This window comes from Mesoplodon mirus (assembly GCF_964341445.2).
Source record: "Mesoplodon mirus genome assembly, chromosome: 3".
Classification (NCBI taxonomy): domain Eukaryota; kingdom Metazoa; phylum Chordata; class Mammalia; order Artiodactyla; family Ziphiidae; genus Mesoplodon; species Mesoplodon mirus.
In genome coordinates this window covers 114,788,228-114,849,175 of record NC_138978.1, presented here as the reverse complement: position 1 = coordinate 114,849,175, position 60,948 = coordinate 114,788,228, and the positions used below count along the sequence as shown (strand labels likewise).

Below are 60,948 nucleotides of genomic sequence, written 5' to 3'. Positions count from 1 at the left end.
ATAAAAACGATAGGTTCAGTTTTGGATATGTCGACTTTGAGGTGTGTTGTGAGATATGCAGGTTGGGTTGTCTAGTGGATGTCTGATTCCATATGTCAAAAGCTTGGGGGAAGGACTTCTCTGGTGGTCCAGTGGTTAAGACTCCCCGCTTCCACTGTAGGGGGCATGGGTTCAATCCCTGGTTGGGGAACTAAGATCCCGCATGCTGCGTGGCACAGCCAAAAAAAAAACTCGGAAGATTAGATGTGATGTTTCACATCATGACTGGATGCCAGTCTTCTGAGTCATAATGGGACGAACTGACCTCTTAATTTCAGAGTTCTGCTGTATGTGGTCATAAGCTGAGGTCCCAGGAGCACTTGGAATGCAGCACAGCACTGAAGCAGCCCCAGGTGGTGGGAGGCTTTTTTCAGTCTCTGTGTCCTTTCTGTCTTCAGGTTACCTATCAAATGAATGGACTCTTCTGAGATCTCACTTCCCCGACCAGGGATTGAACCTGGGCCACGGCAGTGGAAGCCCGGAATCCTAACCACTAGGCCACCAGGGAACTCCCCCATGTGGTATTTTCTGCTGTTATCTGATATCGTGTTGATGAATTCACACCATCATAGAATAAATTAGTGCCTTTGCTGAATTCCTTACTTCTCTCTTTGGAGCCACTTTTTTTCTCAGGCATTCATTCTCAGAATCTCTGAGCTTTTCTTCATTCTATGATTCTTGAGTGCCTCCTCTACTCACTGAGTTTGACTCCCCTAAACTCTCCTTTATCTCTCCGCCCTCTGGTTCTTTCAGACTCTAGTACTCAGCAATTCTCTGAACAGAGCTAGTATTGCTTGTACACTTAGGTACTTCAGTTTGCACACCTGTTTTTTAGTTTTTGCGCATCCTCTGACATTTTTTCCTAATTGCCCTCCCCCTATGCATGAAATTTTAATATCACCAATATGCTGTGTCTCTGCATATGTACTGTGGCCCTTTGGAAGGACATAACATTGTAATATCTAAGATTCCCATCCCTGAGCCAATTTTTGACTTCTTGTGTGTGGGGGGGCGATACCACCCCCATTGAGAATGCATGCTCCAAACGATGGGTCCTCAGTGTTTTGTAGGTCATGGGACAGTCCTTTGAGAATATGACAAAAGCTGTGGACCCTACCCAAGAAAAAATACATACATGCATATATATCCAGTATCCTGAAGCAAAAATTCCAGAAGTTTCATGGATCCCGGTCTAAGTATCCCTGCACTAAACTGAATCCCTTAAGAACCTTTAATGAATCTCATTCTATTAATCTGTATCTCCCGAGAGTGTTGAAAGGTGCCTAACATATACAATAATTGTAAAAATAATAATGGCTAATATTTATTGAACTCTTACTATGTGCTAGGTACTGTACTAAGTGTTTTGTATGCATTATCTCAATTAATCCTCAAAACAACCCCTTAGGTAGATTTTGCTGTTATGCCAATTTTAAGATCAGGAAACTGATACTAATTTACTCGACCAAGGTCACATGCTAAGAAGTGGTAGATGAAGTAAGATCTGTCTGAACTCCAGAGCCAATTGCTTAGTCACATTATACTATTTTATATTTACTGAATAAGTCCTTGTTGAATGAATGAATGTTTTGCCTTGCGACTTATTGGCTTTATATATAAGCTATTCCCTCTCTTTAACTGGATTATAAGCTCTTCAAGGATAGGAATTTTGGTGCTTCACTTGTTAGCATCTCTCACTGGAACTTTATGGTATCTTAGAGGGGCTGTCACTGACCCTGTTTTGTCCCTCTTTACACTCCCCATTCTGACAGTCTCGTGTACTTGGAGTGGCGTGCGTAAAAGCAGTGATAGGATATAGATGGGTGGCTGATGTTGAGGAGTAGCCATTTAAAAAAACTTTTTTTGCCATGCCACACAGCATGTGGGATCTTTAGTTCCCTGACCAGGGATCGAACCCATGCTTCCTGCAGTGGAAGCACAGAGTCTTAACCACTGGACTGCCAGGGAAGTCCTAAGGAGTAGCCAATTTGATAGGTAAGTGGTGAAAGAAGCTACACCAGGAAGTAGTATAAGGCAGTGGTTAAAAACCCTGGAAAGCTCTTAAACCCAGAGCTATGAAGCCAGAGACCTATATACCATATGAATCTACTTATATAAAACTCTAGAATAGACAAATCTAATCTACGGTGACAGAAAGGAGATTAGTGGTTGCCAAGGATGGGGAGATTGACTGCAGAAGGGCACAAGGGAACTTTTAGGGGCAATGTTCTTTATCTTGATCAAAAGGTTGCTTACATGGGTGTATACATTTGTTAAAACACATGGAACTATACACTTAAAATGGATGCATTTAAAAAGAATAAGAGCTCTGCATCTGTATTGCCTTGGTTCAAATCCTAGTTTTGCCACTTTTGAGTTGTGTGATTATATCAAGTTACTACTTAACTAATCAGTGCCTCAATTTCATCTGTAAATGGTGATCATCTCATAGGTTAATGAGGAGGTGGGGTGAGTTAATGTAACGTGGTCAGAAAAGTGCCCAAGTCAGGTAAATGCTCTAACAATGTTAAACATCATTACTATACACTCATTGATCACCTTCTACTCCATAATCTTATTTACCACACCCAATTTAAGCCATTTGTGGAGGAGAGCTGTCTGGTGGGGGGAGGTAAGAACAAGTCTAGACTAGTTCCCGGCAGTGGCAGCAGGACCCCCATTGCCCAGGTCCTCAGAGGTGGGCATGTTGGAGGCACAGCAGGGAGACCAGTGAAGGTAAAGCAGAGTTGAAGCCTGGGAGAGACCTAGGAAAGAGGGTTGGAGGGAGCAGGTAGGGGCCAGAACATGCACAGCTTTTTAGATCTTGGTTAGGAGTTTGGATTTAATTTTTAGTATAATGAGAAGCCATTGGAGGATCTGAGGAAAGGACGGTGGAAAAATCTCATTAAAGCTTTTTTTAAAAAATTACAGTATAAAATACATTCAGAAAGACACACAGATCTTAAGTGTATTTTTACATCTGTATGCACCCTTTTAGCCACCATTTAGATTTAAATGTAGCACATTCCCACCATGTAACCACTATTTTCTCTCACAGTAGATTAATTTGCTTTTTTTGCGGTACGTGGGCCTCTCACTGTTGTGGCCTCTCCAGCTGCGGAGCACAGGCTCCGGATGCGCAGGCTCAGCGGCCATGGCTCCCGGGCCCAGCCGCTCCGCGGCATGTGGGATCCTCCTGGACCAGGGCACGAACCCGCATCCCCTGCATCAGCAGGCAGACTCTCAACCACTGCACCACCAGGGAAGCCCTGGCTTCTTTTGTTCAATATTTTGTGAGATCTTTTTATGCAGTTGTATATAGTAGTTCTGTCTTTTAAAAGTTTGTAACGTAGTATTTCCTACATGAATATACCACAGTTTGTTTATCCAGGTTTAACCATTCTTTGGCTGATAGACATTTGAAGTTTTTGACTATTATGGATAAAGCTGCTATAAAAATACTTGTACTTGTCTTTTTATGGGACATACGCACTCATTTCTCTTGGGAGCGTATTTGTTGGATCAGATTTGATTTGTTTTTAAAGGATCACCCTGACTGCTGAGAATAATGGTTTTTAAGTAAGCAAGATTGGAAGTAGGGAAACCAGTTAGGAGGCTGTTGCAGTAGCTAAGGAAGGAGATGATGGTGGCTTAGACTAGGGGGCAGTGGTGGAGAAGTGGTAGATACAGAATAGATTTTGAAGGTAGGGCTGACTAGACTTGCTGATATAGGGATAAGAGAAGGAAAGGAAACAAGGATGACTGTAAGGTTTTTGGCCTGAACACCTTGGTAAAAAGATGAGGAACTCGTTCAGAAGTTTGTTTATAGTCTGTTAAGTTTGAGATGCTTTTTAGATACCCATGTGATGATGTTGAATTGACAGATGGTGATTCTGAGTTTGGGCTTGGTGGAAAGGTCTGGACTGGAGATAGAAGTGTGGGAATTAATAGCATATAGGCAGCATTAAGGTCATGAGTCCACCTGAAGTGATCAAGGAGAAGAGAGTAGGTGGATGCAGGGACGGGCCTGGGACTGAGCCCCTAAGGAACTCTAATGTTAATGGACCCAGAAAAGGGGCCTGTGAAGGAGTAGCTGGTGAGGTGCATGGGTCCTTGGTTCTAGGGGAAAATGATGGTCTTTCCTCAGAACTTGAAAAATATATACAACCTTTCTCTCTAAGAGTACAAGATTTCTATTTTAGTAATGGATAAGTAGAGAGTATGCAAAATTACCTTAAAGAGAAGAGATGGCTCCCTGCCAGCAGGACTTGGCTATAACCTAATTGAAAATATTAACGTATTTCAATAAAGAATATGTCAACCTGAAGAGAGGTCAGCAGTGAATGCTAGCCAGTAAAGGGAGAGTCCATGAGGCCCACGTGGGCACAGCCTTTCCAAGAGTCATCCTGGAAAGAGTGCCTTAACCAGCAGAGTTAGAGTAGTCCAGGAGCATTGGCAAGGCTGCCCATAGCTTAGAGATGGGGGTGGAGAACTGTAGCCAAAGAAGAGTTTTCTGAACCCATTGGCACGACTCCTTGCTGGGGATGGCCAGATGCCATTAAAGATACAACTACTCCTGTTCAGTTATGTCATTGTGCATTTATATGTTGACATTATTATTCTGATTTGGTTTAAGGGAGAAAATGTGCTGGACATGCAGACATGAGTTTTCCTTCAGTCTGAGTGACGGTTAAATTTCTCACTGTAAATTAATGCTTATGTATTATGGTTTTATATTTTAGTAAGTTGTAAAGTTTGTTGGCACAAAACAGTATTTCCAAGATGTAGCTTTGGAGTATGCAAAACTCCAAAGGCCCACATCCTTGTCAGTGGTAAATTCAACACCACAAATGCCATCTGTGAGGTTGCTTGGGACACAGCCTGCCAGCCCTCTCCACGTAACATATCCCAGCATTTTGAAACCTCCATGTTTAGGAGAACAGAATCACATACTATTAAATATAAAAGGGATCCGATACAGCATCTAGTCCAAGCCCCTCATTTTCCAGATGAGAAAACTGAGGTTCAGAGAGGCAGAGAACTGGACCAAGAGCCCACAGCTTATCGGAAGTGAGAACCCAAGTCAGAGCCCCTGGTCAGTGCTCTGTGTAGATAAGCCAAGACCTTACCTAGAATAGGTAGACACATTCAGTATGAACATCCCCAAAGCACCCTGCTCCCCGCACCTCTGGAGCAAAGATTTCAACAAGTGGTATGTCTTGGATCTCTAAGCCCAGGTTACTGGTACAGGGGCAAAGGAAAGATAAAGGAAAGAATTGAAACCAATTCACTCCTTCTTGCCCTGGAAGCAGAAGAGAGAGAGAGAGAGAGAGAGAGAGAGAGAGAGAGAGAGAGAGAGAGTGTGTGTGTGTGTGTGTGTAGTAAGAAAAAGTGGGGAAGAGTACTGAGGGAGTTCTTTTTTGAGTCATTGGAGCAAATAAATGGAAGGGGAGATGCCCACTTGTTCAGGCCTGTTAAACCGACCTCTGCTGTCGCCAGCAGAATGGAGGAGGACAGGGAGGTCTGCATTGGAAATAAATAATCTGGACTGTTTCTGGAAAGAGATGGCAGGGATCCAGGAGTTTCTGCCTCTGGCAGTTCGGGATAGAAACCACACCTTGTTATTCCTGCTTCCTCTAAAACAGCCAGGTAAACTTGGAGTGTGAGCACTCCGGATTTGGGAGAGGGTTGTGCAAAGGAGTTTGGCTAGGAACCGTGAGGAAGGGGAAGGGAGGCGACCTGAAGGAAGAGAGAGCCCCTGAAATTCGTCGGTCCTGCCATTCTGGGATTGGGCCGCTGAGGAAGGGGCTGCCTTGTTCACCATCTCCCTTTTTGTCTTCCCACTTGCCTCCCTGATATCAGTTTTACTTTCCTTAGATCCTTTAGTCTTTAACTAGAAGGGGCTGTGTGTCATCTCCAGCTGTCCCTGTGACAGCCCCCCTAGCCCCGTCAACACTTCTCCGCGGAGCCCCGAGTCCCTCCCCATCCTCTTTTCTTCTTCCACCCCCCCCCCCCAACAATGGTCTCTCCCGATGCTCAGTGGCGCTGGGGGGTGGGGGGGGAGGGCGGAGGCGGGGCCGGAGGCTGCTGGGGGGCAGGTCTGCGCTGCCGCTTCCCCTGGTACCCAGAGCAGTCGCCGCTGCCGCCAGCCCCACGGCCGGGACCCCCGCCCTCACCCGGACTCCCTTATCCGGGGGACCCAGCCCAGGTAAGACCCCTCTCTCAGTCTCTCGGCTCTACCCCGCCCCGGACAGAAGCATCCTCGCCTTGCCTTGCAGCCATTTTATCCTCCGATGCTTTGCTCGTGGGAAGGGTGACCGTCCCTCTTTAAGGCTGAGGGAATTGGTGGTGGTTTGAATGGACGTTTATTGTGGTTGCTGTGCTGATCAGAGAAGGAGAGAAAAAAAAACACATTGTGTATATATATATATATATATATATATATATATATATATATATATATATATATATAGGGAGGAGGGGTGTTTTTCTCTACCTTAACCAAGTCCCTACCACCCTCCTCAGATATTAACAGGCTGGGGGGTTGTAAGGTGGAACAGGGTTCCTTCAAACTCCAATTCCCAACTCATCTTCCCCCGCCTCCTTGCCTCCCCCTATGAGTGATAAATGACCTTGGCTGGGGCCAGAGAATGGATGCTGCCTCAGTCTGTGCGCCTGGACTCGAGTTGCGCGGTGGCGGGGGTGGGGTGGGGGTGGAGGAAGGGCAGGAGAAGGAGGGAGGGAAGGGAATGATGAACGGAAACGCTGGGTAGGTAGAGGTGGTAGATGAATAAGCTTAGGGGCACGGATGGTGGGGGATGGAGACAGTTGCTCCGAGGTGGGGGGAAGGGGTGTTGAGTAGGCACTCGTCCAGCAGCAGAACCAAGGGTGAGGGGAGGCGCTCAGAGAATCGGTTCAGTCAGTTCTAGGGGCTCGTCTCTTACACCAGAGCGGAGCGGGATGGGGACGGTCGCCACAGATGATGGCAGGGGCAGTCTCTGCGCGTGTGCGCGTGGAGTTCTCCCCCTGCGCCCCTGCCTTTCCGTATTTCGTCTTGGGCATTCTCAGCTGACACCTTGATCTTCTTCCCTCAGATACTCCATCTTCCTAACCCTAGGGTAGCATGTAGGGAGGGGAGGTGCAGCCTTGGCTGTCCCGGGGTGGGGACCGAGGCTCAGTCACCCAGCTGTAATGGGGAGGGGTGCTCCAGAGCCTCCCCCTCCATGGATGTTTTGATAAGTGACTGCTTCTTAACGACCTTGTCACCTGGGCTAGGGTGGGTTGGGGAATCCAGGTGGCTTCCAAAGTCAGGGGTTTTGATGGGGGGAGGGGTCTTCTGGACCCTCCTCCACTTATCCAGGGCTGATTCAGTTATCCTGAAAGGAAGCTTTTGCTCAGAGTCTCCCCGCCCCTCCATCCTCTGCAGAAAATCTCCTGGGCACATTTTCCGGTCAGGTGAAGCCAGTCAACCTTAAAGGGCCCTGTAACCCTGAATCTTGTCTCCTTTAACCCCCACCTCTCTGAGTCCTGTCTCCTCTCCCACAGGCTTAGCCACCCTGTGCTGCTTTTGGGGCTAAAAATAACACCACTTCCTCACCAGCTCAAAGAATTTGTCTTCCTTCTGTCCCTCCTGACCTCCTGGGCTTGTTGGCCCTGGAGGAGCTGGCTGTTGAGCCATCATATCCTGCTGTGGCTCTGGGGGCCTTCCCTACCCTTCTCGTAAGTCTCAGGGGTGGATAGTGTTAACAAACAAGGGGCATGGCTCCTGGTGGGTCCATCTGCCTCCTGCAGGGTTTGGAGGGAGATTCTAGTTGGGAAAGAAAGGAGAGGCAAGCAAATTGCATGCATGAAGGGGATTCCACTGTTCCCTTTCTTTCATGGGGGATGGTTTGGGTCCTGAACCACAAAGAAAAGGTGATGTAGGGGTCACTGGTTCTGGTCATCGTGGTCCAGTGCCCACATCTGACCTGAGGGGTAGGACTCTGCTTGCCAGTGCTTCTTTCTGAACTACATAGCATTACTTACCCCCTTTGCCAGGGCCTGTGTGTGTGTGTGTGTGTGTGTGTGTGTGTGTGTGTGTGATATTTAATGAAGGCCCTGGATGGGTGGGAGCAGAAGGAGGCAGGATGTTTTTAGGGGAATGATCTCTGATCAGAATCCAGTCCTGCTTCCTCTGCTTCTATGAAGGAAGAGGGGGTTCTCCTATGCCTGCCTCTGGAGGATGTCTTTTGTGGTGGGGAGGTCCAAGGCCCCCTTCCTTCTACATCAGCCTCCTACGCAATGCGGTATTTATGGACTCCCTTTTCCTTGGCTCCTGGAGGAGGAGCAGAAAGGATTAAGGGGGATTAGGAAGGGAGGCCATGGGGGAATGAGGTGCAACTATAGACCTTAGACCCCCATGTTGGAAATGTATGTGTTTGATCAGTCATTTCAACTCCCACCCCCACCAGTGAAAGGGGGGCCTATTTATGATATCCTGAAGGAAGGTGGCAATAGCCAGTCATCACCTCTTTCTTAGATTTTGATCTGCCTTTTTTTCCATGACCTTAGGTTCGAGATCTCCCTTTTTGTGAGTCTTCCATTGTTTGTCTGGAGGGAGACAGTGTGGGTCCAGCTGCTGGAATTCGTTTGCACACAGACAGAGGGGTCTTGGGACTCTGTTTTGGGAGGATACAATAGCATCCAAGTATGACTCCCCTGCTTTGCCCTTGCTGCTTGCTGCTTCTTTCACATTTTTCAATCTAATAGGAAGGAAGGAAACTAATAGAATGTCTATTGTGAGATTAAATTCTCACATCAACTTGGAGAAATAGAGATTGTTATCCCCAATTTAAATATAAGGACTCTGAGGCTTAGAGATGTTAAGTGACCTTCTCAAGATCAGTTAGTAAATGGCAGAGCTGGGATTTCAACTTACGTCGTGTAACTGTCATGTGCTTTGCACTGAACCAGCTTTCTCCTTGCCAGTATCCCTTTCTGTTGCTCACCCTAAAGAGCATCCACAGGGCTTTTGTTCTGGCACCTTGTGAAGGAGTAGAGGGCATCTCCGTACATTGTTATCACTGTGAAGAGTAATAACTAATATTTATTCATCAAGTTTTACGTGCCAGATATTATGGTAAAGAGCTTACACACATTATGTCATTTAATCCTTACTTTTCCCTGCTTAAATAAGAGGCAACTAAGGTTTGGAGGTTCAGAGACATGCCCATGGTCACTTAGCTAGTAAGTGCTGAAGCAGGAAGTCAAACCCAAGTGTGTCTGACTCTGGAAGCTGAGCTTTCACCCACTGAGCTATGTTGGGAGAAGACCCCTCCCTGTGAGGCCTATAACATGAAACCTGAGGGAAGGACTGTGGAAGCCCCACCTTCAGATGCCATCAGTGGGCTGAAGGCAACAGGTTGGAGGACTCAGTGCTCCTTCTCTACCTTCTCCCCAAGCTCTACCCCCAGTAAGAAACCCAGACCAGACTGGAGTAGGGAGTTCTGGTTTCTCTATTTCCTCTGGTGTTCTTGGCAGGTTGGTGGTAAAGCAAAAGGTCTGATCTTGATGTGGGGCAGGGGGTCGTGAGAAGGGCTCTGGGTCGATGACTGTAACTTTGGAGCAAATCCCATGGGTTTAGTCTCCAAGGTCAAAGTAAGAGGGCTTATACTGAATGGCCCATAGTAGGCCCAGGTAGTCATCCCTTTTTACCGAGTGGGACTTGAGGCAAGGAGACCATCTCTGTAACACATGGCCCAGGTGGGGCTCTGTGTCAGCAGGAGCTCTATGTTGGCCTTCTTCAGTGTCTTAGGCCTCACAACCTTCTTTTTCTCCCTCTTATTTTTTTCTAGATCTCCAGAAGCTCCTGGAAGAGAAGTAGCAGCCTTTTCTGAGTTATCCTGGCTCCCCAGCTTAGCCTCCGCAACCTGGCTCCCCCTCCCCTTCTTGTTCCCCCTCTCCCCTTCTCCCTTCCCAATGCACCCAACTGAAGTGGGTGTGGACCAAAGCTCCTCTCCCTCCTTTCCCCTCCTAAACACACACTGGCCAGGCCCTATATTCTCCTATTCTGTGCCCAAAGATACTCAAACACACTTCATCTAAGTAACAGGGGGACGGGGTCTTTCTGACGCCACGAGTCCTTGAGCAAAATCTGAATAAGGAGTGTAGGAGATCTGGTGAAGTGTTCCCAAAGCCCCATCATGGAAGAGGGTTTCAGAGACCGGGCAGCTTTCATCCGTGGGGCCAAAGACATTGCCAAGGAAGTCAAGAAGCACGCAGCCAAGAAGGTGGTGAAGGGCCTGGACAGAGTCCAGGATGAATATTCCCGGAGATCCTACTCCCGCTTTGAGGAGGAGGAGGATGATGATGACTTCCCTGCCTCTGCTGACGGCTATTACCGCGGGGAAGGGGCCCAGGATGAGGAGGAAGGTGGCGCATCTAGTGATGCCACTGAGGGCCATGACGAGGATGATGAGATCTACGAGGGGGAATATCAGGGCATCCCCCGGGCAGAGTCTGGGGGCAAAGGCGAGCGGATGGCAGATGGGGCACCCCTGGCTGGAGTGAGGGGGGCCTTGGGTGATGGGGAGGCCCCCCCTGGGGGCCGGGGAGAGGCACAGCGGCGGAAAGAACGGGAAGAACTGGCCCAGCAGTATGAAGCCATCCTACGGGAGTGTGGCCATGGCCGTTTCCAGTGGACACTGTATTTCGTGCTTGGTCTGGCGCTGATGGCTGATGGTGTTGAGGTCTTTGTGGTGGGCTTCGTGCTGCCCAGTGCTGAGAAAGATATGTGCCTGTCTGACTCCAACAAAGGCATGCTGGGTAAGATTCTCAACGAGCACTCCAGCCCCATCCTGCCCCAAACTCTGGAAACACTCCTGTTCCTGAGAACTGTTCCTGTCCTCACCACTGGGCTCCTAAGGACCCTGCTCCCAAGATGTTCCCAGAGGGTTCAGGGTTCCTCTGCAAACTCCCCACCCCCACCCCCTCCTCTGGAGGTTGGGTCATGGTGAGGTTGCTTGTGCAAGAGAGGCCTGAGGGAGGGCAGCTGGGCTGGGGCTTGGGCCAGTGGTTGGGTAGTAGTCTGCTTAGTTCTGCAGGAGGTGGCCATGGTGGGATGGGCCCCCATTTAATGTTTCTTCAGAGCCTTCCCTCTTGTTATCCTGATCCATTCCCCTTTTGGGGGGAACAAGAAGTCAGTATCCAAATTTCTTGGTTTACATGAGGAGAGTCAGTTTGGGGTGGGGGGGGGAGGGGAAGAATCCTCGGCCTTCAGGCAGAGAAGCTGGTCACACTTGCTCTTGGTTAGTCTTGGGAGTGCTCAGGGGCCAGCGACTGGTCTTTAATGGCCCTTCCTGATGGGGACCTGGATGGAGGAAATCCCCTAGATTCACTCAGAAGGGATCAGGTCTTGCTCTGTCGCCAAGTTGGCATGAGATCTTGGGCAGTTCCCTTCTCCCTGGGGCTTGGCTTGGCCCTGGGTCAAATGCAGAGTTTGGAGTAGATGACTTTTAAGATCAATTCCGACTCTGAGTTTATGAAGGAAGGAAGAAACAGGAGAGTTTTAGGACCAGAAGTATTGGAGCTGGAAAGAGTAAAGGATGGATTTTGTGGGTGGGATTTCCTGGGAAGATTGAAGCAATGGAGCCTCTTTCCCAGGGAACATAAGAGACACCTGCTGCTTTGAGGGCATCACGGCAGAGAGAATAGAGGGGACCCTGGGAGGGTCTGGGAATCTAGGCAGATCCATTCCTCATTCCAGGCAAGCCAGAGATGGGGGTGTCATGTATGTGTGTGCGTGTATGTGTGTGTGCGTGACAGCAAGAGAGTGAGAAGTAAGAGCGAGCAAGAAGGAATGAGGGAAAGAAAGAGGAGAATTCTAGGGATCTCCCATACCTGCATCTCTGCCTTTGAACCCCTGGCCTGCAGAGATGGCCTTCCATTTTTGCTCACATAATTCATCTTCTCTCACTTGCTCTCATCTCTGGGTAGACTTAGCTTCTAGAGGTCGGTCCTTCAGATCCTCCAACCATGCTCCTGCAGTTTCAGCTCATTTAAATATTTGGCAAGTGGAAGAATTGAAATGTGTCTGCTCATACCCCTTCTGCCCCTGTTTTCCTCCTTCCAGGCCTCATTGTCTACCTGGGCATGATGGTGGGAGCCTTCCTCTGGGGAGGGCTGGCTGATCGGCTGGGTCGAAGACAATGTCTGCTCATATCACTCTCAGTCAACAGCGTCTTCGCCTTTTTCTCATCTTTCGTCCAGGGTTATGGCACTTTCCTTTTCTGCCGCCTCCTTTCTGGCGTCGGGTGAGTGTCCACTTCCTAAGCCCCTGGAGAGCAGGGCTGGGTCTTGGTCACTGTTATATCTCTAGGGCCCAGCACAGTGCCAGGCACACCAGATGCACCTCAAATATATGTGAGTTGAATGAATGAATTCCTTTCTCTTCCCACCATCTTCAGGCCAGCTTCTCCCTGTCCAGGACCTATCTACTGCCTGTCCAGAATGCCATTCCATGTGTGGTTCACTCCTGAGTCTTCCACCCTATGCTTTAGTTCCATTCTGAGCCTGGCTCCATGAAGAGGCCTAGTGGGTCTCAGCTTCACCCCTGGGTACCTGTGGACCCTTGAGTTATCCCCTTCCCAGAGTCTAAATATTTCCTACATTCAATAACAGACCTTGTTAATACCCCCACCTGCCAGAACTCTGAAGTCTTGACCCACCCAACTCCTACACTTCCTCAGCCACCTGCATGTACTCTCTGCATTGTCTCCAAGCTCTTTTCTGGCCTGCTCCCATATATGTGCCCTCAGATGCCTCTTTGCTCTTTTTCCTTTGGGGATTTCCCCTCTTTTCTGTAATTATCTTCCCTCCCTTCCAACTCTGTAGTCATCTTCAAGATTCAATGTTTGTTCCTTCCCATTCCCCAAGACCTGCCTGCCTGTTTCCCAGATTCCCAAGGATGAGTGCTTGATGGCTGGTGGTGAGGGAGCTTATAGGGCACGTGTGAGAAAGAGTCTCTTTAAAAGGTCCGGAAGATGAAAGGGACTTGGGGATCCAGAGCACTGGGGCAGGGAGGGGATCAAGAATATGGCCATTTTCCAATGCTGAATTCTTGCAATGCCCTCCAGGATTGGAGGGTCCATCCCCATCGTCTTCTCCTATTTTTCGGAGTTTCTGGCCCAGGAGAAACGTGGGGAGCATTTGAGCTGGCTCTGCATGTTTTGGATGATTGGTGGAGTGTACGCAGCTGCTATGGCTTGGGCCATCATCCCCCACTATGGTGAGCAGCCCCCAGAAGATGCACCCCAGACTCCCTCCTCTCCTGTGCTCCCTGTGGTAGGACCTTTCAGCCTCTGGCCTCTCTGCTGATGCTGTGACTCTATCCCTGCCAGGGTGGAGCTTTCAGATGGGGTCCGCTTACCAGTTCCACAGCTGGAGGGTCTTTGTCCTCGTCTGCGCCTTTCCTTCTGTGTTTGCCATTGGGGCTCTGACCACACAGCCTGAGAGCCCCCGTTTCTTCCTGGAGGTGAATGGGTCTGGGACTGGGCTGGGGGAAGGGCAGCAGGGGCTCCTGTATTCAAACACCCACTGTGGGTTTGGTTTGGTCCTATGTGGCTGCTTTCCTTCCTCACAGAGTCCAAGGTCTGGGGGACTTTATCTTGCTTCCTTTGTCTTAGAATGTATTTCCAGAGGAGTTCTGTGGGTGGAGAAACCATGGGACCTGCTCAACCATGGGTGGCTTAAGGTTTTGCAGGCAGAGGTCCTGGCCCTGGCCCTGACTTTACAGTTCAAAAGAGGATCTACTGCCTACTCCTTCCCCCTCCAACTTTATCTTGATCCAGCAGGGTTAGGATGCTGCCCCTTCTCTGATTACATGCTTGCCCACCATCATCATTTCCCTTGTTTTCAGTTTTCTCTTTCCATTTGACCAGGGGATTCCCTAAGACCTGGGTTAGGACCCTGGATTCCCCCACTCTTGCCCAAGTCTGATGATATCTTGCTGTACTCCCGCTTGGGCTCTTTCAGAGTGGATGATGGATGTGCCCATAGGTCACATAGGGGCACACAGGGGTTGGGGGTAGGAGCCTTTTTGTGTCCTGTGATTCCATAAGCCAGGTTGAGGGAGGGGGTCTATAACTCTGGGTCAGGGAGGGGCTAACCTGGATGTGGGGATTGTGTCTGTGGCTCTAGAACGGGAAACATGATGAGGCCTGGATGGTACTGAAGCAGGTCCATGACACCAACATGCGAGCCAAGGGGCATCCTGAGCGAGTCTTCTCAGTAAGCCACAGTCCTCCCCCTCAGTCCTCCAAGCCCCCACCTGGCCCCTCTTTGGATACCTCCCGCAGTCCCCACCCACCTTCCTAGGCAACTCTGGCCACACTCTCCCTCAATGAGATCCCTCAGGGTATCATGTCCACCTCCTGCCTCCCATTTTGCTACTGTGGGAGAAACTGAGGTACCTGGAAGGGGTGGAAAGTACAGACTGTGTGACTGCTCGCTCCTTCTCTTGACCCTAGGTAACCCACATTAAGACAATTCATCAGGAGGATGAGTTGATTGAGATTCAGTCAGACACAGGGACCTGGTACCAGCGCTGGGGGGTCCGGGCCTTGAGCCTGGGAGGGCAGGTAACGGGGTATGGGATGGTGGAGAGAAAGAAGGGAGTGGGAAAGATGGAGAGGAAGGCAGAGCTTGAGCCTGGGTGTGGGGGTGTTGCGTGAACTGAAGGGAGGTCGTAGGGCAGAATAATGGGGATCTTTAGGTGCTAAAACTACTGGCTAGCAGCCACTGTCTGGCTTTGTCCTGTTCCACCTAGGTTTGGGGAAATTTCCTCTCCTGTTTTGGTCCAGAATATCGCCGCATCACTCTGATGATGATGGGTGTGTGGTTCACCATGTCGTTCAGGTGAGGAGGTGGGTGGGGTGGGCGGTATGTGGGGGATGTGATGGTTTGTGGGTTGGGAGGGAGGTGGAGAGAATGGAAGTGAAGGGGATGAATAATGAGGAAGGTGCTTTTCAGAGCCCCTCTTATCCTCCACCCTATACTTCACTCATTAATCCAACAAACTTATATTACAGGCTGAACAGTATTAATTTCTGTTCTGTGCCAGGTACTCTGATGGGATGGAATAGATATGGTCCCAGTCCTCATGGAGTTTACATTTTGGTCCGGGAGCTAGAGAAAACTAGCTGTAAAGCAGTGTGATGGGTGCCACGGTGGGGGAAGTACTTCTGGAACACATGAGCAGGCTTTCCAGCCCAGATCTGGGGTGGGCTGGGGAGGGGATCTAAGTCCTAAAGAATGAATAGGAGTTAGATAGGCTGAGGGTGGGATGGGGAGACTGTTTTAAACAGAAGGAAGAGCAAATGCCTGGGAGGTAAGAAATAATATGGTGGGAGGGTTAGAAGAACCTGAAGTCCCCCAGAACCACAGCAATTGGTGAAAGATGAGGCTGGGGAGGTGAGCAAGGTCCTAACATGAGCTGACTCCTCTATTTCGCCCTCTTCTGGACTGCGTGGCTCTGATCCTGGAGCCCTGATTCCATTGCCCTTGACTCTTCAGCTACTATGGCCTGACTGTCTGGTTTCCCGACATGATCCGCCATCTCCAAGCAGTGGACTATGCAGCCCGCACCAAAGTGTTCCCTGGGGAACGTGTAGAGCATGTGACTTTTAATTTCACCCTGGAGAATCAGATCCACCGAGGGGGACAGTACTTCAATGACAAGTATGTGGGGACCTTTACACTTCACTCCTTCCACCCCTCTACCCTTTGCCTCCTTTGTGAGTCTGGGGATTTGGAGACAAGGTGTTTGGGGGCAAAGAGCCATGGTTCTCCTCAGCGCTGCAGCTTCCTTTACTTCACTAAGGAACTGAGTCTTGGAGGAGGGTATAAGGATGAGGGGAAAGTGGCTCTCATCATCCTGCCCTTACAGGTTTATTGGGCTGCGTCTGAAGTCAGTGTCCTTTGAGGACTCCCTATTTGAGGAGTGTTATTTCGAGGATGTCACATCCAGCAACACTTTCTTCCGCAACTGCACGTTCATCAACACCGTGTTCTATAACACTGGTAAGGTGGGGTGGCTAGTGGCTGACAGACTAAAGGGTTGGGTGGATCTTGAGCCAGGGAAAAGGAGCCTTCTTCATTTCTTAACTCAGTGTTCTCAAGCTGAGCTCTCTGGAGCCTTGGAGGTGGTATGGGGACCTATTAGCTACTACCAATAATTACAAAAATCTAATGGAAATTGAACATTTTTCTGTGATAAATAGAACATCTGACAAAAACATCAAGTTTCTTTGCCTTTGGCTAGAATTGAAACAGCTCAGTGTAGTGATATTAATGGATTTTTTTTTTTTTTGCGGTACGCGGGCCTCTCACTGTTGTGACCTCTCCTGTTGCGGAGCACAGGCTCCAGACGCGCAGGCTCAGCGGCCATGGCTCACGGGCCCAGCCGCTCCGCGGCATGTGGGATCCTCCCGGACCAGGGCACGAACCCGTGTCCCCTGCATCGGCAGGCGGACTCTCAACCACTGCGCCACCAGGGAAGCCCTTAATGCATTTTTGAAGAGGGCAAAAATCATTCAAAACAGTGTCCTTGGGAAGCAGAAAAACAATAAAAGGGATATTTGGTGGAGAAAAGGGAGTCAGTGCCTTAATCCATTTCCTTAACAGTGATTCTCAAACTGTATGCACATGAAAGGCTGGTTTTGTGAGCTAGACTGAGGTTTCCCACCTCTAAAATGGAGTACTGGGTGAGTTTTTCCACCTTGCAGGAAAAAGTAATGGATAGGATTTTTAATGATTTTAAATATTTTGCTCAGTAATTTATCCTAAACTCATGGCATTGCTACTGCTTATAGTCAGCTAGAGCAGACAAAAACAATGAACGGGAAAGAAGCAGACACCATTAATGAGAAAACTGGGAAACAGCCAGCCACACTGTTTCATTTGGTAGACTATGGTCATTTTGTGCTGTAAAGAGTTCTAGTTCGTATGGTGATGTTATCTGATGCTTTGTCATGAGTGCCCTGAATGATTCTGAGAGCCATCCCAGCTAAACCCCTCAAAGGCAGAGCCCTGAGCATAAGCAGTAGCAGCCTCCCTCTCACATCTGCCCTGTCCGCCTGTCTTGGTCTTTGTCCCCAGACTTGTTTGAGTACAAGTTTGTGAACAGCCGTCTGGTGAACAGCACATTCCTGCACAACAAGGAGGGCTGCCCACTGGACGTGACAGGGACAGGTGAAGGCGCCTACATGGTGTATTTCGTCAGCTTCTTGGGGACGCTGGCTGTGCTTCCTGGGAACATTGTGTCTGCCCTGCTCATGGACAAGATTGGCAGGCTCCGGATGCTTGGTAAGGCGGGGAGGCTGGCTGGTGGTGTGTTGTAACTGTTAAGGGGGCTGGGGGAAGGGGAAGGCTGTCACTGGGCTTCTCAGCTTAGTCTGTGGAAAGCTTAGCCAGAAGCTAAGACAGAAGGTTCTGTCTCTCACGTCTTCTGCTTGGGGGTGGCTGCAGGACAGGGAGGGGTCTGGTGGGGAAGCTCTTCTGGGGGTAGGAGGTGGGCAGAATAGCAAGTTCAGGGCACAGGCTTTGAGGTCATCGGTTTTGAATCTCAGCTCCACCGCCTACCTTGGGCAAGTCACTTTACCTCTATGAGCCCAGCTGTCTCATCTGCAACATGGCAGTGATGATAGTACCTGTCTCACGAGGTTGACTTATTAGCAATGCGTGTAAACCATCAAGTTGCTTGGCCCATAGCCTGCACTGAAGAAACGGTTGGTACTGAATTGTTAATAAGACAATTATAAGGGAGGTTGGGGATGAGTGGAAAGCCTTTCTTTTGGGTACCTTGGCAAAAAGAGTCTCATCCTGGGCTGCGCTCAACGCTGGTCAACAGGACAGTGTGGGTTGTGGCCAGGCTCATGCTGCTTTCTCCTTCCCCGGCTCTAGCTGGCTCCAGCGTGATGTCCTGTGTCTCCTGCTTCTTCCTGTCTTTTGGGAACAGCGAGTCAGCCATGATCGCTCTGCTCTGCCTTTTCGGGGGGGTCAGCATTGCATCCTGGAACGCGCTGGACGTGTTGACTGTTGAACTCTACCCCTCGGACAAGAGGTAGTTGGAGTGTGGTAGGGGCAGGGCAGCAGGTTTAGTGCTCAGAGGACAGGACAGAAATGGGTTGAGGAAGGGGGCTGATTGGGAAAGGCATCTTTAGGGGTAAAAGGGTACATATTCCCCTTGAGTTTCTCCTCTACAAGTTGGTAGCTTTTATACTCACTCCTTGAAGTCTTAACTATTAACCTAATTTTTTGGTGTCCTTTGCCCCTTGCCTCCCAATTTATCTGTATTCCCTGATGTGATCCCTCACCTCTCTAACCTCTCCATCTTTCCTCTCCCTCTTGGACACTGCCTGCCTTTTCTCCTTCACTTTCCCACCTACCCACCCTTCCCCCACAAACCCTCCCATGCCTCTTCCCTTTGTCTCCCTCCTGGGCCGGGCCCCTGCCTCCTGTGTGCTGTGCTGGGGGACTCCTGAGCAGGACCACAGCCTTCGGCTTCCTGAATGCTCTGTGTAAGCTGGCAGCTGTGCTGGGGATCAGCATCTTCACATCCTTTGTGGGAATCACCAAGGCCGCCCCCATCCTCTTTGCCTCAGCTGCTCTTGCCCTTGGTAGTTCTCTGGCCCTGAAGCTGCCCGAGACGCGGGGGCAGGTGCTGCAGTGAGAGTCTCTGGGGCTTCGGGGGTGGCAGGCACACTGTGAGACCACCAATTCCTTCTTCCCCTGCCCTGCCCTGCCATCCTGGCCACAGAGCCCTCATTCCCCGCTCCTGTTTGGTGTCTTAGCCGTGTGTGCGTGTGTGTGCGTGTGTGTGTGCACGTGCGTGACCCCCTGGGCAGGGACTACAGGGAAGGCTCCTCCATCCCAGGTTTGGGGTGCAGCCCTGTCCCCCACCTCCTCCCACCTGTGACTTTGCCCAAGAGTAGCCTTGGCCCCACACTTCTCCCCAGTGTTAGTGAGAGGCCCTTGCTCTTCCCGGCGCCTGGGACTCTAGAACAGGCTTCCTGCCTTCCCCCTCATTCCCTCTGCCTGGGCCCTGGTGAAAGCACAGGCGTGTGGCTATGCCGGCGGTGGGGGCCTAGTGTAGACCACGGACCAAAAGAACTTAGAGTCGGAAGGGCGTAAAGTGCCCTCTCATGCCTCCTGTTGGTTGCTGGGGGAGTAGCAATAAACCTCAGCCCCCTGGCCTCCATTTCCTTCTCAATTTAGGCTACAAGTAAGAAGCCTGAATTTTATGAAATTAGCTTTCTGATTCTTATTTATTTATATATTAAGTTCTGAGGCAGCTCAGCAGGACTGTGTGTGTGAGTGCTTGTGTACATTTATGAGTGAGTGTGTGTGTGCGTGCTGTGAGGTGGGGGTGTCGTTATACTGTCCTCAGATACAAGCCAAGGGTAACTTCAGTGGACACACACACAACCCTGCCTCCCACAGTATTTCCCCTAATCTTGTTTCTGTGCCAGGCCTGGGTGGGAGGAGCCCTAGGCCAGGCTGGGATAAGAGTCCCACAGTCTAGGGAGAGCTGAGGGCACCTGACAAGGTCCATCTCCTCCCCTCCTCTCAAGAAGCACAGGCCTCCTCTGGAGTGAGAGGCTCTACCCACTATAGCACAGACAGGCACAGCACAGCAGCCCTCCTACCTCCAACCTGTCCCCTCACAGGCAGGGGAGCGGTGGAGGGTAAGAAACCAGTCATATGGTCCAACCAGCAGATCAAAAGCACAAGGAGCTGGGGCGGGGTAGGAACTGGGGCCTTCCCAGCAACTCCTGTAAAGTGGGAAGAGTTTAGGCAGTAAGCCAGGGACTCCTAATGCAGGGACCAGAAGCCTCAGTCTCCCCGTCTCACCCTTTCCACAGGACAACCCCTGTAGGTTAAGCTGCCCCTGCCCCACCCTACTCTGTGTGGCTGCTTTCTTTGGTGCCCCCTTTCCCCCACCGTAGCTGTGATGTGTCGTAGTTTTTAGCTGTTTGTAAATGTTTAAAAAAAGTTAAAAGGAAAAAAGTGAAAACAATAAAAAAAGAAAATCCAAATTCACTTTCCTCATGCCGTGTCTGGTGCCCCCCACCCTATGGTCACTCCCATTTTGTAACACTGAACCAGGTGGTGACTGTTTAACTCTTTGACGTCTGTGCTCAAAGGACTGCCTTCTCCAGTGCCCAGTGTACGAGTGTGTGCCCTCTTCCCTCACCCTTCACTTGCTGGATGCAGCCCTCTCCCGTATGCACCCCCCTGGAGGGACCCATCCATCTCCCTTACTCTCCTGGGGAACCCTAAACCCAACTCTGTTGATGTAAAAAATGAAAATATTGATGAAAAATAAAAAGGAAACAAATCCTTAAAATCTATGTCTGCTTCTTTGCCTCTACCTACGTCCAACTCTGAGACAGTCCTGGGAGGGGAAGACGTGAGATGGAAAAACAACTCTTCTCTCTCTAAACTGAAGGCCAGAATAACATGATGCATCACATTTACTTCCTGAGTTGGCCTCTCTATCCTGACCTTTCCACTTCTACAGATGGAGCGCCCCCTCAGTCTCCTAGATTTGAAAACTTGGGGTAATGTCCTACAACTCAATAGCAAAAAAACTAATAACCTAATTAAAAAATGGGCTAAGGACTTGAATAGCCATTTTTCCAAATAAGACATAAAATGACCAATAGGTATATATAAAAAAATGCTCAATGTCACTAATCATCAGGGAAGTGCAAATCAAAACCATAATGAGATACCACCTCATACCTCTCAAGATAGCTATTTTATATATATATATATATATATATATATATATATATATATATATATATATATATATATATATATATATATGGTGTTGGCAAAGATGTGGAGAAACTGGAACCCCTGCCCATTGTTGGTGGGAATGCAAAATGGTACAGCCACTCTGGAAAATATGGAAGTTCCTCAAAAAATTAAAAATAGAACTACCATATGATCCAGCAATCCCACTTCTGGGTATTTAACCCGAAGAATTGAAATCAGGATCTTGGAGAGGTATGAGCACTCTCATGTTCATTGCAGAATATCACAATGGCTAAGATGTGGAAACAACCTAAACGTCCATTGACAAATGAATGGATAAAGAAAATACAGTATGTACATAACAATGGAATACCTGCCAGCCTTAAAAAAGAAGGAAATTCTGCTATGATAAACCATGAGGACATTATGCTAAGTGAAATAAGCCAGTCACAGAAAGACAAATATGCATGATTCCACTTTATCTAAAATAGTCAAATAGAATCAGAGTGGAATGTTGGTTACTAGGGGCTGGGGGAGAAGGGAATGGGGAGTTGCCAATCAACAGGCATAAAACTTCAGTTAAGCAAGATGATTAAGCTCTAGAGATCTGCTGTATGACATTGTATCTATAGTCAGTGATAATGTATTGATTGTACACTTAAAAAATTGTTAAGAGGACAGATCTCAAGAGTTTTTGCCATAATAAAATAATATTTACAAAAACATTAAAAAAATCTAAGAACTCCAAAAATGAAAACAAATAAACAAAAACTTGGAGTAATATTTCTTGAGAATAGAACCAACTTTCCTCCAAATCCTTGTGTGTGTTTTTTAAAAATATAGATTCCAGATTCCATTCCTGACTTGTGGAATCAGAATCTTTTTTTGGAAGAAAGTTGACCTAGAATCCACATTTTAAACAAGCTCCCGTGGGAATTTTTATCTGTGAGGAAATCTGAAAAGTACTGCCTGAGGTTTACCATTGACGCTCCTCTCACTCTAGTCCATTTCTGTTCTAATCAAGCCGTTTTCTGACTTTTTAAAAATGGTAGCTCTCAAATCAACTCCTTCCTTTCCATTTCAACAGCTGACCTCTAGGTCAGGGTTCCGCCTTCACCATTGGTTTATCTCTGTGCCTCCTATTTCCTATGCCAAACCACTTACACATCACTGCCAGATCAATCTGCCCTAAAATGCTCTTTGGCATCTTTCCTCAACACCCTTCAATGACTCCCTACTGCCCAACCAGATGCAGTCTAAACTCTTTAGCCAGAAATGGTTGATACATGTTAACCAAGCTTTCTCTTTACTAAGTTCCATCTCCATATTGAGATCATCAGAAAGTTGCTTATCTAGACATTACTTAAGCTTCCCTCAGAATTATGACATTTGGAAGGCTCATAAGAAAAAGGGCTATGTAAAGTTTTCTCTCCCTTCTATACTCATTTCCCAGATTATAATCTTTTCACTGCTTTAGTGTTTTTTTTTCTCACAAACAAATGTAAATCCTTTTGGAAATGGACAGGTTGATAGAAAGCCAAACATTCCCCAAGTCTGAAGTTCAAATGTGTCTTGTCCAATAACTCTCTGCCCAGTCCAGCTACTATGCCTTTGCTTGGGCTCTTCCCCCTGCCTGCAACAACTTTCCTTTCCTTTCTGGTTTAATGAAGCCCTTCCTGACTATGCTAGGCTTCAAGTATCTTTCTTCTCCCAAGAACATCTGTAGCACTGGTTCAACACGCCTTTAACAACACAGCAATTCACCTCATATGCTAATTTCTCTTTTAATGTACAGGATTACTTGCAACTCATAAGGTCTAGTGGTTCCTTAGTCACAATTTAACACGAAACAACTGGGCAGCTTTTCCTTAATAGTCCAGGGCAAGAGCAGTAGTGAGTGATTGTATGCTTTCCTTAGGCTGACCTTGATATGAGATGAATTGCTGTCTCCTGAGAACCTGTATATGCCGGTTGAATGGGGCCCAGGTCCTCAACTCTTACAAATACCAGACTGTATTGAAGGGAAGAAGGCCGCAGTAGTTTATTCTCACCCAACCCGTTTGGATCCCGGTCCTCCCTCTCTCTCAGGGTTCAGGGAGTTCCTCGAGTTTTCTTGCTCCCGCCCAGGCAGGGGGGGCTCGTGTCCAGTTGAGGGTTCTCCCTCCACTGGGCGGGGGTCCGCGCTTGTATGGCCAGGGCGTGGACCGGCCCAGCCAGCTCTTCTGACAGCGCCGCGTGGACCAGCCGATGCCGTTGCAGGGGGCTCAGTCCCTCGAAGCGAGAGCTCACCACGGCCACGCGGAAATGGGTTTCACTGCCTGGTGGGACCGCGTGGCCGCCGCTCTCATTACGCAGCTCTAGGACCTCGGGGTTCAGCGCCTGCTCCAACTTTGTGCGAATGGCAGCCTCGACGGGACCGATGGCCCCTGATCTGGCGCTGCCCCGGGACACACAGACGCGGCCAGCCATGGAGAACAGGCTTCCGACCAGCTGCCCACTCAGCATCAGCTACGGCAGAGACAAGGACCGGAGCAGTGAGGGTCAGGGCCTCGCTCTTGGTGAGAGACCAGTCTCTCAACCACCCCAGCCCCCACCCCCAGGCCAACGTCCACACTGGGAGCCCGCCTAGACGCGACAGTGAGACGCGAGGCACCGCCTCTTTCCTCTGTGTGACGTGGGGGAATCTGGCCTCCAGCCGCGAGCAGCTGAAGGGAGGCGGTGGATTAGAGAGAGCCCGCGCGCGAGGCACATTCCTTACTAAGGGGATTCGCAAAGAATGAGCTGGAGGTTGCAAGAGTAGGGTATGTGCAACTCCGGGCTTTTGGTTGAACCAATGTCCCTGTGTCCCCTCTGAACCCCAGGCTGTGCCCTTTCTACCTTGCACTCAGTCTTCGCTACCGCAGCTCCCACTCAGGGCCGGACTCCTGACGTTCCGGGAGAAACGCAGACTTCGCGTCCTGAGGCACGCTGGGAAATGGAGTCCTCGCTACGCAATAGACCGGGCCGGCACCACGTGGTGCCCTGAGGGTTCTCGGGAACTGTAGTCTCTACTTCCCCCGACTCGTGAGGTGGTGGGAGGCTCTGAACCTGAGGAATTGTAAAGAAAACGGGAACTTCTGTGCAATTGATATTGAGATTATTCGATTCATTTTATTGACAATACATCTTGTAGATCATCTAGCCCAACACCCTTATTTTACATACAAGAAAATGGAAGTCCATTTCATTTATTGAATACATAATTATTGTGCGCCAGACCAGTCCTGGAGGCTGGGGAGGTAAGACAGGCCCTGTCCTCAGGCAGTTTACAGAACACTGGAGAAGATGGATCAGTGAGCGGACAGTTGCAATACTGTGTGCTAAGGGCTGTGATGGGACTAAGAGCAGGATGCTAAGGAGGCATGTCGTCCAGACTTGGGGGAGAAGAGAAAACTTAAGGAAACAGTTTACAAGAGGCACAAAAATCCCTTTCTCAGCCCGTCCTAGTGTGGTAGCTGTACGCGCAAAGGCCAGGAGGAGAGAGAACTTTGGGGGAGTGGTTCCTTTGGGTGTAGTTAGATATGGTTGGAGCCCACGGGGCAGAGATGATGGTCATGGGAAGCTGAGTGAATGTATAGGCCTGTGGGGAGAAGGCCTCATTAGGCAGTTTTGTTTTTATCCTAGAAGCAGTAGGAAGCTAGGGAAGGTTTTCAGTGGGGATATAACAGGATGAGATTTTTCCAAGATGATATATAACTCGTCAATTCAACCAGTATTTTATTTTGTATCCTAATATTTTGTAGATTTCTCCATATATGTATTTCCCCAACTCTTAATTTTGAAAAATTTCAAATCTGCAGAAAAGTTGAACAGTGCAAAACAGCATTCTCTACCTTTCACTGTTTTTTACATTTATATATATTATATACTTATACATATATACTTTTGTGTTTAAGTACTTTATGTATACCTATATACTTTAAAAATGTATTTCTATACTTTTTTTGAAAATAAGTTGCAGATAGCATGACATTTCACCCTTAGGTACTCCAGTATGTATCTCCTAAGAACAAGGATATTCTCTTATATAACTACAATACCCTATCACATTCAAAAAATTTAACATAATGTCAATTGCAAGGTTAGTACAATGAGCACCCCATTTATTCTTCACCTATATTTACTGACATTTTACCAGATTTGCTTTTTAATCTCTTTTTTTTTTTTTTTTGGTACGCGGGCCTCGCACTGTTGTGGCCTCTCCCGTTGCAGAGCACAGGCTCCAGACGCACAGGCTCAGCGGCCACGGCTCACGGGCCCAGCTGCTCCGCGGCATGTGGGATCCTCCCGGACCGGGGCACGAACCCGTGTCCCCTGCATCGGCAGGCGGACTCTCAACCACTGCACCACCAGGGAAGCCCTAATCTCTCTTTGAATGTGTGTATATAATAAAAATATTCTTTTCATTTTTGCTGAACCATTTGAGTTGCGAAAATCTTTACATTTCATTGCTATATAATTAAGCGTATATCTCCTAAGACAAGGATATTTTCCTACATAAGCGCAATACCATTACCACACCTAAGACGTTTAATATTTGTTCAATACTATTACTAATATATAGTTGACATTCAAATTTCCCCAGGTGTCTCATTACTGCCTTTATAATTTTTTATTTTTCGAAAGCCAATCAAGGATCATGCATTGCATTTAGCCATCTTTAAATTTTTATTTTGCAAAGATCCCTGGCTGCAGTGTGCAGAACTGTAGAGGAGGTAAGAGTGCAAGCAGGGAGACCAGTTGGAAGGTTAGTGTAGCAGTCTAGGTGAGGGATGATGATGACTTGGACCACGCTGGTGGTCATGCAGGTGAAGATGGAAATAAATTGTGGCTATAAGATATACATTGGGAGGGTAAAACCCACAGGATGTGGTAATGGGCTAGTTACGGGAGGGAAAGTATGAAGGATAACTATCAGGTTTGTGCATCTGGATGGATGGCATTTGTTCCCTAAGATACAGAATATTGGAAGCAGCACAGGTTTGGAAGGGTGGGGAAGGGAAAGACTAGGTGCCCAATTCTGTTTTGGACTTGAGTCTGAAGTGTCTTTATGATATCCAAGAAGAGATGTCATGTTGGATGTATGGTTCTATGTGTGTGTATTTTATTTTTAACTTTTTCTTAGGTGCTTTCAGAGTTATAGAAATACAAAAATAGTACAAATAATTCTTGTATACCCCTCACCCTGATACCCAGATTATCCAAATATTGACATGTTATCATGTTTGCTTTGTTTCTTTTTATGTATCTAACTACACATATATAATTATTTTTCTGAATCATTTGAGAGTAAGTTTCAGAGGTAAGTCCATTTACCTCTAACTACCTGTGATGGTTAATTTTATGTGTCAACTTGACTGGGCCACAGGGTGCCCATATATTTGGTCAAACATTATTCTGGGTGTTTCTGTGAGGGTGTTTTTGATGAGATTAACATTAAAATTGGTACACTGAGTAAAGCAGATTGCCCTCCCTATTGTGGCTGGGTCTCATCCGATCAGTTGAAGGCCTGAATAGAACAAAAAGGCTAACCCTCCTGGAAAAAGAGAGTTCCTTCCTGCCTGACTGCCTTTGAACTGGGACATTGGCTTCTTTCCTGCCTTCAGACTTGAATTGAAACACTGGCTCTTTCTGGGTCTCCAGCCTGTTAGTCTTTGACTGGAACTACAGCATTGCTTCTCTTGGTTCTCAAGCCTTCAGACTTGGACTGGAATTACACCATCAGTTCTCCTGTGTTTCCAGCTTGCTGACTCACCCTGCAGATCTCAGGACTTGTCAGCCTCCATTGTCATGTGAGCCAATTCCTTATAATAAATCTCTCTTTTTTTCTCTCTCTCTCTCTCACTTGTTTGCTCTTGCCCTCTCCATATATATCCTATTGTTCTATTTCTCTGAAGAGCTCTGACTAATATATATTTGCTAATATGTATTTAGTAAAAAAAAAAAAAAAAAAAAAGACATTTTCTTATATAACCACAATGTAATTGTCAAATTCTGGAAATTAACATTGATACAGTACTATAATCTACAGATCTTATGCAAAATTTGCCAATTGTCCCATAATGTCCTTTATATAAAATGAAAAAAAAAATTCTGGGCCAGGATCCAATCTAGGATCACATGCTGTATTCAGTTGTTATGTCTCTTTGGTCTCCATTAATCTGGAATAGTTCATTAGTCTTTTTGTCTTTCACGACTTTGACATTTTCGAGTACAGACCATTTATTTTGTTAAATATCCCTCAACTTGGGTTTGTCGAATATTTCACTCTGATTCAGATTTAGGATATACATTTTTGGCAGGAAAACTGCAGAAGTGATATTGAATCCTTTCACTGAAGCATATAGGGGGCATATAATTCAATTTGTCTCATTGTTAATGATAATTCTGATTGATTAAGGTGGTATCTCTCAGGTTTCTCAATTGTAAAATTTTTCTTTTTCCCTTTGTAGTTGTAGGAGATACTTTGAGTCTATGTACTATTCTGTTTTTCATTAAGCTTTTGTCTACTAGTTTTAGCATCTGAGAAGTGCATGTGAAGAGTCTCATTGAAGATGAAATGAGACCGTGGGCTGGGGGAAGGCGGGGAAGTGGGTGAGGGGAGTGAAATCACCTGGGAAAAAAGAATAAAGTGAGAAAAGAATCAGATTTTCTATTAGAAGATCACTCTGGCTAGTGTATGAGGAATATATTAAGGGAATGGGAAGAGAGAAGCAGGGAGAAGAGGAGAAAAGCCTTTGGCAGTAGTCTGGTGCAAGATAATCTGAGTGAACGCAGGAGACAGGCTAGAGAGAAGTAAATCAACTAGAGTGCTGTTAAAGAGATGGAATCTCTAAGAAGGACTTGTTTTTGGCGATGGCCTTGTAATTTGCTAATCCAGTGACAGTGGTGGGGAATGGTGGGAGGCTGTGGTCAGAGAAGGCCTTGCTGTGGAGGGGACATTTAAACAGAGATTTGAATGACTAGAGGAAACCAATCATGTGGAAAGAGAGATCTGGCCAGAGGCAATGTATTCACTGCATGTGTTATGCCAGACTCACTGTTGGCATACTTGGGTGTTCGGTAAAATGTACCGGGTGGATAGTGAGCTAGTATGTGCATAGAGAGGGCCGACATTATTATTCCTGTTGCAAAAATAAATGAAAGCTTTGTAAGTTGCAAGCTCCCTAGGGCAAGTTTAGTGTCTTTGTTTCTAATAAAAAACATAGTCATGACAATATTTACTATTTAGTGAAGGTTTGTCATGGTCAGATTAAGAGTCTTAGAGGCTTTAAGCACTGAGACATTATGGTGGCCGCCTCATGTGTAATTAAAGAAAACAAAACGGAAACTAATAAACACTAATCTGTAATGTGAGGAGTAAGATGCCCAACAAAGTATTCATCTTTTTCCTATGATGATTACTTCAGTATTTGTTCATTAAAAAATTAATTTGGGGGCTTCCCTGGTGGCGCAGTGGTTGAGAGTCCACCTGCCGATGCAGGGGACGCGGGTTCGTGCCCCGGTCCGGGAAGATCCCACATGCCGCGGAGCGGCTGGGCCCGTGAGCCATGGCTGCTGAGCCTGCGCGTCCGGAGCCTGTGCTCCGCAACGGGAGAGGCCACAACAGTGAGAGGCCCGCATACTGAAAAAAAAAAAAAAAAAAAAAAATCCCAGAGGTGTTAAAGGAGATAAGATCCAGCCTGTTTGTGATGGTGTATGACTTTTACAAATGGCCTGCTCTGTTACATATTTTAATAACTCTGGTAAGAATGCTGGGAAGGGAGGTCTGGGTGGCAATAGATAGTAACTGAACCTGATAAAATTTGTAGGATATTGGCCTATCTGGACTTATCTAATAAGGTTTTATAGCTAGATGGAATTTAAAGTATTAAGTCTAATTCCATCCCTCTCTCATGCTCTCTCACTCTCACTCTCTAACTCCCCTGCTCTCCAGCTCTCCCTCTCTCTGTAACAGAGGGAGGAAGCGAGGCTGGGTAAGTTAAGTGACTTCATGAAACCCATAATCTAGTTAGTGAAGTAGTGTGCTTGGAGGGATGACGAGCACAGTCTTTGAGTCAGGCAGACCTTGGTTCTAATCATGTCTTTGTAAGTGGCTGTGTGACCTTCAGCAAGTGCTTAAACGCCTCTGAGCCTTGGTTTGCTTATCTGTGAAACAATTACAGTCATCCTTCAGTATCCATGGGTTCTGAATCTGAGGGTTCAACCAACCGTAGATGGAAAATATTCTAAAAAAAAATCTGGAAAATCCCCAAAAAGCAAAAACTTGAATTTGCCCTGCCCTAGCAACTATTTACATAGTTTTACACTGTATTTACAACTATTTACATAACATTTACATTGTATTAGGTATTAAAAGTAATCTAGAGACACTTCATCTGGGAGGATGTGCTTAGGTTATATGCAAATAGTACACCATTTTATATAAGGGACTTGAACATCCTTGGATTTTAGTATCCACTGGGGGTCCTGGTACCGAGGTACAACTGTATATCTACTTCATAGGTAGCCCCTAACATAGGGCTTATCTCATAATAAGGGTTTAAGGTAATCTCTTTTCCCTTTACCCTTCCTAACAGCACAGGCTCACTGTGATAGAAGTAAAAAAGAGATCAGGAGGTCAGCTGGCCCCTCAAGCAGGGCCTCGAAGGGTACCAGAGCTGTCGTGGGGTCCCTACTACTGTATTTTGTTCTGTGCTCTGTAGGGCTGAAAAGTTGACACTATTAGAACTTCCAGAGCTGATTGCCTTCTTGGGGAGAGAGTTACACTAACAAAATCACAAGAAATTGATGAATAGGTCAGAATTCAAATTAATTAACTTCTAGTGATAGATATATCTTCCCATACTGGTTCTCCCCTTCTCAGTCTCATTTTTATCCTAAAGTAGAATAATTGGAAAGTTGTTAATTGAGAGCAGAACCTGAGCTAAGAGGGTTGGATAGTCTTCAGAAACATTTTACCCAGACTATGAGAACAAGCTGATGCTTTCACCAGGGAACCTTCTATAATAGCCTAAACCTTTGTGTCTAGCAGACACATACTCTTAGTGTTAGAGAAGCACAACACATTCCTACTGTAATTGCCCCATTTAGATGGTATGTGGACCATATCTTTCTATTAACATGTGCATCTTCTGAAATACTATAATCAGTTTGGCTAGAATTATCTTCAGTTGCATCCTACTATTGAGGAAACACTCCCATTACTTTTGACTGTACTTGGGTGTTTCACAAATCTATACCAGCATCTTACCAGGGGTAAGCTCTACAGATAGCTGATGTTAACTAATTTTAACTTACAGAGTTCACCAGATTTCCTCCATTTTCTAGAGGCATCTCATTACAGACCTCTTTGTACTAGTCTCAATTATCTGTATACCCATTGCCTGATAGGTAGCATGTACTCAATAAATGTCAGTTGAACACAGGTGAGGATAAAAGAGGAACACTAGAAAAGAGCTCAAGGAGAAAAATTTAAGTCTATTCTTTTCTCTATAGCATTCTACCTCCTGTCTTTGATAGGGACATAGTGAAGGGACAAAGTAGGTAATTAAATAGTTAATCCCACTAGGGGATTGTAAGTAAAGAAAAAGCTATGGGAGACCACTCTAAGTTAATGATCACTCAATCAAGCAGGCCTGCGTAGCAACAAAACTATGCAACAGAAGCATGAGACATACCCCAAAACAATAAAACAATGGTGGCATGAGACCCACATCCTGCCCAGTGAGCTCAGTAAGCTGATTCCAAGGGCATGCTTCTCTGCACACACTAAAAACAAAAAATAGAAGGAAAGGGTGACATTATACTGAAACCTGAGATGATTTACCATTTTTAGTAAATGAGAGCCTTTTTGCTCACTTCCATTGCACCATGACAGTCCCGACTTGACCAAGAAGGGACAAGAACCTCCCTCCCCCCCTCCCCGACGTGGAGGAGGAGCTGATGCTGGAAGTTTGACGTCTACTCAAGAATGAGGAAGAAGGTGCTCTTTTCCCCCTCCCCACTTTTCCTTTGATTATAAAACTGTACCCCACTAAGTTCTCGGAGCACAGCACCCTCTCACCCAGCCGCTTGGGAAGTCTCACAAGTGTCCTATTCTAATAAATCACTTATCTGTCACTTTGCCTCTCGCTGAATTCTTTCTGCGCTGAGACATAAAGAACTGAAGATCCCTGGAGACCCCAGATGCATTTCAGCGGTTTCAGCTTTATGGGATATTCAGAAAAGGGTGAAAATGGGGTGGGGATGTAAAACTCCCAGGGATGGGAAGCTGAGGAGAAAGAAATGGAACTTTCAGGAAAAATTTCTATGGAAGGTAGGTGGAGGATTACACAAACGAGTCTCTAGGGGCTGTTGCTGAAGTCTAAGAGAGGCAAACAAGAGGATCATGGAGGAAAAGGCTGAAGTTAAAGAAGTAACACTGGATATGCTGTTGAGATGCAGGGAACAGTGGATTCTGGTTTAGGTACCTGGAAGATTGTTGGTGCCATTCAGGTAAAGAGAGCAAAGAGGAGGGGGTGTGTGTGGGGGTGTTTGGATGAGTTTGCTTTTGGATAGGTCGAGTTATTGGGACAAACAGGTTGAAGTATCCAGTCAGCAGTTACGTATATGGGTCTGAGCTTCTGAAACAAATTTGAGTGTTAGTTGAAAGCATGGATTTGGGTAAGGCTCTTCGGGAAGAGTGAAGAATGGAGGAGTGTGGGGGAGGGGCGAGTAGGGAGGCAGAGCCCAGCTGGACACCGGGATTTAAAGACGGGCAGAGGAATTTGGTGTTGCCAGAGTTGAGGGGTGGGGGTGGGGAGAAATAAAATTAAATAAATAAAATAGGTTAAAAAAAAAAAGGGCAAAGGAACAGAAGCAGGATGAGGAAAGACGAAGGGCGACATTTTGAAAGCCAAGGGAAAGCCGCCTTCAGGTTCAAGGCGGTTTTGGACGCCGCCCGGAGGTAAAGAGGAGGATGACTAATTCTATGCTAGCCTCGGTCAAACTGGAGTCCGAAGAGCAGTGGCGGGTGGCAAGGGGCTAAGCCACACCGCAGGCAACGGTAAATTGAATGGGGGAGGCCTTAGTAGCACTATATTCTTTAAGGAAGTTTAGCTTTGACGAGTCAGAAAGGGAGGGACTTGGAGGGTAATTTAGGGCTCAAGGGGATAATCAGCTTCAGAATTCGGTACCCTTGAGTGGGAGTAACTCTACATCTGCCGGAGGCTCTCTGCAGTCCTTTTGGGTCCTTCTTGGGATTTCCCTTGGTGAAAAAAAACCTACCACTCTTAAGCTGGAAAAAAATTGCCACTCAATAAAAAACAAAACAGCGTGTTGCTTGAAAGCCTTCGCTTTAGAAATCCTGGCATGCAAATAAGGGGCTTTAATGTGGCTCACAGCGATTGGTAGGTACTTACCAAGGCCGTCATTTCCTCGTAGTACAAGATGCAAACGAAGAGTCTGCTTTCCGCTTTCCTATTGGCTGTTCGATCGGACTCAGCTTTTAGCCAATCAAACCACTTCGCTTCACCCCTCCCGGTAGCTCTTATAAATTACATCAAATGGGTTATCCTTGCCACATCCTTCTCGTTGAAAAAGAAGCTGTAACTGCATTTTTAGCCGTAATGTCAGGACGCGGAAAGCAGGGAGGCAAAGCTCGGGCCAAGGCCAAGTCGCGCTCATCCCGCGCTGGCCTTCAGTTCCCCGTGGGGCGAGTGCACCGCCTGCTGCGCAAAGGCAACTACGCCGAGCGAGTGGGGGCCGGCGCGCCAGTGTACCTGGCGGCCGTGCTGGAGTACCTGACAGCGGAAATCCTGGAGCTGGCCGGCAACGCGGCCCGAGACAATAAGAAGACGCGCATCATCCCTCGCCATTTGCAACTAGCCGTGAGAAATGATGAAGAGCTCAACAAGTTACTCGGGGGTGTCACAATTGCCCAGGGCGGCGTCTTGCCCAATATCCAGGCAGTCTTGTTGCCCAAGAAAACGGAGAGTCACAAGCCTGGCAAGAATAAGTAATTAGGAGGCTTGACACCAACCCCACTCACCCCAAAGGCTCTTTTAAGAGCCACCAAAGTGTCAAATGAAGGGCTGATCACGAAATAGCGCATTAGCTCTTTTTTTGAAAACTTGGGTGGCTCTAAAAAGAGCCTTTGGTCTTTGGTTCACTTTGTCTGGATTCATTTGCTTTTGGCTTTGTGGCTTTCGGTTTTCTTTGGTAATAGAACGGCCTGGATGTTGGGCAAAACGCCACCCTGGGCGATGGTGACTTTGCCCAACAGCTTGTTCAGTTCCTCGTCGTTGCGGATGGCCAGCTGCAGGTGACGAGGGATGATGCGCGTCTTCTTGTTGTCTCGGGCCGCGTTGCCCGCCAGCTCCAGGATTTCGGCGGTCAGGTATTCAAGGACTGCCGCCATGTACACGGGGGCACCAGCCCCCACCCGCTCAGCGTAGTTGCCTTTGCGTAGGAGACGGTGCACTCGCCCCACCGGGAACTGCAGCCCTGCGCGGGACGACCGCGACTTGGCCTTGGCGCGGGCCTTGCCTCCTTGCTTTCCGCGGCCAGACATAACTGAATACAACGCTACAAGGCCTAGAGCTCAGATTCTCGCAACAACCAGGATTGAAAGAGCAGCAATTGGAAAGCTTTTATAAGCTTTCCTAGGGGTGGGGTCAGGAACGAATTTTTCATTGGTCCTAAATTGGCTCCAGAAATGGCCAATAAGGTCAAGAGTCGGTGTTGTTACGTAGCTATTACTGATAACGCAAGGTCTCTACATGTACCAATGGAAACGTAAGACTTTTGGAGCCTTAATTTGCATACAGTGGTTATAAAAGGATCAGGCCCGCCCATTCTCATACTACTTTTCTTTGCTAACGGGTGTTGTATTCTACAATGCCTGAGCCGGCAAAATCTGCTCCCGCGCCCAAGAAGGGCTCGAAGAAAGCTGTCACCAAAGCTCAGAAGAAGGACGGCAAAAAGCGCAAGCGCAGTCGCAAGGAGAGCTATTCTATCTACGTGTACAAGGTACTGAAACAGGTGCACCCGGATACCGGCATCTCGTCCAAGGCCATGGGCATCATGAACTCGTTTGTCAACGACATCTTCGAGCGCATCGCGGGCGAAGCGTCGCGCCTGGCGCATTACAACAAGCGCTCGACCATCACCTCCCGGGAGATCCAGACGGCCGTGCGCCTGCTGCTGCCCGGCGAGCTCGCCAAGCACGCCGTGTCCGAGGGCACCAAGGCGGTCACCAAGTACACCAGCTCCAAGTGAGTCCCTGCCGGGACGCGGCGCTCGCACAAGTCGCCGAGCCGCTTGATTTTCCAAAGGCTCTTTTCAGAGCCACCCACCTAATCACCAGAGAAGAGCTTTGTTCACTTGTTTTCCCTCAGTCTCTTCTCACAAAGTAAGTTGCAGTAGTTGGATAAAAGTAATGGCAAGTGGCACACGTAGCTTTTTAGGCCCTTATGACTTGAGGTTCCTGGCGCGTGATTGGCTTTGCTTTTGAATCTAGGCCGAGTCAACTCCTCACTGTGCTGCTTAGATTTCTTATGAGTCAGTTCTAAATTAGGATACTGAGACTGCTCCTTCCCACCCTCTGCTCGTAGACTGTTGTGTCCTGGTGGCTCTGTTGCGTACGTTTCATCGGTGTTCTAAAACAAAGTGAGTGATTTCGGCCATCCTCATTTAAGAAAGGACCCCAGGACGTAAGTAAGCCCGGGTTATGCGAACACTGCATCACAGCCCTGAAGAATTCTCCCGAGAGTTTGGCAGCTGCTTGGGTGCCCAGTCACCAGTTATGCCCTGCGACGTGACCTCCTGTGGATACCAGTAGTTCGGGGTACTTAGGACTGAACCCGCGCTGCCTGGTCTCAGCCTTTCCCTGATTGGACGACATGAATATTCAAAATCTCGCGCCGCTCCAGAATTCATAGATTCCGGTTTCCACCGCTCCCTTTGGTGCTTTGGAATCCCTGTTATTTTTTGGTTTGTGGATCATTTTTGCATTTAATTCTCTTATCTTGGAATGTTTCGGCCTCAAGTAACTGTAAGGCACTAGTCATTTTAGTCTGGGCTCAAACGTCACCTCTCAGAAACCTTCCCAAGTCATCCACTCAGGAGTTTGCGCCTCCTTCCTGCCTGTCCTGGGCCCTCACTCTATTTTATCTTCCTCCTAGCAGCGGTCAGAAATTGTCTTGTTCGTTTATATTCTTGTTTATGGTCTTTCTCCTCAAGCCCTTGACAGAAACTTTGGTGGTTTGGTTTTCCTCTATATCGTCAGTGCCAACCAGTACTGGGCGCACAGAGGACACTTCAATACTTATTGAATTAATATTTGTTGAATTAATTTTTCTGTCCCACTCCTTTTTTAATCGCTTCCGTGGATGGATGGGTGCGGTTCATTTTCATTAGATGTATGTGAAGAAGTGATGAAAATGGAAATGCTTTTGGAGCTCCTTCCCCAAGTCTGTCCGTGGTCACCTCAGGGCAACAGCTGGGAGGAGGACTTTGTTAAGATTTTTTTTTTTTTTTTTTTTTGCTTTAAGGGGGAGGTGGCAGTTTTGTCCCTCCTTTATGTTTCTCAGTTTGGCCTAATCTCTTGGATTTTCATTAAATTCAGAACATTGGTCATTGGAAATCCTTTTCCTTTCTCTATTTATGACATCCTCCTTCCATCCTGATCCTTTGTTCCTCACGGAGATGAGCTTTTAATTTATGTTCACCATCTCATTTGCTCTTCAGGAGACCGTATACAATAGACAAGATTAATATCCCTTTAAAAACGAGATTGAGAGAAGCAAAGTGATTGGTCCACTGGTCATGCAGCTAACCTTGTCCACCTTTGTATCCTCAGATGCGAGGACAATTGTATTTTAGTTTTACTTCATGTAATTACAGAATGTTGAATCTTTCTGTCCAAGCCTTGATTTTGCTGATAAAGACACTGATGGTCTGATGAGTTATTCAACTCTGCTTTTGGATAGGGGTCCTGGAGTTAACTGCAGGGGTTTCATGAATCCAAATGGACTCCAGACATTATCAGAGACTGAATAAATCTATGTTTCTTATATGTGTGTTTTCAGATGTGTGTAGATGCTATTGTTATTAATAAAGTTACCAGTTAATTTAAAAGCTTGGCTGGATTATTGTATCTGCAATATAGTTTTTAACTAAATGAAATGAACAGATAAAACCACTACTGGGTCTGTGGAAAAGCTGAGTGCCTCTGACTTGGAAGATGAATATTTATAAACCATCAACCAAACTTACTTCTACTCCAGAAGTGCACTGGGGCAGAAATAGCCTGTTATGAGGACACTGTTAATGCTCAGTAATTGAAAAATACATGACCACAAAACCAAACAAAAATCACCACAAACAAGAAGCACTATAAACAAGATAGAAGAAATAAAGTCCTTAAAGTCCTCTGATACCTGCAGAGTACTTACTGTATGCCAGACGATGTTCCAGGTCCTTTACACATATTGACTCATTTAATCCTCACAAGAACCTTATGAAATAGTTACCATTATTATGTCCCATTTTACAAATGAGGAAACTGAGGCACAGAAAGGCTTCTTCTCGGAAACTCTCCAGAGAATAAACTCATAGTTCAATGTTTAACGGACTTGAGAAAGTAAGACCCCTCTCCGAAAACCTGGATTTTGGGGAAAATATTTATGCTTTAAAATTAAAATAAAAAGAAATACCGCCTGCTTTATTTTCAGCATGCACCCTGGATATAAGTCTATGGTGGTGGCTGAAAATCTTGGGTGGTGTGCTCTCATTCTCCATTCCAGAGACCATAGTTCAGCTCAGTTTAATTTGTCCCCATAGTTGTAGGGCTCACCAGCTGAAATACTTTTACTAATGTGAGAGAGCTTTGGTTACTGACCATGGGCTCCTCCGGTGTTTACTAGGCAGGAAGTTACAGAGTGAGAAAGGGGACGGAGGTGTTAGAGTTTGGTATTTTAACTCTGGAGGGGAGGTGATTAGTGATGGTGAGATTTATCCTCCTAAAGAACCTCTTTGGGGCTTCCCTGGTGGTGCAGTGGTTGAGAGTCCGCCTGCTGATGCAGGGGAAGTGGGTTCGTGCCCCGGTCCGGGAAATCCCACATGCCGTGGAGCAGCTGGGCCCGTGAGCCATGGCCGCTGAGCCTGTGCGTCCGGACCCTGTGCTCCACAACGGGAGAGGCCACAACAGTGAGAGGCCCGTGTAACGCAAAAAAAAAAAAAAAAAAAGAACCTCTTTGATCTTTCTCCTTCTCAAACATCTGTATACATTTGCTTAAGTTGGAGTTAATAACAATACTTGTTATAATAATAATTGCTTCTGCTTCTTGAGCACATAAATATTTACCTTGTCCTCTGCTAAGCGGTTTACAAGCATTGCCTCATTTAATCTTCACAACCACCACTTAAGATGGGTTCCATCCTTATTTTATAGGTAAAGGAGATTGAATTTCAGAAAAGTTAAAGAACTTGTCCAGGATTGTTTAGGAAGTAAATGGTGGAACTACAACCCAGTGCACACTTTTAAAAAGCTTGATGTTCAAGGCCTTCCATAATCTGCCTCTTCCTTCTTCCACAGCTCTATCTCCTACTGCTATACAGGATTTCTGCTCTAGTTAACATGGTCTAGTCACCTTCCCCTAAACCCGTTTGCTCTTTCTCAGGGCTAGACTGGACTGCCCCTTCTTTCTGGCTTGGCCAGAGCTTTCTTTCAAGCCAAGGCCATAATCTTCCACCTCAAATGACATCTCTCAACTAATTTCTGTACCACCCTCATCTCTTCTTTGAACAAACAAACAAACAAAAACAAAAAAAAACTTTACTGAGGTATAATTGGCATACAATAAACTGTACATGTTTAAAGTATACTTTAAGTTTAGACATACGTATATACCTATGAGAACATGAGTACAATCAAAATAATGGACATATCCATCCACCCCCCCAAAAAAGGGTTTCCTAGTGCCCCTTTATAATTCTTCCCCCCTGCTCCCTTCACCAATGTCCTCCTTTGGCCCCATCCCTGCCCTCAAGCAACCACTGGTTTGCTTTATGTCATTATAGGTAGTTTGTATCATACAATGTATCATTTGTATCTGGCTTCTTTCACTCAGCATAACTGTTTTGAGATTCATATATATTTAGGTGCATGTATCAGTAGTTCATTCCTTTTTATTGCTGAGTAGTATACCATTGTATAGCCGCAACTGGTAATTCAGTTACTTGTTGATCGATAGTTGTGTTGTTCCCAGTCCTTCCTCCAGTTTTTTTTCTTTTTTTTTTGGCTGCGCCCACATGGCATGAGGGATTTTAGTTCCCCGACCAGGGATTGAACCCGCGCCCCCTGCAGTGGAAGCGTGGAATCTTAACCACTGGACTGCCAGGGAAGTCCCCTTCCTCCACTTTTTAATGCACTCCAACTTTGTGTCGTGTTGGTTCCACAGATGAGCACAATAAACTTTCTGCCTTCAATTGGGAAGGAACTCAGATGGTGGATGAGCCATATACACAAATACTTATTCTATTCAAGTGGGAGAAAGTATTAGGGTTTCACTTTTGTTCTCCGAGGCTCAGAACGTCTCTAATCCATTTTATGTCCTGTGGCCAGAGTAGTCATCTAAAGCACAGACGGTGGCCTTCCTCGCTGACTCAGTTTGGCCTTCAAAAGACAAACATGAGAGTAAAAAATGTAAAACTATCAGCAGTTCTTATACCATATTTGGTCTCACAACATGGTCTGGGGAGCTCCGCTCCTTTAAAAGGGAGGCTAATATAGCTCACAATATGGCTAATCAGTGGTTGTGGAACAGGGAGGAAGCCTGAGGGGCAGCTCTGTTCAGGTTTCAGACACTGACCCTTAACTGGAAGACTGTCCCTGTGGCTTGGGAGACTAGGTTTAATCATTCATTTAATATGGGTGATTGAAAATCTGTATCTGCTAACTTAATAAATAATTATTAAGTATCTATTAATATTATTAAGTTCTGTAAGAAAGGCTCTCTAGGACCACTCTGACTCCTGAGCATTGTTAGGTATGATATAATTAAGTCATTCTTTCATTCAGTGATTTATTGAGTATCTGTTAGATAGCAGGCAATCTGGTTTAAGGTTAAACGGAACAGAGTGGCTTCTGCCTTCCTGGACTTTTAGTGGCTAGAAGGGAAGATAGACATTATACAAGTGACTATAATAAAATGTGACACGTGTTAAGATGGGAGAAGTACAGGTACAGAGAGTGTAATGGAGGGAGGCCTAACTTAACACCGATGGGGCTAAGGAAGGTCTCTCTGAAGAAAGACTTGAAGGAGAGTGAAAGACAGCAAGCTCAGGGAGATAGGAGGAACTGCAAGAAATTTAGTATGGGTAGTATTTAGGGGGTGAGGGGGTAGGCAGGTAGAGCCAGACCTTGAGGGATTGGCCCAGACATATGGAAACGGACTTTAAAGAACCCAATTAGCTTCTGGGCCAGCATGACTGTGGAAACATCTGTACCCGTTCAAGCAACCTCTACTGCAGATGACACCTTGACCCTCGAAAGAGTGTCCATTCATTTCAGTGGCTTCCCTTAATGTGGAAATGGCTTCATCAGGCCATGAAGGCTGATGTCAGCCACCATCATGCTCTGAGGGGACCATGAGGTTCTGAGGGGGACTGTGAGATTCATAATTGGCCAAATGCAAAGGTTTGCCAATACCCAGAGCTGGTTGGGCTAGAGAAATGAGGTATTCTCATACACTAGTAGTGAGAGAAGAATTTGGTGCAAACTTTTTAGTGGGTAATTTCACAATAACTATCAAAACTCTCTTTTTATATACGAATACAAAACAAAAGCCCCTAGCAAATCACTCAAAGATATTTGTGCAGGGATTGTAAATAGCAGCTTTTAAAAAAACGTATTTTTAATTCTTGATAATTGAGAAATTAAAACATATACACAAACAGATGCCAATGTACCCCTTATCCAACTTCAACAATTATCAACTCAAGGTCAATTATCAGCTCAAACCAATTATCAACTCAAACCAATTATCAACTCAAGGCCATCCGTCCTGTGTCATTTTGAAGCAGATCCCAGGCACCATATTATTTAATCCATAAAAATTTCCTTATGTTTCTCTAAAAGATAAGGACTGTAGTACCAAATCATGTCTAAAATAATTAACAATAGTTCCTTAATTTATCAAATATCTAGTTAGTGCTCAAATTTTTAATTTTAATCTACCTATCTAATCTAATCTATATGTTTTTAAAGTACTTTATCTGAATCTGAATCCAAATAAATCTACACACAGTGGTTGGGTGATGCCTTTTAACTCTAATGTATGTTTCCCATCCATCTCTTTATTTCTTGTAGTTTCTTTGTTGAAGAAACTGGGTTGTTTTTCCTGTAGAGTTTTCTCAATTCAGATTTTGCCAATTACTTCCTGATGTAGTTTATCATGATCTTCTGTCTCTATATTTCCTGTAAATTAGTAGTTGGATCAGAGGCTTGATTAGATTTAGGTTTACTTCTCCACTCCCTGGCAAGACTACTTCATAGATAGTGCCATATATATATATATATATACATACACACACACACATATATATATTTTTTCATATCAGGGGACATAATGGCTAATTGCTTCTCTTTTTGTGATAACAACACCTATTGATGCTTAATACTTAGATCCTTTAAATCACTAGGGGCTGCAAAATAATATTCTAGCACTTCTCTTTTATTAGCTGGAATTAAGAGAAAGCAGTATTATTTTTAATAATAAACACATAGAAACTACTTAGATATCTATTAGCAGGTGAAAAGAAAGTGGTAGGATCCCTTTTGGTATAAGTAAAAAAGGATATGTGTGTATGAATTGGTGTGTCTGCACTGGTAAGTAAGTAAAACATTTTTCTGGAATTTCATATATTAAAGCTAATAATAGTGGCTACTCATCAGGAGAGGAATTTGGTTAGTCCAGAAGGAGGCTTTTACTTTTTCCTTACATCTTTCAATATCATTTGAATGTTTGATTAATGTGCACTTAAAAACACTGTCAACAGAAGTAAGTTATTTGGGCAGTGTGGGATTATTGGCCATAAAAAAAGCCCAAGTGATGTGATAATAATTTTGGTGAAAATAATGTATTTCAGATACCTATCCTAGTGCCTGGCACACAGCAGATCCTTAACTTTTTTAGTTAATTGTAAAAAACAGTTTTTAAAATCTTCAATAATATAACCTAAACAGTAATAACAACAACAACAAACTCCAAAAGTCCTTGGGATTTATGAACTGACCTACAGTTCTGGGGCTGGGACTCCACTAGTCCCAATCCTGCGAAAAAAACTATCACTTTAAATTGTGAACATCCACTTTAAAGAAGGTATTCTCTGAAGCGATTTTCCTGACTGGTCAACTTCACTGATGAGGCTTCGGCTACAGATTTGGTCCTCAGCCAGGCTAGGAGACTGGGTCACAGAGCGAAACAAAATCAGGTGAAGACAATACGTAGAACGTGCCTGGGAGAGTTGGTGTGGGTTACTGAGCAAGTCAGGAGCAGTATTTTGGGAGGATTATTCTGGCCTTTAAATCTTTATGCTGACTGAGACTTGCAGGATAAATTGATGCTCCTGAATTTTACTCAAATTTTTTTCTAAAATTTGCAAATCACAAACAATCTGAGGATCTCTTACTGTATTTGCTGTATGCATTTAATAGAACCATTTCCCCTGTTCTTATTTATTATTCCTTTTTATGTTCATTATTTGCTCCCTTTCAGACAATCATTCTAATTTCGCTTCTTTGTGTTCCTGCAAAAAGTGTATTGCTTTCTATGCATTAAAAATTATCCTCGCATACTATATATTCCACTTATGTGGCATTCTCGAAATAGCAAAGCTACTGAGATGAACAGATTAGTGGTTTCCAGGGGGTGGGTGTGAGGTAGGAGGTGGTTGGGAGTGAATTGTGGAGTTCTTTTGAGGTAATTGAACAGGTCTGTATCTTGATTGTGGTGGTGGTTAGAAGAATTTATACATGGAATAAAATTGCACAGGATTACATGGACACACACACACACATATGAATGCAGTTTAAAGAAACTGTGAAAAGTAATTCAGGTCTGTAGACTAGTTAACGGTAATGTACCAATGTCATTATCCTGGTTTTGATATTGTACTACAACTCTAAATCATGTCACCCTTGGGGGAAGCTGAGTGAAGGGTACATGGGATTATACTATTTTTGCAACTCCCTGTGGATTTATTATTATTTCAAAACAAAATTTTTAAAAAGCTGCAGAACATACTTTACTACTAACTAAATAGATGCAAAGTTAAACTAGAATGGCATATGCTTTTTCTGTTCCTACTGCTTATATACTCTTCTTTGGTACCAGACAATGTTTTAAACACTTTACATGTATTAAGTCATTTTATCCTCACAATAACCCTATAGGTAGGTAGTATTATTATTTCCATTCTACAGATGTAGAGATGGAACCACAGAGAGGTTAAGTAATGTGCCCACAGTCACCCAGTCATATCAGCAAGAATCATATCCTATCAGCCAATTGACCAAGCCAAGATAAAAATTCAGTCTCCTTTTAGTCACTGTACTACACCACTAATGTCAAAGAAGCAAGATGTTGATGCAGCATTTATAGCAGTTAACAATGTTAGAAATAATCAACAATTTAGGAATGCTGAAATAAATTATATCAACTCTAAGGGAAAAAAAATTATTAGTTAGACTTAGTCTAACAAGCCCAGTTTATTGATTTGTTTTCAAGGAGGGAGAGCACACACCAAAAAAACTGTGAGGTGTCTCACTAACAAAAGAAAAACATGGAGTTATTGTAAGCTGTGAGGAAGGATAAACTATAGAGTTTTGATGGGCTTAAAGCAAAACAGGGCTGTGTGAAAGGAGGGACATCAGAACTAGGCTTTCAAGTGCATTCAGGGTCCTGTTTCCTTGGAAACTACAAAGTATTGATGAAGGTGGAATGTTGTGTTTAGAAATCTCTTGTTTGAAGTTTTGTACCTGGGTTGAAAACCAAGGCTGCTTCTCTGTGTCAGAGTGATTTAGGTCCTCTGGGCAGGAGGGGGATATTTCATTCTTACTGATATGATTTCACACAGCAAAAGTTCTGATAATCTACGATTTTTAAGAGAACAAAGTTTCTCAGTGAATAAGAAAGCAGTGGTCCCTCAAAGAAGGGGATTCTGACTCTTTATAGCTACAGCATGTCCTTGGGACTTGTGTTTCCTGCTAATTTTTGACTAATTCTTTGACGTTCATCGCAGCCTGATGAATGGCAGAACAGATTTTTTACTTTCTCAGTCCTAGCAAATGTCTACTTTCTCAGAATGCATTAAGTGGTATTGTGTTTTATATTTTATTCTATTTTTTACTTTCCCCCTTTCTAACGTATATGTTAGAAATTGGCCTTTCTTTCTCAACTCCCACAAAACCCTGCATCTCTCTTTTGTTATCCATGTTGTGATGTGAACATGCACTCTATTGACTGAAGTGCTGCACTGAACTCCAGGATGTGCAAACACCACATTTTACCCCCCACTCTCCCACTGACAGACATCCACATTTGCTCCAATTCCCCATCATCACAAACATGCTGTTATAAATAAACATCATTGTGCATTTCCCTTATGGACCTATGTAAGAATATCTTTTGGATAAGAACTCTCATTACTAGGGTCATTTATTCTTTATTGAATGAAATAGTACCAGGCTCCGCTCCAGAATGGTAGGCTCAGACTTCCAACACCAAGGCATCAGGACTCCCATGAGACCACTTCCAGGTTAACGCTTGGGTCATCCAACTTTCTAAGTTTGGCCAGACTATCTGGTGTAGAGTGATATCTCATCTTTACTTTCATCTTCATTTCTTTGATTATTAATGAGTTCAAGCATCTCTACATGAGTTTGATAGCTTCTGTGTTTGCTTTTCTGTATATTGCTTACTTATAGACTTTTCCCAACATTGTTTATGGAGTAAAACCTAGCCACTCCATGGTTTGGCATTTGAGGCCCCTAAAACTGGTCACTGATGTCCCCAGTATGAAGAGCTCATTTCTCATTACTGCCCTTTGTCCAGGCTACCTGTGGTCCAACAACAATTCTTCTTTGTTTTCACTTTCCCTTCTGCCTGGGTTACACCACCTTCCTTAGCTCCCAATCTAAACATATCTCAGATCCTAAATATTCCTGAGAACCCACCTCAAATATCACCTCCTACAGGAAGGGTTCCCTTGTTTGCTCAGCTGGAATTGACCTTTCCCTCTCAGCTCCCACAGAGCTCAACCTGACTCTCTTTATCATCCACTACAATAAGCCTTCCACTTTTGTTATTCATGTGGGCATCACCTCCCCATAAAGACAGGCATCAGGTTATGTGTGCAAGAACAGAAAGATTCATAAGGCATGTTCAGAGAAATATTGACTTTAAAGAATAAGTACGATGATTTTTACTTTATTCTTTGTAGTTTCCTCTAGCCAGTGTTTTTCTAACTATAGGTTGTAACTCATTAGTGGGTTATGAAATCGGTTTACTTGATAGAGAGCACCTTTTTCTCCCTTTTTTTAAGAAGAAGAGAAGAGAAAATATCAGAGTATATCACAAATAGTAAGTATCATTTTGCAAAACCTGTTGCAATTTATATTCTTTTGTGAATGTGACTAGGAGGCCATGTAAAATGTGTTTCTAACTGGGGGTTGAGGTCAGGAGAGGTCTGTTCTACTGTACTGAAAGGGTCATAGAACATGCCATCCCAGAATGCCACTTTGGCATATTGATCATTTTGAGCTGTAGGCACTTGAAAAACAGGAAATGCAGGGACAGACTTTCTTTGAACTCCCCTTATCTGCTAAAGGACAGATTCTCCAAAGGAACTTAATTGTCATAAATGCCCTCCCCAGAGAGTTTCACTGACCAGGGAACATTGACTCTTCACAGGATAGGAGACCAGAAGTCGAGACCACACTCAGACAAACTTTGTCACAAACTATCATACCTCCCATCTATTCTTCATTTCTCCTCAAAGTCATTTCTTCTCCCCTAATAGGCTTGTGTCCCCTGTCCCCTTTCCCTATTAAGAAAGATATTTAAGTCTGAATTCTAAGCCACCTCGGTGTGTTACTCATTTTTTTCCTGAGTATCTACCATGTATACATGAGGTATACATTGTTAGTAATCTTCTGTTTGCTTTTTTCTTGTTAATTTCTCTTTTTATTATGGGGGTCTCACCTAAAAATTCAAAAGGTCAGAGGGAAAATTAGTTTTCCTCCCCTACAGTACATGTATTGATGTTATTTGTATCTATTGTGTATATCACTTTTCCTTGAAACACTGACTCTAATACAAAAAAAAAAAAAAAAGTAAAACACAAAACTTTGTTTTTCCCCCTGGCTTTAATGGAAGCAAACTCATGAATAATATTTTCAGAACCTATTTCTTTGCTTAGTTCATTTTCTTTTTTTTTTTTTTTTTGAATTCTTCCAATTCATCACACCCCCACCCCCACCCCCACTTTCCCCACTTTGGTGTCCATAAGTTTGTTCTCTACATCTGTGTCTCTATTTCTGCCCTGCAAACCGGTTCATCTGTACCATTTTTCTAGGCTCCACATATATGCGTTAATATACGATATTTGTTTTTCTCTTTCCGACTTACTTCACTCTATATGACAGTCTCTAGGTCCATCCACCTCACTACAAATAACTCAATTTCGTTCCTTTTTATGACTGAGTAATATTCCATTGTATATATGTGCCACACCTTCTTTATCCATTCATCTGTTGATGGACACTTAGGTTGCTTCCATGTCCTGGCTATTGTAAATAGAGCTGCAATGAACATTGGGGTGCATGTGTCTTTTTGAATTATGGTTTTCTCAGTGTATATGCCCAGTAGTGGGATTGCTGGGTCATATGGTAATTCTATTTTTTAGTTTTTTAAGGAATCTCCATACTGTTCTCCATAGTGGCTGTATCGAGCTACATTCCCACCAACAGTGCAAGAGGGTTCCCTTTTCTCCACACCCTCTCCAGCATTTGTTTGTAGATTTTCTGATGATGCCCATTCTAACTGGTGTGAGGTGATACCTCATTGTAGCTTTGATTTGCATTTCTCTAATAATTAGTGATGTTGAGCAGCTTTTCATGTGCTTCTTGGCCATCTGTATGTCTTCTTTGGAGAAATGTCTATTTAAGTCTTCTGCCCATTTTTGGATTGGATTTTTTGTTCTTTTAATATTGAGCTGCATGAGCTGTTTGTATATTTTGGAGATGAATCCTTTGTCTATTGAGTCGTTTGCAAATATTTTCTCCCATTCTGAGGGTTGTATTTTTGTCTTCTTTATGGTTTCCTTTGCTGTGCAAAAGCTTTGAAGTTTCATTAGGTCCCATTTGTTTATTTTTGTTTTTATTTCCATTACTCTAGGAGGTGGATCAAAAAAGATCTTGCTGTGATTTATGTCAAAGAGTGTTCTTCCTATGTTTTCCTCTAAGAGTTTTATAGTGTCCAGTCTTACATTTAGGTCTCTAATCCATTTTGAGTTTATTTTTGTGTATGGTGTTAGGGAGTGTTCTAATTTCATTCCTTTGCATGTAGCTGTCCAGTTTTCCCAGCACCACTTATTGAAGAGACTGTCTTTTCTCCATTGTATATCCTTGCCTCCTTTGTCATAGATTAGTTGACCATAGGTGCATGGGTTTATCTCTGGGCTTTCTATCCTGTTCCATTGATCTATCTTTCTTTTTTTGTGCCAGTACTGTATTGTCTTGATTACTATAGCTTTGCAGTATAGTCTGAAGTCAGGGAGTGTGATTCCTCCAGCTCCGTTTTTTTTCCCTCAAGACTGCTTTGGCTATTCGGGGTCTATTGTGTCTCCACACAAATTTTAAGATTTTAAAACACAAAACTTAGGCTCAAATTCCATCCTGGCTGCTTTTTAGCTTGGTGATCCACATACCCAGGTGTCTCATCTTCACCAGAAATTTTCTTAACTGTAAGACAGGAAAACAAACCTCTTCTTCCTTTCCTGGGTTCTTGTGGAATCAAATGAGAGGACATAAGTGAATGGCTTTTGTGATTCATAAGGCACTCAGGAACCCAAGTATTCTTAATGTCTGGGCCACAGTCTAGCAGAATCTCAAGATGCTAATCATCTAGAGATTAAATAATGTACCAATTGTTTCCTATGTATTAGTTTTTCTTTCCACAACATGATTGTAATGTTCCCAAAGGAAAGATTTAGGACTTGTATCAATTAGTGTTTATCATAATGTTAATTAAATTGACTAATAATTATTAATTTATTGCCATGTTGAAACCCTGCTCTAAGTCTTTTGCATTACTTGTATTTATCTCATTTTATCCCTATGGTAATCCTATGAGGTGTCTACATTTATTGTCACTATTTTACAGATATTGAAACTGAGACATTGAACTCCTATTCTAGCTCCATATCTTTTCTCTTCCAGCTTTTCCCAGACAAATGAATCCGGGAACATTCTACTATTGCCCAGACAGTTCAGGCTGTCTCATTATTACCAGAGGCATCTAACCAAGGGTCAAAGACATTTCCCTGCACTGCCCCTGAAGCCTGGACTTCCCCAAGTGGAGATACAGCCTCTCCTCTAGGCTCCACACTCATGGGCACAGAGAGCATTAGTAAAAATGCAAAGCTATTGCTCTTAAGTTTTAATACTCAGGTGCAAGTGACTGACAGATGGCCTTTTGGAGGTGGAGAGTTCATGGGCACCTAGACAGGGGGAAACCAGGGGAAGTCTGGGCCTGCTTCCAGAGGGCCCTAGGGGCTCAGGGCTCAGCATCCGTAGTGGTTTGAATAGTGTCCTCCCCCCAAATTCATGTCTACCCAGAAGCTCAGAATGTGATTTTATTTGGAAATATGGTCTTTGCAGATGTAACTAAGGGTCTTGAGATGAAATCATCCCGGATTGAGGGTGGGATAAGTGAAAGGAGAGGGAGAGTTGGACACAGAGATTCAGGGAAGAAGGTCATGTGGAGACAAAGGCAGAAATTGGAGTGATGCTGCCAGAAGCCAAGGAACGCCAGGAGACACTGGAAGCTGAAAGAGGCAAGGAAGGATTCTCCCCTAGAAGCTCTGGAGAGAGCATGGCCCTGCTGATACTTTGATTTCAGACTACTGATCTCCAGAACTGTGAGAGAATAAATTTCTGTTGTTTTAAGCTAGCAAGTTTGTGGTAATTTGCTGTAGCAGCCCTAAGGAAACAAACACAGCATCCTTGCAACAGTTTGGGTGTGAGCTGTCCTGAAGAGCAAGAAGAGTTTGCCACTGCCGCAGACCACAGAGGAGTCAATCTGGGTTCTTCCTTCCCTGGTATGGCCTCAGGGAGCCCTACAGACCTCCATGGATGGGAGAGGTCAACCAGTGTCTAGAGGCCCTCAGTGCCGCTTGCGAAGATGGAGATGCCCTGAGGAACTCTGGGTTGAGCAGGTCAAGGGGCTCATGAAGGGGCCAGTCTGATAGCTTTGGAGTACCAAGTCTCCCATTCTTGAGGCATTTTCTTCTCTGCCATCTCCCTTCCCTCCCTCCCACCTTTCCTCCAAGTACACTGCATACTCTGCTTATCACACTCAAATCTCCCTTCCCACAAATAAAAAGAAACTAGTGTCTTTCATGAATACAGGATGGTGTATTAGTTTCCCATTCCTGCTTTAACACATTACCACAGATTTAGTGGCTTAAAACAACACAAATGTATTCTCTTGTAGTTCTAGAGGTCAGAAGCCAAAAATGAATCTTAAGGGGCTAAAATCAAGCGCCAGAAAGACTGATTCCTTCCGGAGGCTCTGTGGGGGAGAATCCACTCCTTGTCTCTTCTAGCTTCTAGAGGTTGCTGGCATTTCTTGGCTCCTGGCCTCATCGCCCCATCCCTGCTTCTGTCATTACATCACCTTCTCCCCACTGAGCCTCGTGCCTCCCTCTAATAAGATCTGTTGTGATTACATTTAGGGCCCACCCAGATAATCCAGGATAATCTCCCTGCCTCAAGTCCTTAATTTAATCACATTGGCAAAGTCCCTTTTGCCATATAAGGTAACATATTCAGAGATTCCAGGGATTAGGATGCAGGCATGCTAATGGGGGGCTGTTATTCAGTCTACCACAAATATGAACCCCTCCCTAAAGCACCTCCCTTCAAGCACTGATCCCATTAAGCAGGTCACTAGTGGTGAACTCTGCCCTCAGCAAAGTTCACCAGAAGCAGTTTAGTGGTTGGCTTTAGCCATCTGTGGGCAAGGGTTACAGCCCAGGGAAGCTACCTTCTGCCCTTTTCTGGAGCCAACCTGCAGGAAATTCCTTCCAGACATGCTGTTGGCCTGCAAATTCCTGAGAGTTCCCTGAGAGCTGGGAGGGGCCTGGATACTGGGTCCTTTTGAGTGAGGATTCAGAAGCCAGGGTTTCTGGGTAAGCAGGAGGAAGAGAGTCCACTGAAGCAATGAGGCCCTCAACCCTGTGTTCAATCAGGCACCTCCTGTCATTTCCCTTCCCAGCTTCCAGTATGTGCCCTTTACTTGGTGTTTTCTGCTTAATATGAACTTTGGAGTCCCAGCACTTTGGTCAGAATCCCTGGCCCTGGCACTCACTAGCTGTGAGAGCTTGAGCAAAATACTCAAAGCTTCCCAGTCTAAAATGAGGATGATAGACCATCTACTTGCCTTGCAGGGTTGTCATGGTGATTAAAAGAGATATAAAATATAAAGCATAGTCAGAAGAGACTGAGCTTAATGCATAAGTGGTTGTTATTTCTGAACTTCAGTGTACAATATGTCCCTATGATGATCACAGTTGCCCCTTGGGACACTTTCTCCTGGTGGTCCTCTTCTCTTTCCAGCTCTCCTTCTGCCTCTTGGTGTTCTCTTCATCTACCAGCCCCATCACTGGTCCTGCTTGCCCAGGATGCCTGCCTCAGTCCTCTTCTCTTCTCCTTGACCCCTGGGTAGATCTCATCTCATTCCTTGCCTTCTGTTACCCTTATCTATCTGCTAAGGGCTTCCCCCAAAGTAGCTCCAGCTGAGCCCCTTTGCTGTTTAAATTAATATTCCTAACTCTTAGTGAATGTATCCTAGATGGATAACAGGAATCTCAACTTCAATGTTGGAAGGGACTTTATGCAGCTTCTTTGTTCCAAAAGCAATTTCTTCTCCTTAAATTCTCCACCTTAGTGAAAACTACCATTATCTCCTAGCTTCTCAAGCCAAGGAGAGGCTCCTTCCTCTCTTCCATTCTCCAAATACCTAAATCTTATCAAATTTACTTTCTACAATTCCCTCAAGTCCATCACTGTATCTCTGTCCACTCCTAGCCACTGCCTTAACTGAGGCCCCCAACAGCTCTGATTAAAGGACACAAAGTCCAATAAACAATCCAGTTCCATGGCCAACTTTTTCTGGAAACAGGCTGGACATGATGAAACTTTTAAAAAGAATGTGAATTTCTTTTTGCTTGATTTTCTTTTTTGTAATCTGAAAGTGGAAGATTACTTAAGTACTTAAAATAATTAAATTTTGATATTGACATTAAAAAAATTGGGTACTACTTCACACTAGGTTTTTAAACCAATGAAGACATTCCAGAAGTTTCCTATTAGGCCTAGGAAGTTTGACCTTCACAGAACAGTGGCAGGAATATCATCTTTGTCCTATTACCCAAAAGGTGTCAAAGCTAAAATGCCTGTGGCAGTTTGGGAAGCCCTGAAGGCACTGGAGAACTCCTCACGCCTCCCAGAACAGGCTCAAAGTGAGAACCAGCTTCTGTTGTCTTGGCCTTGTGCGGCAAATCCCCCAAACAGCTGCTGATTGGTGGGGCAGCAGTGTTTTGCCAAGGTCTGACTCTCCACTGGGTGAGAGGGAGTGGGTCAGACAGGCCCACTTCCTCAGAAAGTGAGTGTGTACACACCTGTTTCCACTGCCTGTTGTTTCTTGGCCCCATGTGAGGGCAGGGGGCTGTCAGCTGAGTAGAGAACACTTCCATGGTTGAGGCCCAGAGCCCGGCTGTGTAGCAGCCCTGGAAGAGGGATCAATGATGCAGACAAGGCCCTGCCTTTAAGGGGCTCACCTTTGACAGGAAACCAGGAAAGACCAACCAGGGAGGGCCTCCCCTGTTCCACCAGCAAGAGACCAGTGCTCCTCCCTCTCTGCTTTCTTTCATTATTATCCTTCCACACCCTGCAAACGTTGAGTTTGGTAAGTGAGCAATCCACTGCTGTGGCAGGAGGACAGAGGTGGGTAGAAAAATGAGGAGGGGGTGAAGGCAGGATATAGACATTCCTGCTAAGCTAGGAACCCCTGACCTGCCTTAGCCATGACAGATGCCCAGGCTGATCCCAAATTTCAGGGCCACGGGGAGATCTTAGATATCTGCTTTTAAATCTGATGTAGTATCCCTTCAGGGAGTATGATCCTGGGGAGGAAGAGCCCTGACATGGAAATCTATGTGCTCAGGGGTCTGCTGAGCCACTAATGGCTCAGACATGCTGGAAAGTCACTCACTGTCTGAGAACTTCAGGCTGCCTCTTTGAAAACAAACTACAGTGGATGAGATGCTGGGTGCAAATGTGCCATCCCTGCACAGCCCTGAGTCACTGCTGCTTCTGCTTATATCTCACAGAGTATAGATCCTCAGGATCCCATCTTGCAGTGTTGGTCTGAGCAGGGAATGAAACCCTGGGTCTGTATTAGTTTCCTAGGGCAGCCATAACAAAATACCACAGACTGGGTGGCTTAAACAACTAATTTTATTTTCTCACAGTTCAAGAGGCTAGAAGTCCAAGATCAAGATGTGGGCAGGTTGGATTTCTTCTGAGACCTGTCTCTTTGGCTTGCAGATGGCTGCCTTCTCATTGTGTCCTCACATGGATATCCCTCTGTGTTGTCTGTGTCCTGATTGCCTCTTCTTATAAGGACACGACTCATTTAGGGTCCATCTTAATGACCCCATTTTAAACTTAATTGCCTATTTAGGGGTCCTATCCCCAAGTACAGTTACATTCTGAGGTACAAGGAATTAGGGCTTCAACATATGAATTGTTGGGGGGCACAATTCAGCCCATAACAGGCCCTATTCTGAAAATCTCTGTGAGCCTGGGGCTGCAAACTGGGGACCCACTGTCAGGAGAAGCTGCGGTCCACATTGCTCTTCTTTTTTTCCCCACACTCCTTGCAAAGGGCAAAAAGGTTTTCAAAAGTATGTCTACTTCAGTTTCTATTCCCCTCAGTGAATTCTCACCCATCTCTGGTAGTGCTTTTATCTATCAACTGTGCTGAGACAACAAAAACACAAACTCTGGCCTCTTCCAGGTGCAAACAAGCGATGATCAAGGTTAAAAAGAGATGTCATCTGAGACCCACATAGTAGCTCCTATCTGAGTCTTGTGTAGTGTGGGCTCTACAAGATACTGTCCCACTCCCCCAGTTGAAGAGGTTCATTCCTAAAAGACAGTAAGAGACCTTAGACTTCTGCTCTCATCTGGTGCAGGAATTGCCCCTCTGAGACCACGTCAAATCTCTGCCCTTACAGATCCTGGGGCCAGCAAATGGGTGCAAGGGAGAGGAGCAGGGTCTGTTCTGCCTTCCATTGGTTCACTGCCTCCCACAGCTTGAACTCTGAGCGCCTTGACCTGGATAACTTCTCATATAACTACACAGAGGTCACGCCTATGCCTCTCGGGATGTCTTCCGGCAAGAATCACTCTCCTACCGTGGAGCCGAGAACAATACCGACAAGACCGAGTCCCCGGGGAGTGGCCTAGGTTATGGCGGCCCTTGAGCTCCCGGCCGTCTATCCTCTTCCCCACAGCTGCTCCTTTGGGCTCAGGCTGGTCAAACCCACCCGACTGCATGAACTGAATGCCAGGCCGCAGACACCAGATCCTTCCTCGTCCTCTGGTCTATTCCTGCACAGAGCTACCGGCACTTGTCTGAAGTGGGGTTGGCATTTGAAAGAAAAGGAGCAAGGCTGAGGAAAGTGAGAATGTCAAGGGCTTAAAATAACAGGCGAAATCGTTCAGGCCCGCGCGGGAGTTTTGAGAAAGAGAGGGTGGAGTGAGGGGATGAATGGCCTCCGCTAAACTCTTCGCTGAGGAGTGACGCCCGGGCATTATCGACATCCAACATGCAGCCAGGTTGCAGGAATCCCTCACTTTCCCCGGCAGAAAGGGGGCGGGAACGACCGACGTGGCGATTTCCCTCCGGAGCCGGAGAGCCACGCGGGGCGGGGCCCTTTCCGGCGCGAGTGAGGAGGTCAGACCTGCGCGCGGCTCTCAGCTGCCTGAAGGCCAGCGCCCGCGCGCTCAAGCCCGCGAATCCTGAGCGTCCCCTAGTGACTCCGCCTGGTCTAACCTACCCCCCCCACTCCCCACCCCCCAACTCCCGGAACAGATTACAGTTCTGGGCCAAGGTCGAGTACGAAGACGCCCTAGAAGAGCCCGACCCTACGGGAGGACCCGTGGCTGCCTCCAAGAAGCGAAACTGGGCGCCCCGTCCGCGCCCAAGAACGCAGCGGCAACCTCGCCAGTCCAGAGAAGCCGACTGACCAAACTCAAAGATCCTGACACCCCGGAAGGCGGCCAGTAAGCAGGGGACCAGGCCGGATACCTGGCCTTTCTTTAGCCTATCTGTTGGAGCCCAACGCTCTGCCCGCTCTAACGGCCTCTCCTCCCGGGGCATGCGAGGGTCCGCCGGGAGAGCACGGACAAGTGGCACAGCTTCTTCCAAGTGCAGTTGTGGGTGGCTCTGAAAAGAGCCTTTGGATATGATGGAACCTCGAGCCGAGCGCACACCTCTTAAGCCCGCTCCCCGCGGATGCGGCGGGCCAGCTGGATGTCTTTGGGCATGATGGTCACGCGCTTGGCGTGGATAGCGCACAGGTTCGTGTCTTCAAACAGCCCCACCAGATAGGCCTCGCTCGCCTCCTGCAGCGCCATCACGGCCGAGCTCTGGAAGCGCAGGTCGGTCTTAAAGTCCTGCGCGATCTCGCGCACCAGCCGCTGGAAGGGCAGCTTGCGGATCAGCAGCTCGGTCGACTTCTGGTAGCGCCGGATCTCCCGCAGGGCCACGGTGCCCGGCCGGTAGCGGTGCGGCTTCTTGACGCCGCCGGTGGCCGGCGCGCTCTTGCGGGCCGCCTTGGTGGCCAGCTGCTTTCGCGGGGCCTTGCCACCGGTCGACTTGCGGGCAGTCTGCTTTGTACGGGCCATAGCGAGCCGACACACGAGCTCACCGGCGCAGCGATGCGCAAGGAGAGGAACCGGGATCCGGCCCGCCGCAGCGGTCTTTATAGGCACAGTCTTTTTCCCGATTGGGCGGGACAATAATTGAAAGTCCCGCGCTGGCTGTCCATTGGCTGTGACGTCATCGGCCCTAGCGCCACTGATTGGCTTGGGCAGAATCCCCCCTACCCCCGCCCACCCGCCTCCCTTTCTACTTTCCGGTTTGCCAACGGTTTTCCCTGCCTTGCTTTTCCTTTCTTTCAGGGTGAGAGTCAGTTTTGAGCGTAACTGTGTCAGAATGTTCCTCCTCAACCCTTCGCTCCCTTGGAACGCGCTACCCGCGAAACCCTCTTTCTACGCTTTCTAGCTCCCGAATTGAACCTCAACCTTCTGTTTGGCCCCGCCGCCCCCGGAACGCCTTGTTGCCTTCTCAGAGCCCCCTAGCTTAGTTGGCATGACGGATCGTTGTGGGGTTTTTTGTTTTGTTTTGTTTCCGCCTTTCGGTGCTCTTCGGATCGGAAAGTTATCTGCGCACCCCTCCGGGCGCAAGATTCCGCCTCCGAAAGCCTAAGTGGGTACCTGTATCTCCGCTGCGAAGGCGCCTTTTTTTCCCCCTTTGAGACAGTCGACTCACTTAAGCCAAACCCCAGGTCCGCCACACTCCCGAAAACTGTCCGCTCCCCTAACCGACTGGGGTGAACGGGGCGTGTACGTGTGTGAGAGAGAGGGAACGTCCCCTTGGTACTAGACCTCAAGTGTTGGGCAAAGGCCTGGGGGACAACTATACTATAGAGTTGCTCACTAGGCATCCGACTCCGAGTTAAGGCATCGCGGGTCGCCTGACGGAGTACCTAGAACTGAGTCGACCCTGGCGCCCAAGAGGCTTGCTCCCTTCACCTGAGTTAATTACCCTCCCGGATTTACAACCCGTCGCCACCCACCCACGCATAACACCGGTAAGGTACTCAAAGATTCCAGAAGGTGGGTGAATGGCACTCCCTCCCCCTCTGTACCCCTGGGCCGCACGTCTACTACTGAGAAAGCTGAAATTGAGCAAACTAGGTGTTGGAACAACCCTTTTTATTTGAAAAAGTGGGTGGCTCTGAAAAGAGCCTTTGATTTCACAGGTGCCCCTTCGAGTAGGGGGCTTGAGAAGGCTTCCGGAGACCAGCCTCACTTGCCCTTCGCCTTGTGGTGACTCTCCGTCTTCTTGGGGAGCAACACGGCCTGGATGTTCGGCAAAACGCCGCCCTGGGCGATGGTGACTTTGCCCAACAGCTTGTTCAGTTCCTCGTCATTACGAATGGCCAGCTGCAGGTGACGAGGAATGATGCGCGTCTTCTTGTTGTCTCGGGCCGCGTTGCCCGCCAGCTCCAGGATTTCAGCGGTCAGGTACTCGAGGACTGCCGCCATGTACACGGGCGCGCCGGCCCCCACCCGCTCGGCATAGTTGCCTTTACGCAGCAGGCGGTGCACTCGCCCCACTGGGAACTGCAGACCTGCGCGGGACGACCGCGACTTAGCTTTGGCACGGGTCTTACCTCCTTGTTTGCCACGACCAGACATGACAGCCACTGGCAATACAAACCGCTCTCGCTTGACGGCTAATAAATTCGCTCTCAACAGCGCCGCTTCACCCCTTTATAGGCAGAACGGCGATTGTCTACGGAACAATTTGATTGGCTAAAACACCTCTTTGTCCTGATGGCCAATAGGATAGCTCAACCAGAATCCTCTCATTTACATAACCTCGTCCCCCTCGCAAGAGAGCCACTGAAAACTCGCGAATCGCAACGCGGCGTAATCCGAACCTTAATTTGCGTACAGCCTCTATAAGTACCGAGTCGCTTCCGGTAGCCTCGGTGCCGCTGCTGTGTTTGCGTTCGTGGTGGTCTTTGCAGCTCGTGCTTCCCGTTATGCCTGAGCCGGCAAAATCCGCCCCGGCGTCCAAGAAGGGCTCGAAGAAAGCTGTCACCAAAGCCCAGAAGAAGGACGGCAGGAAGCGCAAGCGCAGCCGCAAGGAGAGCTATTCTATCTACGTGTACAAGGTACTGAAGCAAGTGCACCCGGACACCGGCATCTCGTCCAAGGCCATGGGCATCATGAACTCGTTCGTCAACGACATCTTCGAGCGCATCGCGGGCGAAGCGTCGCGCCTGGCGCATTACAACAAGCGCTCGACCATCACCTCCCGCGAGATCCAGACGGCCGTGCGCCTGCTGCTGCCCGGCGAGCTCGCCAAGCACGCCGTGTCCGAGGGCACCAAGGCGGTCACCAAGTACACCAGCTCCAAGTGAGTCCCTGCCGGGATGCGGCGCTCGCACGAGTCGCCGAGCCGCTTGACTTTCCAAAGGCTCTTTTCAGAGCCACCCACCTTCTCAGTGGAAGAAGCTGTCATGTTGTTTTACACGGGTTTTTTGTAGTCCTACTTTGCTTTTTGGTTTCCTCACCTAGTTAATGTTAAGAGCATTCACAGTCGTTAAGTACGAACACAGCCATTTCTTCCAGATAAGTGACGGAGTATTCTTACCTAGTTTGGGAGGACCTAATAGGGTATAGATGTGCTGCGTTTTGTCAACTCTTCAAACGCTGTTTCAGTGATGTTGCTTTTTATGAACTTATGTATGCAAGGTAAAGTTCGAATATCAAAGGTGCGACCAATGGTGTTCCCAAGTGGTAAAACAGTGGTGGTAATTAATTTTTTGTGTTGTGTGCTCGGTGTTGTTTACAAAAAAGGGATAACTCAACCTTCACTTACTACTAACAAATTCCTTGCGTTTGTGTATCTTGCATTCACAAGCACCTGCGTACCCAGTTTATGTGTAGATTCCCCAATAGGGAAATTGGAGCTTGGTCTTGATACCTAGGAATTAACTATTCTGGTGGCTTCTGTCTGCCTCATCTTAGGTCAAATCACATAAAACTTGCCCAATACTCGGTGATAGTGTTCTCCCCAGAGAATTACTTCTTAGAAAAGCTTGCCCAATTTAAAAGACATGTCCATACAATGGAAATAAGATATGCATAATTTCCGAAGCAAGAAAATATTTGAAATTTCGAGGAGCAGAAAGCCCCAATATAGCTAGGAATGCAAAGGAGACTGGCTTCAGAGGTTAGTGTCGGTGCTTTGGGAACCCTTGGATTGCTTTCTGTAGGGACATGAATAACAGGACCTCATTAACCTTAAAGTAGATCACTCTGGTTGCTACGGTGAATCAAAGATCCTAGATTGTCCATAGTAGAAGCAAGGGAACCAATGAAAAGGGCTATTACAGTGTTACAGGCTAGAGCAGTGACTCAATTAAAGTCTCTTTTCCAGACCAGTAGTATTAGCATTACCTGAGAATTTATTAAAGGTGGAATTTTCAGACCCTAATAATTTGTGTTAACGAGCCCTCTGGGTGATTCTGATGCATGCTAAAGTGTGAGAACCACTGGGTAGTCTAGACATGCTGGATTGGAGAACAGTGATAATAATGGAGATGGTGAGAAATGTTGCGGTTAGGATTATATTTTGGAGGTAGTACTGTGAATAGGAGCAAAACCCCTAGGTTTTTAGCCTGAGCAACTGCGTAAACAGTGGTGCTGTTGATTAGGATTGAATACTGGGAGGAGGGATAGATTGGGGCATTGAAGGGAGATCCAGAATTCTGATTTAAGATTGAGAACCTTCAATATATGGAGTTGACATTCAACATTCAACTCGATAAATGGAGTTGGCAGTGTGAGAGATGCATCTAGGGCTCAGCGAAGAGAACATGAACCTGCTTTTAAAAAAAAGTGCACAACCTAAAAATTGAGAAGTATGTTTTATTCGGTGGACTTAGCTGAGGACTTAAGCCTGGGATACAGCCTCTCAGATCCAAGGGACTGTTCCAAAGAGGTAAGGGAGGAGCCAGGATATATAGGAGTTTTTGTTGAAAAAAATAACCAAACATATAGTCGAACATCAAAAGATTACTGCTAATCACAAAAACAGACATCTCAAGTTAATGATTTTAGTGCTTTCCTAGGTATGGGAAGATACAAGAGTTTGGGCTTATTGAAACCATTTCTTTGATATGCACCTTAACTATATAGGGCCATTATCTTGTTTCTCTCCATCCTGAATATCCTCAGGGTGCACCGTCAGGGATGGCTGCAGTGGCTGAGGGCTTTTTGGCTACAACATCTTTTGTTTACTGAAATGGCAGGCGACATTCTTTGTCCACACTCTAAACACAGCAGTGGGGATGAAGGCTATCACCTTATTCTTCTAGACTTTATTTCTCCTTATATGTTTCCTTAATGTATTCTTTGAGATTTGATTTCGTATGTTTATGTAGTATAACTTAGTAGTTGATAGCCCTATAATATATGTTATTGACTATGTAGCATTTTTCTTATTCTGTTTTTCTAATATTATGCTGATTTTCATTAAGGAGCTCACCTAATCCCTTATGTAGGTGGAGCTCAAACTTGACTGCCCACAGGTACCTGGAGAACTTTTAGAAATACTGATGTCTGGGTGCCATCCCCAGAAATTCTGATTTAAGTGATTTGAGACACAGTCATCACTTGGAATTTTAAAAAAAAGTTCCCCAGGTGACTCTAATGAGCAGTCAAGTTTGAGAACCATTGCCACATGTTTCCCAGAAAACAGATCTTATCTACAGTTCTTAGCATGATTGGCATGATTGGTTTAAATGTAGTCCCAACCACTTCCCACACTGATTAGCTCAGGAATCTAGACCAATCTAATCAGCACAAACATTTCAGAAATTGAACTACTGGGAATGTAGATTGCTCTTATCTTTTGGTAAAGAATCTTCTTTGTTTTCAAGAGGCTGCAGCAGAATGTAGTGTTATGTGGGTGTGAAGGCAAGAATGATTGTAGACCACAGGAGGGCAACTGCTGAGAGGAAGAATTGGAAAGCTGAGCCACTCATGGAGTTCAGCCAGCCTCAGAGCCCTACAGAGCCCTACTTGGATCTTGAAATATTTGAGAAATAATTTCCCAGAATAAAAGGAAAGATGATAGACCTTTTATCTTGGAAGGTCTCAAAGAGGCCAAATAGGGTAGATAAGGAAAAATAGAGCTGCTCCAACTACACATTTGGACTAAATGTCCACGTTTTAAAATCAATATTTGACCAGGGCTAAAGATTAATATTACCATTAAAATGAAGGACAGTCTAGGATTTTTAAAAGTCTGAAATTTTATTTAAAAATTAAATAATTCTATTATTAAAATTTTTAGTTTGCATTAGTTTCTTAGGGCTGCCATAACAAATTCCCACAAACTGAGTGGCTTAAAACAACGGAAATTTATTCTGTCATCATTTCTGGAGGCTAGAAGTCTAAAGTCAATGTGTTGGCAGGCCCCTGTCCCTCTGAAGGCTCTTCTTGGCCAGGATCCTTCCTTGTCTTTCAGCTTCTGGTAGCCCCAGGTATTATTTGGTTTACGACAAACCCTGACATTTGTCTCAGTTTTTTCCTGTGCATTTCTACATTTTGTTATAAGGACACCTGTCATACTGGATTAGAGCCCACCCTAATGACCTTATTTTAACTTGATTACATCTACAAAGACCCTATTTTCAAATAAGGCCACATTCTAAGGCACTGGGGAGTTAGACTTCAACATATCTTTTGAGGGGACACAATTCAACCTGTAACAGTAGTCAACAGCTGGGGTAGGCTGAATAGGGCTCCTAAATACGTCCACATCTAAACCCTAGAATCTGTGAATATTACCTTAAATGTCAAAGGGGACTTTCCTGGTGTGATTTTGAGATAAGGAGATTATGCTGGATTATTTGGGTGGACCCAAATGTAATCATCAGTGTCCTCATGAGAGGCAAAAAAAAGCCAAGGGAGGAAGAAGGTGATGGAAGCATAGAGAGATTTGAAGATGGTACGACGCTGACTTTGAGAATGGAGGCAGGAACCATGAGCCAAGAAATGCTCCTCTAGAACCTGGAAAATGCATGGAAAAGGATTCTCCCCTAGAACCTTTGGAGAGAGCAGTTTTGAGACCCGCCTGGTGAAACTAATATTTGTGCTTCTGATCTCCAGAACTTTAAGAGAATAAATTTGTGTTTTAAGCCACCAAGTTTATAGTTATTTGTTACAGCAGCCGTAGGAAATTAATGCAACACCTTTATAGCAGGGGTCCCCAACCCCCGGGCAGCGGACCGGTGGGGGTCCACGGCTTGTTGGGAACCGGGCCGCACAGCACGAGGTGAGCGGCGGGCGAGCGAGGGAAGCTTCAAATGCCGCTCCCCATTGCTTGCATTACCGCCTGAAACCGCCCCCCACGCCCGTCGTGTAAAATTGTCTTCCACAAAACCGGTCCCTGGTGCCAAAAAGGTCGGGGACCGCTGCTTTAAAGGATATTTTTTTGACAACTGGAGAAATTTGAATATGGATTGCATATTGGTTAATATTACTGAATCAATATTAAATTTTTGGCGTAATAATGGTACTGTAGTTATATAGGAGACTGTCCTTATTTTTAAGAGAGACGTAAAGTATTTAGGGAAAAGAATGAAATTTTGCCATTTGCAAGAACATGGATGGACTTGGAGGACATTATGCTAAGTGAAATAAATCAGAGAAAGATAGTGTATAATATCACTTATATGTGGAATCTAAAAATTACAACAAACTAGTAAATATAAAAGAAGCAGACTCACAGATACAGAGAACAAACTAGTGGTTACCAGTGGAGAGGGGCAATTTAGGGGTGGGGGAGTGGGAAGTACAAACTACTGGGTGTAAGATAGGCTCAATGATGTATTGTACAACACGGTGAATATAGCCAATACTTTGTA

The 60,948-nt window shown here is 46.0% G+C and overlaps 7 protein-coding genes and 1 pseudogene across 12 annotated transcripts; 4 read left to right on the top strand and 4 right to left on the bottom strand.

The window, feature by feature from the left end:
* Positions 1-6,160: 6,160 nt before the first annotated feature.
* On the top strand, positions 6,161-20,404 carry SV2A (synaptic vesicle glycoprotein 2A). Of its 4 annotated transcripts, XM_082616205.1 has the most exons (13): positions 6,161-6,247; positions 9,873-10,842; positions 12,149-12,329; positions 13,152-13,303; positions 13,416-13,549; positions 14,215-14,304; positions 14,544-14,654; positions 14,843-14,931; positions 15,589-15,753; positions 15,962-16,095; positions 17,173-17,379; positions 17,977-18,136; positions 18,562-20,404. In XM_082616205.1, the coding sequence occupies exons 2-13, from the start codon at positions 10,221-10,223 to the stop codon at positions 18,743-18,745; spliced, it is 2,229 nt and encodes a 742-aa protein (XP_082472331.1). In that variant the 5' UTR covers positions 6,161-6,247; positions 9,873-10,220; the 3' UTR covers positions 18,746-20,404. The 4 variants fall into 4 exon arrangements, with proteins under 4 accessions (XP_082472331.1, XP_082472333.1, XP_082472334.1 ...); XM_082616207.1 differs by lacking the exons at positions 9,873-10,842; positions 12,149-12,329; positions 13,152-13,303; positions 13,416-13,549; XM_082616206.1 differs by lacking the exons at positions 6,161-6,247; positions 9,873-10,842; positions 12,149-12,329; positions 13,416-13,549 and having other exon boundaries at positions 13,218-13,303.
* Positions 20,405-22,854: 2,450 nt separating this feature from the next.
* On the bottom strand, positions 22,855-32,389 carry BOLA1 (bolA family member 1). 2 transcript variants are annotated; one of them, XM_082613732.1, is made up of 3 exons: positions 32,280-32,389; positions 23,716-23,925; positions 22,855-23,346 (listed from the first exon to the last, which is right to left on the bottom strand). In XM_082613732.1, the coding sequence occupies exon 3, from the start codon at positions 23,341-23,343 to the stop codon at positions 22,930-22,932; it is 414 nt and encodes a 137-aa protein (XP_082469858.1). In that variant the 5' UTR covers positions 23,344-23,346; positions 23,716-23,925; positions 32,280-32,389; the 3' UTR covers positions 22,855-22,929. The 2 variants fall into 2 exon arrangements, with proteins under 2 accessions (XP_082469858.1, XP_082469859.1); XM_082613733.1 differs by lacking the exon at positions 32,280-32,389 and adding an exon at positions 30,558-30,613.
* A 34-nt stretch (positions 32,390-32,423) lies between these two features.
* Positions 32,424-32,902, top strand: LOC309799964 (histone H2A type 2-B; the record flags this gene model as incomplete). Its single annotated transcript, XM_082613731.1, has 1 exon — positions 32,424-32,902. One exon carries the CDS (start codon positions 32,424-32,426, stop codon positions 32,877-32,879), a length of 456 nt encoding a protein of 151 aa, XP_082469857.1. The 3' UTR covers positions 32,880-32,902.
* Positions 32,903-33,038: 136 nt separating this feature from the next.
* H2AC20 (H2A clustered histone 20) lies at positions 33,039-33,465 on the bottom strand. Its single transcript, XM_082613734.1, has one exon. The coding sequence runs from the start codon at positions 33,428-33,430 to the stop codon at positions 33,041-33,043; it is 390 nt and encodes a 129-aa protein (XP_082469860.1). The 5' UTR covers positions 33,431-33,465; the 3' UTR covers positions 33,039-33,040.
* Positions 33,466-33,741: 276 nt separating this feature from the next.
* On the top strand, positions 33,742-35,997 carry H2BC21 (H2B clustered histone 21). The gene has a single exon (XM_082615363.1). It carries the CDS (start codon positions 33,757-33,759, stop codon positions 34,135-34,137), a length of 381 nt encoding a protein of 126 aa, XP_082471489.1. The 5' UTR covers positions 33,742-33,756; the 3' UTR covers positions 34,138-35,997.
* Positions 35,998-53,223: 17,226 nt separating this feature from the next.
* On the bottom strand, positions 53,224-54,138 carry LOC309801389 (histone H3.2). Its single transcript, XM_082616203.1, has one exon. The coding sequence runs from the start codon at positions 54,119-54,121 to the stop codon at positions 53,711-53,713; it is 411 nt and encodes a 136-aa protein (XP_082472329.1). The 5' UTR covers positions 54,122-54,138; the 3' UTR covers positions 53,224-53,710.
* Positions 54,139-54,848: 710 nt separating this feature from the next.
* Positions 54,849-55,707, bottom strand: LOC309801388 (histone H2A.J-like; annotated as a pseudogene). The gene has a single exon. The product of its transcript is annotated as a histone H2A.J-like (transcript).
* A 332-nt stretch (positions 55,708-56,039) lies between these two features.
* LOC309801390 (histone H2B type 2-E-like) lies at positions 56,040-57,006 on the top strand. Its single transcript, XM_082616204.1, has one exon. It carries the CDS (start codon positions 56,050-56,052, stop codon positions 56,428-56,430), a length of 381 nt encoding a protein of 126 aa, XP_082472330.1. The 5' UTR covers positions 56,040-56,049; the 3' UTR covers positions 56,431-57,006.
* Positions 57,007-60,948: the final 3,942 nt, after the last annotated feature.

Bases quoted from the DNA above. Each gene is read 5' to 3' on its own strand.
- BOLA1 (XM_082613732.1), bottom strand. From the start codon at position 23,343: ATGCTGAGTGGGCAGCTGGTCGGAAGCCTGTTCTCCATGGCTGGCCGC.
- H2BC21 (XM_082615363.1), top strand. From the start codon at position 33,757: ATGCCTGAGCCGGCAAAATCTGCTCCCGCGCCCAAGAAGGGCTCGAAG.
- H2AC20 (XM_082613734.1), bottom strand. From the start codon at position 33,430: ATGTCTGGCCGCGGAAAGCAAGGAGGCAAGGCCCGCGCCAAGGCCAAG.
- LOC309801389 (XM_082616203.1), bottom strand. From the start codon at position 54,121: ATGGCCCGTACAAAGCAGACTGCCCGCAAGTCGACCGGTGGCAAGGCC.
- SV2A (XM_082616205.1), top strand. From the start codon at position 10,221: ATGGAAGAGGGTTTCAGAGACCGGGCAGCTTTCATCCGTGGGGCCAAA. The intron at 13,550-14,214 runs GTGAATGGGTCT...CTGTGGCTCTAG, and splicing joins GCCCCCGTTTCTTCCTGGAG to AACGGGAAACATGATGAGGC. The intron at 16,096-17,172 runs GTAAGGTGGGGT...CTTTGTCCCCAG, and splicing joins CACCGTGTTCTATAACACTG to ACTTGTTTGAGTACAAGTTT.
- LOC309801390 (XM_082616204.1), top strand. From the start codon at position 56,050: ATGCCTGAGCCGGCAAAATCCGCCCCGGCGTCCAAGAAGGGCTCGAAG.